This window comes from Manis javanica, chromosome 2 (genome assembly GCF_040802235.1).
Source record: "Manis javanica isolate MJ-LG chromosome 2, MJ_LKY, whole genome shotgun sequence".
NCBI classification, from domain to species: Eukaryota; Metazoa; Chordata; class Mammalia; order Pholidota; family Manidae; genus Manis; species Manis javanica.
The window spans coordinates 125604490-125676578 of record NC_133157.1 but is presented as its reverse complement, the minus strand read 5'-3'; positions in this window follow the sequence as shown (position 1 = coordinate 125676578).

Here is a 72089-nt window from a genome sequence, read left to right as displayed (position 1 = left end):
TATAAACAATCCTATAATGAGCACCCATTGTAGCTTTGCCTTTGTGAATATAATTATGTCCTTGGGCTACATTTCTAAAACTGTAATTGCTAGGTTAAAAGTTGTTCTATTTTTTAGATAGAGAGTTACATAATCACTGGAGTGTTCTTACCAGACCACTTTGAAAAGACTGCATGATCTTCTGATGCTTTTTATCTGGGGAATGAAGTAAGCCTATGTGATTTTTTTTCATTGATGGTCCATATTTTTTTTCATTGATTGGCTTGACTAGGTTAAGTTGAACCACACTAGAAAAACTTATTTCAAATACAATAAGTTGTTAACATTTAATTACTACTTACTATGTGACAGGGAATCTTTTATGTTGATAAAGAGGTATATAATAGATAGGCAGGTAGGCAGATATACATTTAATTCTGATAAGATTCCCTTTTTTCCTTTTTGTCGTTTCTCTTATATATTAAACAGATATAATAGAATTAGACTATTTTTGCATAGTAGGTTGAATGAATTCTCATGTTCAGTACCAAGAAAAAATTCTAGGTGACATATACCCAGTAATGGTGATACCCATTAAGAATGAAACATGGGATTAAGCAATGGAAGGGCCCGTATGCTTTACCAGACTTCTAAAGTCTTAAAATAAATGTCCAAAGATCACCAGTTCACAGTAATATCTAAGTATTGGAGGAGCTCTTGTATAGAACTTTGTATTCTATGATGTGTCCCCAATGTCATATTCTTTACAAACTTCAAAATAAACTGTAGGAAAACATGATGTGTTCTGCTAAAAATAAGGAAAGAGTCAGAGAAAGAGGAGGAGAGAGAGGAGGGTAAAGGAAGGGGATTCTCTTTACTCAAAGCATATTTATTAAAAGTAAAAAAAAATGAAATGGGGTAAATAATTAAGCAGCATTTTTCTAACAAGGGAAGTTGGTTTACAGTGTGGAAGTTTCTTCTGAGAGAATGTATCTGTTTTCCTGGGTGGAGACCAAAGGTGAAAAACAAGTAGATAGAATTCACTCTGCATCCACACCTTTTCCACTTTCAAGTTAACAATATTAGAAACAGAGCCATTAGGAGAATAAAGTAATAAATAAGATCTTTTGGATAGTATGGAAATAGGTACTAGCAGCTTCTTCTAAACAATTTAAAAAATAGAAGATATTTCTCATACAGGCTATCTGAAATGAAAATTGAGAAAATGTATTTTCGATACCACCATAACAAGTTAGGTTTCAAGACATTTATGATCATAATAGCAAAAACATTCTGAAATAAGCTGCTTTGAGATACACTTAAAATGGTAAAATGCAGTGTTTCTGGATGTGCATCTCTTTTGGTATTATTAGAATTTTTTTCAGCGACGCATCCATATCCTTCTTCTTTCCTTGTGGGGTTTCAAAGTCAAAAATGAAGTTAATCTTTGGGAAACTATTCTGTTTAATTTTTATTACAGCCCTGGAACACACTGTTGCATTTGTGCCATGTTTCTGGGTGGGTTACTTGTTTTGATTCAGAGTGCTGCACATAGTTGCTTTCCTCTGATGGAATTTACACGTGGCACTTAGGAGCCTAGTAAGTATAGGGAGTCACTAGCTGGGATCTTTTTACTTATCTGTGAAATGAAGGATTTTTATTAGGTGTTTCTCTAAGATCTCTTCCAGCTTGAAATATTATTTTATTTCCATCTCTTTGCACTCTTTATTTTTTAAATACTGCTTTTATACACTTAGGATAAAAGAATGTGGTACACAGTGCCCACTGTAGAATTTCAGCTTCTTCATGTCTCATTTAGAGCAATTAATGCTTGACTGATTTGCAGTATAATGGTATTCCAGGTATAAGCCAAATATTAACTGAAACTGGAATGTGGTTTCTTAAACTTATATGTAAATATGTATATATTTCATATACTGATACTAACATCATTGTGAAATGTGTTGATTGCTACACTTGTCTCATAGCTCAAAATTGGTTTGATTACTACTTATATTATTTTCATATTGATAAAGATGTAAAGATATTTGACCTTTATTTTCCATTAAATCACTGTGATTTAAATTGACATTCTCATGAAATAAAAATAAATTGCTTATCTTTCATGTGTACGTTCATCTTGTGAACGTCAGTTGGCAGAGAGAGACTTACATAGCGAATGGCTTTGGTTTGCTTCCAAATAATATTCTGTGAAACTGAATTTGGTTTCATAATTTCAAGCAGAGCATAAATAAGATAAATCTTATCTTCCCTATTCTGAGAAAACTAAATTTGTTACTCCTCTGTGCAGCAGAGTTAAATCAAAAGATTCAGACTTGGAGAAATTAGAATTCTAGTATGTGGGAACATGTTCTCTTTGATTTCCTTCTCCACTGTGTTACTGACATTTTAAGTGACCTGAAGTAAGTAATATAAATGCATCATTTCCCTTTAGTAAATGAATATTCCTATGGAGCCTCACAGGGGTTTGTATAAGTTGTTAATTTGTTGAGAGCCTTATGCATGATGGGTGCCTTAAAATTGCATTTATTTTATAATCAATTTTGAAAAAAACAAGAATTAGAAACATTGGGGATTTCACAGTACTGTTTTACATATCCATGTCTTTTTCCTTATTCTCTTCTTGCCCATCAGCTCATTTGATACCCATGATCTTAAAGGAAAATATCAGTTTGAAAATGCTGTGAACAATACATAGTACCCCACTAGTGAAAAACTTTCTTAATATTACTAATTCCTGAATGTGGTATAATTACTAAAGAAAAGCTAATTGTGGCCTTTAGAAATAAAATTAGTGTTACTGGGAGAGGCTCTCCATTAAAGGAAGTGTCTTGCCATGATATCCCTTTGGAAAATACACCTTTAGGGAGGATGGGTTATCACTTTATAATAAATATGTAGCCTTAGTGGTCAACTCAGGTGGGTCACAAGAGGCTTACAACATGGCTTTACCCCTAGTTAAGCCAAAGTTCAATGGCACTGGAATTTGTAAGTCAAGTGACAAATATGAATGGAAGAGAATATTGGAGGTTATGGGGACATCACATAGCCCAGCAGAACCTCTTTGTCTGCATTATGTAATCTGTAGAATTGTGTACTTGTGCCACCCATAGAATAGTAGCAGTTAAGGCCTGTGTGTGGCCACTGTGCTCTGTGCCCTGCATCTTTAGGAAGAAGCCCTCTTCTTACAGACTCAGACAGCTTCTTTTCTCCCCATATCTTATTAACATATCAGACTTGTTTGATGCTTTCAGTTATTCCTAAGCACCATTTTCCTTGGCTTTTCTGACAGCATAGCCTCCTGATTTTGCTCCTAACTCTACAATTGCTTCTTCTCGGATTTTGTCATCTAACTCCACACTCTCCTCTGCCACTGTGTAACCCATGGCATATGCCAGTATGCCACTGAGAACTCCAAAACCTGTGTATCCAGTGCAAACCCCTTTCTCCAGATGGATCTACCCTTCCAGCTACCTGTGCACTTTGACATCCTGCAGGCATCTCAAACTCCAGGTGCCCTCTAGACTGGTCCTATCTGCCCCCCACCCTTCTCCACCCATGAGTCTCCTCCCACATTAAGTATCCAACTGAACTACCTCCCTCACAGCCTAACAACACAGGTGCTCATCTTTGTGACCTCCTTCTCCCTTTTACTTACCACTCTTCTAGTCTGTCACTGAGCACTGTCAGTTCTTTTTCCTAAATTTGTCTGGAAGGCAGACCAAAGACACAGTTCTGGAGTAAGACTTCCTGACTTCCTAAACACAGCTTTAGCCTTTTGGGAAGGCCTAAGTTTGCATTGATTTCCTCTTTAAACTTGAATTTCTTCAACTTTATATATAAATAGTGCCTATATTATAGGATTTTCTTGTGTGTGACAATTTGATGAGCAATACAGGGAAAGCCTTGATCTAGCCTATGATAAATACTCAATACATGTGAGCTATTCTTTTTTTTTTAAATAAATGCATGAAAAAGACTTTATTGAACTCATAAATTCATTGAGAAAGAACTGAGGCTCTCTACCCTTACAACTAGATTGGACACTGAAGCAAAGCCACGGGAAGACTGTTCACATTCACATGACTTGGTACTACTCTTGTCTTCATGGGCATGATCTTGTTCTCCTAGAAGTCTGCTACCCAAGCAAATTGACTATTCATTACAATACCTTCCTTAAAAACCTATCCTAAAATTCTTTGAATCTCTTGCCTGTAATCCTCACCTGTTTGCTTGTACTAATCCTGGACTATGATGTCATCCTTTGAAAGACCTGACTTCAATCAAACTTCACATTTCAGAAATTTGATTTCACTTTTCTCTGAAGCCCTGCCGAGCTTTGACAGGTGGCTCTCTCTCAGTGCAGTAAGCAGTAAACTCAGCTTTGATGTACCCGGGTGGAGGCAGTGATATTGGGGAGCCAGCTTTCTACAGATTGATTGTCCCACTGAGCTCCAGTGGGGATGGAGATCTCTGTGTGAGCTGTTCTCATCATTGGTCTCTCTCTCCCTGCTCTCCATCTTACCTGACTCCTGTGCTCCAACCCTAGATATTTTTTACAAGACCCACTTCAGTAGCTTCTCCACTGACTTCCTGCCTCCAGCCCCTTCCAGGATTCTGTCTGTTCTCCACCCTGCAGTCAGAGTGATCTTTTTAAAATACACGGATGCATGTGCACGTCCACGCTTAATACCCCTCATTTATTTCCCATTGCTTTTCAGATTCAGTCTACCTCTGTAACCCAATGCATGAGACTCCTCATCACCTAACGCCACCTTCATCTCAGGCCACTTCCATTTCGTACTGTTTGCTACAGCTGTAGTGGGATTTGAGCTCCTAGAATTCTTCATGCTCTTGGTTCCTGACCTTCACACATGCTCTTCTCAGTGTTAGGGCATTCTCTTCACTTTCTTACTCACCATGGCCAATCCTATGGGTTCTTCCTCTTAGTCTTTTCCCCCAGTTTTAATTAGGTGTCCCACTGCGTGGTCTTACCGCACCAGCATTAATCGTATTGCGCAAGCATTGATCAAGAACACATATCTTGTGGTTCTTGGATTTTTTTAAACAATCTTTCTCTTGAGATTTATGTTAGCTACTATCCTCTGTGCCTAACCACTGACTTATACAAAGCAGCATTTTCTTATAAAGAATAAATGCTTCCAGGGGTAACATGTCTGCAGACTCATTCCCCTTCACTGGGCCTTCCAAGATAGAATTTCTAAAAATGGGTCTCATTGGTATCCCCAAGAACACATATGGACTGACTCTCAGGAGCATATACTCCTTGTGCCCCTGAAATTTAAATATTTTGTCATTCTTACCTGCTATTTTTGCCTTTTTATTTGAAAATGAAAAAAACTAAGGAGTGGAGAATTTGAGTTTGAATCATTTATCTAACTGGAAGACAGTTCTCTTGCCATGGTTCACATCACTAGGAAGGAGAGAAAAAAAGGGGTTGTATTTTAATAAATATAGCGGGCTTGCAAAATTTTGAAGAACCAAGAACACCTCTGTTCTGATGAGCAGATTCATCTGAGTGACTTTTTTTGGGTTTAGGAGTCTGGCAGAAAAAAGAGGCAAAAACTCCAGCAGCATCCTGTACTGAAAATGGGAACAGGGGTGCCAAGTGCAACAGCCTGTGCAAGCATCAAGGGAGGAAAAAGAAAACAGATTAGTTTTCTCAGCAATAACAACACATGTACAGACCAACACTGACACAAATATGTCAAAAACACAAGTGTTTAAAAGGTGTTTTCCTCAAGAGAGTACTTTATGTGATTTAAATAATTCCTAAGTGTAAAATGAAAGTTATGCTTGAACTGCATATTAGGTATTTTTCCTTAAAAACCCTCAAACTTGATTTGAGGACAAACTCTGAATTTTTTATTACTTAACTGGAGGAGGATATTTTAGATATTTTTAAGCTCCTTTAAACATCAGCTCTAACTAAAAAAGTGTATGCCTAGGTGGGTGTTGATTAATGGTGCTAAGAACACTTTGTGTAGGATTTTATGCTAATTACCCTTTATACCCTAACCCATGTCAATTTTAACAATCTAAATTAGCATTTTCTCCTAGGACTCAGGAATGTGAGAATTGTGAAATTGGCTCAGTAAGCTGAGTTAGCAGTGAGAAAATTGAGATGTTCTATATTTCTGTATTAACATCTGCTGCTTGTTCAAAGCGTGATCCTTTCAAAATGATGAAGATATTGAAAAAAAGAGATGGAGAGGTAACAGCATACTTATATTTTTCAAAAAATGTAATATTTGACATTGTCATCAACAGTTTCAGGTAATCATGGCTGGAATAATGGATGGATTTTTGATATACAGTGTTTGAAAAATTGATCACATTTTTGTAGGTACATAAATTTTACCTTTCTTGCTATTTTGGCACCTGTATAAAGGAACACAGTTTTATGGAAAAACAGGTAAAATTCCAGTAAAAGTTTACTTTATTTTGTTTATTTTTGAGGTAGCTTAAATAGGAAACACAAGCATTTCCAGATGGTTCTTTTAAAAATAAAGTATCAAGTCTATTCAAGGAGAAAGATTTATAAATAAACTTCTGTCTCATAAAATGGGATGTGGACTAAGACATGTGAAAATCAGATGTGACAGTTGTAAACGGCACAGAGAAAAATCTTTATCCATCACCCGAATCATCTCTTCTAGGTTTGTGAACTTATCCAGTTTCTGGTCATTATCATAAGCTATAAGACCCAAGATATACTCAACAATATCAGGGGGACACTTTATTAGAAGCAAACCTTAAGCTTCAATGGGTACTTAGCTACTATGAAGACACGTAAAGCCAAGTATTGCTTTGTTTACCATAGACTATTTCTCAGTTCATAGTTGAATGTCCCCCAAACTGTTTGGCAACAAGCCAGATTCAAATCCAAATACTGTCACTGCAGACAGCTGAGTTGAAACCTAGTTGCTGAATGAACAGGATTATTTAGTTGTTCTAATTTCCCCAGCATTCTGGCAAATACTTGTGTGGGGATCAAGACTTCTCTGTATTCCTCCAAGTTCTAGCATTAGAAACAAACTTTTCAGAGAGTACGGCTGCCTCACAAGAGACTAATCTAAGGGCTTCCCAGGAAGGCTGCTGGCCACTGCTGCTACTTGGAATTTCCTAGAGAATCAAGTGACACCGTGAGGATATGGAAGGCAGACTCTGCATGGCAGTGGACAGCATGCTTAAGCAATGCTCAGATTGCCTGCACTCTCGTGTTCCCCTGTTTGCCTTCCCTTCCCAACAAAATCACTTGCTGTTCTACTCTGCTTGCATATCCTTTATGGTTGGAACTTCCTCTAATTTTTCAAATCACCTTCATAAATCCCAGCAATGTTGTGTTAATAGTCCCAGGGATTGTGTTACAGGACAGATACAGAAAGTTTAGTTCATGCAAAAACATTTCATTCAAGCCAGTTTTAAAGACTAACTGTGAGTTTGTAAGGAGATTAAAAGTGGCTAAAGTATTTTAGGAGCGTATTAATCTGTAACCAATCCCACTCTTAAGAGCACATTTCTGCTATGTTATGTTATACTTGCCAAGATTTTTTAAACATTTTTTTTCATTATTTTTGCCTGGTTATGTGATAATTTTTGCATATGTGGAGTTTTACTTGTTCTAGTGTTCCCTGTTTTCTCAATATTACACCTAATATTTCACAGGGTGCTTTTTACTAAATTCACAGCATATCATGGTGGTGGTTTGGCCATTTTTATAACGTTCTTATTGAATCTACATTATGTTTAATCTTACTGATTTACAGCTTTGTTTTAGCACCAAGTCCACCAGGTCACTCATGATTTTTTATAGGACATTTAAAGTATTTTAAGTTGTAATAACAAACGATATTCAAATAACAGCATGACAGTCACCCAAGTAACTCAGAATTTTTTATGCTCTTAACAATAGGCCTTTTCACAAGCTGCTAACAATGACATTACTAACACAGAATTGCTGTTTACCAACTAAAGTTGGTCCACCAAAATGTAAGCACAGTTTGTAATCATCTGTGAAATTATAGAGTTCTTGTTTTTTAAAAATTATGGAATTTACATTTCAAATCAGCTTATAAAATGATTATATCCATTTTATGGTTGGAACTTTCTCTCCTTTTCCAATCACCTTTGTAAGTCCCAGCAACGTTGTATTATTAGTCCCATGAATTGTGCTACAGGACAGTCACAATACAGAAAGTTTAGGTCATGCAAAAATGTTTCATTCAATCAAATTTTAAAGACTATTTTGATATTTCAAATTTGCATAGTTCAAAACATACAAATATGACCACACAATAACTTTTATTACAGACGATGCATCCTATCACGTCATAGCCTATTAGGGAAGATAGACCATTTTTATCATATCTCAGAGAACAAAAATGCATACTGCACCTAACTTTATCCCCAGTGACTATAGGCTTTTGGCATTGAACAGACATAGGTTCAAATTCCATGTAAGAGCTTAGGAACAGGAACAGTTACTTGGCCTATCTGAATTTCACTTTCATCATCTATAAAAGTCCCCTAGTGGTGTGAAGATTAAATAAAATACTGGAATAGTAATGAGAAACTGTGTGTAAAGCACCCAGCACAAGAAAGGTGCCCTAAATTTGTTTTCTTTTATAAACTGCTTCCACTGCCACACCAGCCTTTCCTTCTCTCCATGCTCAGCCTCTCCAGCTGCTTGTTGATATTTCTCCTTATTTCAGCCGTTTGTTGCAATGTACCCACTCTTTGGGTGACCCCATATACTCTTACGGCTTCAAAGAGCTTATGGTGACAGTTGTTTCTGAAACTATCTGTGGGCCCAGTCAGTCTTTTATAAATCAGTCTGTAAAAATCCAAGTGTTCTAACATAAATGGTATGTATTTTGTCTTGATTTCCTATTATATTTGCTGAGACATGAATCCTGTTAATCACCCCTCCTAAATATCACTAAATATCTTTCTCCCCCTCTTCACTACCATTACCACTGTGCTTATACAGACCCCTCATTCCTTCTAGTTCATTCTCACAGCCTCCTTCATAGGCTCCCTGGCTTTAATGCTCTCGCTCTCACTCACTTCACACCATCTTCAGAATCATCACTTGGCAATCAGATTCATCTTTCTCCAATGCAGATGTAGGTGTGCTACTCTTCTGGATTCATTCATTCTTTGAACACTTCATTACGTTTACCATAGAATCTAATCTCCATTGTATGACATCCAAGATCCTTCAAATTTACTCTGCATCCTGTGCTTTTGCTCAGCCTTTTTCCTTTGCCTGGAGCATGCATTCTCGCCTTCTCAGCCTTGTGAGTTCATGTCTGTATTCAAGGACTTAGGTCAGATCCTCTAAAGAGCCATTCTTAAAACCCCACAGAGGGAATAGTGCTCCTTGGAATCTTACACATTCCGTAATTCCAGCATTTAGCCATTTGAAAGAGAAGTGTTGCAAGTAAATGGTTGCAGTAAATCTGATGAAAACACTTTGAAAGCATTATCTGCCTCTTGTTTTACTTCCCAAATCTGTACATAGTAGGGATTGGTTTTTGAATGTGTGAGTGACTTAATGAATGAATGAGCTTGGTTCCTTTCTCTCCTAGCTGTGGCAAGCTAAAATGCACGTGGTATCTACCTACTTTTACTTATGTGCTTGAGGGCAGCTAGGTATTCCAATAGTAATGAATTTGGCCCCTATCCATTCTTTCATTTAAAAAAAGCAGGCTTTCTGCCAAACCTGACTTTAATCTTAAAAATCTGTGTCTTCAGAGTAAACTTTTGCCCTCTCTCCTAACCAGAAAAACTTCAATCATTTTGCTTTTATTTTGAGGAAGAATTGCCCTATCATTTTTCATATATAAAGATTTCAAAACTCCCAGAATTTTATTAAAAAATAGATGATAGATTTTAAAGGAGATAGCAAAATCATCTCCAAATAAATAGCAAAATACTACTTAATGCAGTTATTCTATTTAGGCATCAAAAATTAAATTATTGTTACATACTTAGGAGATTGATACCTGTACTATGCCTAATGGCCTGAAAAATTCAGTGAGACAACTGAATTGCTCAATATGCCACATATATCTAATAAGGAAAAGTTATACATCTCCAAACTATATTCTTCATCATTTTTATTTAATTTAAGCTGTACACAGAACATTACAAAGTGTTGCCTTCATTTCTTTCACTGAAGCATTTACACGTCTGAAGTCAAAGCTATTTCTTGTAAAACTTGATCTTTATTAAATATGTCTGATTTACGTTCTGCAGGCTTGAGAAAGGTCAAATTAAATTCATCATAGTTTCACTTTCCACTGGCATCTGTTGTGCAGCACGGTAGTGCTGTTATAAATAAGGCTTCCTCCTAAGGAACAACATGGTGTCTTAAATTATATTCAGCACTATAAAAAAGATTCCAAGCCCCATTCTAATCAGGTTCCATCTCTCTGGCATGTCACATATAGCCTCTTTCGAAATTTTTTCTAATTTGTCTTTATATTTCAAAGAATTGTACATAAGAAGTTGATTTACAAGAAAGACATTCAAAGAACAGCATAGAAAATAACACATTCAATACAGAGGTACAAGAAATTGCAAGGGTGAACTGGCTTTTATACATATGTGAATGCATGCACATATGTATAAAACTTGTGGTTTTGTTGAAGTCTTTTTCAGTTGCCTATGCCTATCGACTATACCCCATCAGCTTTGCCTAAAGTCATTAAGAGCTATTGAAACCAAGAAATGTCAAAACACTTTGTGGGTGGACTATGAATGATGGAAATGAAAGATCCTATACTTGGAGTTTAATCAACAAAATCTCAAAGTGGATATCAGACTTTGAAAAATTGCCCACAAATAAATAGTGAAAAAAAAAGAATTAGCTTTCACTGGATTCTGGAATTTTTTTAACTCCAAATTAGTCTTTCTTTTATAAATAGGTTATTTTTTGCATTACATTTTCCTACTGGTTGTTGCACTAATGCAGATAAATTATTAATTTTTCCCTATTTATGTTGTAGCAATTTCATCCTTTTGTACACTTTCTAAATGTTTTTCAAAATATTTCCTTGCATGTTCTCAGTATCAAAATACATTTCTTGAATATGCCAAATTTGTCTTTTTTCCTTTCAATTATTTTAAATAAAATTTCTAAGACAACCAGAAAAATAAATGATAGTACTAAGTACAAGTCTTTGGTTTTTATTTCAGACTGTGAATAAAATTATTTTACCAGTAAACATATTCTGTACTGATTGCTTTTGATAACTTTCTCAGGAACAATTCTAAGGCCACTTTCTTCTATTCCTATGTGCTAAGTCTTCTTAAAATTAAGAATGTGAATTTCAAGTATCATTCAACAATTACTATAACAGGATTTTACCTTGACTAAAGACAATAGTAAACTGTAGATGTGTAAACTTATAAAGTAATAATAGAGAAGAGACAGAAATACAAGAGATTCACAAAAGAGGGCTATCTTCTGCCTAAGAAAGAATGGTTATTAAGAAAACCTTCATAGTGATTAGCTGGATGCCTAATTCTTAATCAGCAAATTCCTCAATTTATAAGTGCAATAATATTTATTGTAAAATGTGCAGAAATGTTGCTGCAGCAGAGTGTAGACCTTGCAAGGTAAGCTTGCTTGGTTGAGAAAAAGGTAAGAAGTAAATGAAGTTGTGGAAAAAAACCAATAGGCCAGTAGCGTACATTTCTTGGGGCAATAAACATAAGAGAACTTTTCACAACCCTCTGATATCACCATCATCATTAACCACATGCCCTTTTGCAAACCAGCAGCATCACTTTTTAAAACAGCTCATGATGAAAATATGAACATGAATTACTTCAACCTGAATGAAGAAAAATGTTGACTTTGTAAATGGGTATTAATGGCAACATCAGCCAATATGTCTGTAAATGGTCCCTGCTACTCTCATTATTTCTCAAGGAATAGGGGGAGATCCAAATAAAGGGGAAGAATCATGAAAGCTTTGAATAATAAAATTTGTGTTGATGTATGGAAGTCAGAGACCAGAGAGCATGCCAGTGACACCAGAAAGTATCTAGAACACCGAAATATGCCAGCTATCTAACATCATAACTATGCTAAGAGCAGGAGTGGTGCTCAATGAAATGGATTTCCAGAGCTCTGTGTCTCTTTTCAGGGATAAGAACTCAATTGTTAACTGTTTTGTTTTAATCTCTTTAAAAATAAGATGTGGCTTCAAGAGTTGCCTTAGTTTCCTAGAAAGAAACTTTGCCATGTTTCCTGTTAGCCATTCCCAATTATTTTCATGCCCAGAGACACTATAAACCAGAGAAGGTAATTTTCACTGCCACTTGGCCAAAGCCTCATATAATTTGCTGCAACCGCCTAAGCCTTCATTTCCTAATAATAATGGAACCGTAATCCTGCCCTTCACAGAGGCAGTATAAGTTACTTATGACTTCTAAGGCACCATTTCAAAGATGATTCAAGAGAAATAAAAAGCAGAGAAAATGCACTTGCAGACCACTTACCTGACTCTATACAGGTCTTCACCAAACTGCTCAGGATCCTGCAGTTTTTTGCCTTATTTTTCAGTCACTTTTTTTCTGTTCAACTTTCTCAGTGAAGTATATTTCATTCTCAAACTGTCTAATATCATGTGTCTGAAAAAAATAACAAAAATATAGACACCAACTTAGGAGGCAGAAGAGGAATAATAGCATGAATGTAATTTTGGAATCCCAAAGCTAATAATACACTATAAAATGATTGGAATCTCAGTCCACAAATTTAAGTCTCTTTTTTCTTTAAATAAAAAACTCTTGCCATTTATTTTAAGTAAAATTAATTTGACTCTGGCATCCCATCCTATCAGCTTTCAAGGACATTCTAGCTTTGTTGTTATTATGGCCTCCTCTCCCTACAAATGGTTTGGCACTAGGAAGCCAACATGGGGACCAGAAATAAATGGAGCTTCCAGTTAATGCTTTCTGCTGACATTCATTTTTCATTCTTTCAACAAATAATTTCAGGACCCATTGGTATATAGCATAGAATATAAGGATGCACATTTGTCTAGACTCTGAATCTCAACCCAGAACTTAATGCCCAGGTAACTTTAGGTGAGTTACTGAATTCCTCTCTCTTTCTCAGTTTTAGTTCAGATAGTCCAAATGGCACATTGTGAGACTTAATAAGTCATTTCTATGGCAGATGTAGCATATGCCTTGTCACGTGGAGTGGAAGATAGAGACTAAATGGGGAAGTCCCTTTGACAGAGAGATCTCTTAGGCATAGAAAACAAAGCTTGAGGTGGAAACAGGATTGCAAATAGAGTGGTGGGTTTGGAGGAACAGATAGGGACTAGACCATGTAGGGAATTTAGGTAATGGTTTTTTATTTAAGTGAGAGGAGGACTTCAGAAGTTTTGGAAGAAGAATGATATACTCTTAATTTACATTAAAAGTAACATCTATTTGGTAGAATCAGTTGACAGAAAGCACAGAGGATGTTAGGAAGCTTAGCAGAATATAGAGAGTGGCTGGTCTACAGTGGAAGCAGTGAGGACAAGGTGGGCAGAAAATACATTCGACAGGTGGAAAGGACAGGATTATGGGTTGACTAGGGAGAGGAGTGGTCTGGTAAAGGAAGGGAGGGAAAAAGGATGACTACTAGATTTTCATAATTATTACGGAACAGATGGCAAGACTGAGCACATCAGGGAAACATTTTTGGTGGGAGGGAGGAGAGGATGATGAAAAATTTCATTGTCTGAGCCTAGAATGGACCTTGGAAGTGGAATGTGTCACATCAGCTTTGTGCTCTTCTGGGACACAGAATTCAGTGAGCCTGGAACCCTGGGGCTCCGTCTCTAGAGGGATCTGCTTGTGGCTTTTCATTTCAGCTTTGCTAAGGAGCAGGGCCACAGTTGCTGCTCCCCATGGCTAGGCTCACAGACTTCTCCATATTCATCAAAAGGCAGCTTTTCTTTCCTTCTTACTTTCCTCCATCAGTTTCTTTCCCTTCTCAACCCCATATGACTCAAGAGGAATTTTGGAAAGCAAAATCCACAAAGTATTATGTGCATTTCTGCCATGGGCACTGGCACATGGCTCCTTGAAGCAATGAAACAGTTTCACACTGCTCTCACCTCTTGGTTGGGAAGAAAGGAAATGGGGAAAAAAATATATGAGAAAAGTAAGCATAGAGATTAATATCTCAAAAAATATTCAGCTCTTTTATAATTTTATTACCCAAATTTCAGCAATTTTAAATATTATCTATATAACAAATATATCCTAAAATTTTTAAATCATTTTACATTTTTAGAGATTATTTGGGATAACAGGGCATTTTCTTACATACACAAATATGCACATGCACAAGCCTAAGTAGCAATAAAATGTGCTTATTTATAAACCAGCATTCATTGTCTACCAAGTATATGGACAGAGATGAGCTAATTAGTAAGGAATGCAAAAGAACTAAAAAGTGAATTGAAATTAAACCAATGCTTATGATTAAAAATTTAGATGGCAATTCAAAGTTTTTCCAATAGTTTCATATTTTTAAAACCATAAACTTTCATTGAAAACTGTAATTACAAAGCAGACACTAATTTTTTTTAAGTCATTTGAGGGAAAAAATGACTTTTTAAATAAAGTCATTTGTGGTTCCCTGTCACCATAAAATAAGGGTTGCAAAGGGATTTAATGGCTATTCTATTTAAATCACTTTTAACACATTTAAGTCACATGTGCATCATCCTCTTTCAGCCCTTGCCTGTTAGCTATAGTGATCTCATTTCTTCCAAAAAATTTCTTTATCACTGAATATAGTAATGCTCAATAAACTTATTTGCAAGAAAGAATAAGGGGACCCAGTTCTTCTCTACTGAACCTTTTGGTTAAGTATTTCTTGTATCTATAAATTTGATTAAACTAAAAATTCTCATTCTGAATTAAAAATTTTGGTGAGTCAAGAATAATCTTGCGAAACAGAATCCTCCAGTGTTCCAGTTCAGTATCTGGGAATTCAAGAAGATGGATTCACAATTCTGGTCAAGGAAACTCTGAGATTTTAAGGGGTCATTTTCTCAGTTGATCAAGAAGATAGCTGCAACTTAGTATTCATATGGCTATCACCCTAATCCTGACTTTGTGTGAGGTGTGTTGATACACTGAATTACTCAGAGAGTCTTCAGTGGCTCCTCTGTTTCTCTTCTGAACCCAACTCAGAAAAATTTACCTGTAGTTTGCTATCAGGTTTAAGCCTGTAGCCTTTTGTTTCCCACTGAGAGTCCCTTAAAATATTCATTCAGTGACTCTAATTCATAACTTAGTGCTCTCCATGGGTTTGGCAGTGTGCTGGTTAAACAAAAACAGATGATTCTCTGCCCCTCTACCTACAACCCCCAAGCTTATAATCTAAAGAAAGAAGTAGACCTTATTCAGATAGTGGTATAAAGGAAAATTACCTGGTGTGGGTAAACTTGCAATATTTCCAGAATCTCTCACCTGGCCTCAGTATATTTCCATATCAATAGATGTTTAGAAGGAGTGGAGAGAAGTAGTCCATCACCATATCAATAGGTGATTACATCAGGGAGTTAGGGCATATCTGGACCAGAGAGGTTTTGTGGGATCCCTTTTTGCAGCCGGGTCACAAGAGATACCAGTGAGCAGAAGTGGATGACTGCTTGTAGGCAATAAATGGGTTTCTACCTGTTTATTTCTACATTTAACTGATTTCAGCTTCAAAGGTAATTGGCCAAGGGCTGGGAACTTGTTTTCCCCCATAGTTACACTTGGCATCAGAGCATGAAATCAAAGTATTTGAAGAGCGTGAGATTCCAGGGAAGGTTTCTCTGACGAAGTAACATTGTATTTTGCTGGTAGAAAATGAAAAGTAGAGAAATGCTAAAATACAGCATGTAAGTAGTTAAAGGAACCTAAAGTAATGTGATCCTGGACTCAAATTTTGTAGTCACCACTAAATAATAAAAACAACTGGGCAGCGGACCCAAGATGGCAGCGTGAGTAGAGCAGCAGAAATCTCCTCCCAAAACACATATATCTATGAAAATATAACAAAGACAACCCTTCCTAAAATAGGGACCAGAGGACACAGGACAACATCCAGACCACAACCACACCTGCGAGAACCCAGCGCTTCACGAAGGGGGTAAGATACAAGCCCCAGCCCTGCGGGACCCAAACGTCCCTCCCCCCAACTCCTGGCGGGAGGAGAGGAGTCAGCAGGGAGGGAGAAGGAGCCCAGGACTGCTGAACACGCAGCCCCAGCAATCCACACCAGAGCACAGGCACAGTGCATGCGTGGGGTCCTGGATACTAGGGAAACAGGGCAGCAGGACTGGTGAGTGGGTGCCTGAGGCCGACACCGGAGAACAAAGAAACAGGAGTGGCCATTTTTTTTCCCTCTTTTTTTTTGGCGAGTGCTTTTTGTAAGTCTTAAAGGGACAGGGACCCCAATACTAGGGAAACAGGGCAGCAAGATCGGTAAGTGGGTGCCTGAGGCTGGCGCCTTAGGACAAAGAAAATCGTATGTTATTCTTTTTTCTCTTCTTTTTTTTTAAATTATTTATTTAATTTTGTTGTTGTTGTTGTTGTTTTGGTTTGATGAGTGCTTTTTAGAAGTTTTAAAGGGGGAGAGCGGGACATGTAGTCCAGAGGCAGGGAATCTGGGGATCTCTGGGCACTTTAACCACATGGGCAGCAGGGAGCATGGAAACCCCTTACAGAGATAAATAGACTCCTGGCTGCTCCTCCTCCAATGGGACTCCACCATTTTGGAGCAGCAGCCCAAGCCAGGCCATACCCACAGCAACAGTGGAGATAAACTCCATAGCAGCCAGGCAGGAAGCAGAAGCCCTGTCTGCGCGCCCCTGACAGCACGCAGCAGCCCAGCACAAGCCACTAGAGGTTGCTGTTCTCCCAGGATAGGAAGGCCAGAAACCAACAAGAAGGAAAGCTCTTCCAGCCATCACTTTACCAGCTCTGCAAACTATCTCTATCACCATAAAAAGGCAAAACTACAGGCAGACAAAGATCACAGAGTCAACACCTGAGAAGGAGACAGACCTAACCAGTCTTCCTGAAAAAGAATTCAAAATAAAAATCATGAACATGCTGATGGAGATGCAGAGAAAAATGCAGGGGCAATGGGATGAACTCCAGAGGGAGATCACAGATGCCAGGAAGGAGATTACAGAATTGAAACAAACCCTCGAAGGATTTATAAGCACAATGGATAAGATGAAAGAGGCATTGAAGGAATAGAAACCAGAGAACAGAAATGTATAGAAGCTGACATAGAGGGAGATAAAAGGATCTCCAGGAATGAAACAATACTAAGAGAACTGTGTGACCAATCCAAAAGGAACAATATCCATATTATAGGTGTACCAGAAGAAGAAGAGAGAGGAAAAGGGATAGAAAGTGTCTTTGAAGAAATAATTGCTGAAAACTTCCCCAAACTGGGGGAGGAAATAATCGAACAGACCACAGAAATACACCAAACCCCCAACAGAAAGTATCCAAGGAGGACAACACCAAGACACATAATAATCAAAATAGCAAGGATCAAAGACAAGGAAAGAGTTTTAAAAGCAGCTAGAGACAAAAAGGTCACCTATAAAGGAAAACCCATCAGACTATCATAAGACTACACGACAGAAACCCTACAGGCCAGAAGAGAAAGACATGATATATTTAATACAATGAAACAGAAGGGCCTTGAACCAAGGATACTGTATCCAGCACGACTATCATTTAAATATGATGGCAGGATTAAATAAATCCCAGACAAGCAAAAGATGAGGAAATTTGCTTCCCACAAACCACCTCTACAGGGCATCTTACAGGGACTGGTCTAGATGGGAGCACTCCTAAAAAGAGCACAGAACAAAACACCCAACACATGAAGAAAAGAGGAGGAGGAATAAGAAGGGAGAGAAGAAAAGAATCTCCAGACAGTGTATATAACAACTCAATAAGCAAGCTAAGTTAGGCAGTAAGATACTAAAGAGGCTAACCTTGAACCTTTGGTAACCACGAATTTAAGGCCTGCAATGGCAATAAGTACATATTTCTCAATAGTCACTCTAAATGTAAATGGACTTAATTCACCAATCAAAAGACACAGAGTAATAGACTGGATAAAAAAGCAAGACCCATATATATGCTGCTTACAAGAAACTCACCTCAAACCCAAAAACATGCACAGACTAAAAGTCAAGGGATGGAAAAACATATTTCAGGCAAACAACAGTGAGAAGAAAGCAGGGGTTGCAGTACTAATATCAGACAAAATAGACTTCAACACAAAGAAAGTAACAAGAGATAAAGAAGGACACTACATAATGATAAAGGGCTCCATCCAACAAGAGGATATAACCATTCTAAATATATATGCACCCAACACAGGTGCACCAGCATTTGTGAAACAAATACTAACAGAACTAAAGAGGGAAATAGACTACAATGCATTCATCTTAGGAGACTTCAACACACCAATCACCCCAAAGGACAGATCCACCGGGCAGAAAATAAGTAAGGACACACAGGCACTGAACAACACACTAGAACAGATGGACCTAACAGACATCTATAGAACTCTACATCCAAAAGCAACAGAATATACATTCTTCTCAAGTGTACATGGAACATTCTCCAGAATAGACCACATACTAGCCCACAAAAAGAGCCTTAGTAAATTCCAAAATATTGAAATACTACCTACCAACATTTCAGACCACAAAGGTATAAAAATAGAAATAAATTCTACAAAGAAAACAAGAGGCTCATAAACACATGGAGGCTTAACAACATGCTTCTAAATAATCAATGAGTCAACGAACAAATCAAAATAGAGAACAAGGTATATATAGAAACAAATGACAACAACACTAAGCCCCAACTTCTGTGGGACGCAGCAAAAGCAGTCTTAAGAGGAAAGTATATAGCGATCCAGGCACACTTGAAGAAGGAAGAACAATCCCAAATGAATAGTCTGACATCACAATTATCAAAACAGGAAAAAGAAGAACAAATGAGGCCTAAAGTCAGCAGAAGGAGGGACATAATAAAGATCAGAGAAGAAATAAACAAAATTGAGAAGAATAAAACAATAGCAAAAATCAACGAAACCAAGAGGTGGTTCTTTGAGAAAATGAACAAAATAGATAAGCCTCTAGCCAAACTTATTACCAGAAAAAAGAGAATCAACACAAATCAACAGAATCAGAAATGAGAATGGAAAAATCACGACAGACTCCACAGAAATACAAAGAAATATTAAAGACTAATATGAAAACCTATATGCCAAGAAGCTGGAAAACCTAGAAGAAATGGACAACTTCCTAGAAAAATAAAACCTTCCAAGACTGACCCAAAAAGAAACAGAAAATCTAAACAGACCAATTACCAGCAATGAAATTGAAGCGGCAATCAAAAAACTACCAAAGAACAAAACCCCCGGGCCAGATGGATTCACCTCAGAATTTTATCACACATACAGGGAAGACATAATACCCATTCTCCTTAAAGTTTTCCAAAAAATAGAAGAGGAGGGGATACTCCCAAACTCATTCTATGAAGCTAACATCACCCTAATGTCAAAACCACGCAAAGACCACACAAAAAAAGAAAACTACAGACCAGTAACCCTGATGAACGTAGACGCAAAAATACTCAACAAAATATTAGCAAACCAAATTCAAAAATACAACAAAAGGATCATACACCATGACCAAGTGGGATTCATCCCAGGGATGCAAGGATGGTACAACATTCTAAAATCCATCAACATCATCCTCCACATCAATAAAAAGAAGGACCACAAACACCTGATCATCTCCATAGTTGCTGAAAAAGCATTTGACAAAATTCAACATCCATTCATGATAAAAACTCTCAGCAAAATGGGAATAGAGGGCAAGTACCTCAGCATAACAAAGGCCATCTATGATAAACCCACAGCCAACATTATATTGAACAGCGAGAAGCTGAAAGCTTTTCCTCTGAGATCAGGAACTAGACATGGATGCGCACTCTCCCCACTGTTATTTAACATAGTACTGGAATTCCTAGCCATGGCAATCAGACAAAACAAAGAAATAGAAGGAATCCAGATTGGTAAAGAAGAAGTTAAACTGTCACTATTTGCAGATGATATGATATTGTACATAAAAAACCCTAAAGACTCCACCCCAAAACTACTAAACATGATATTGGAATACAGCAAAGTTGCAGGATAAACAATTAACACACAGTAATCTGTAGATTTCCTATATATTAACAATGAACCAATAGAAAGAGAAATCAGGAAAACAATTCCATTCACAATTGCATCAAAAAAAATAAAATACCCAGGAATAAACCTAACCAAAGAAGTGAAAGACCTATACCCTGAAAACTACAAGTCACTCTTAAGAGAAATTAAAGGGGACACAAACAAATGGACACTCATCCCATGGTCATGGCTAGGAAGAATTAATATCGTCAAAATGGCCATCCTGCCCAAAGCAATATACAGATTTGATGCAATCCCTCTCAAATTATCAAATTACCAGCAACAATCTTTCAATGAACTGGAAGAAATAATTCAAAAATTTATATGGAAACACCAAAGACCCCGAATAGCCAAAGCAATCCTGAGAAAGAAGAATAAAGTAGGGGGGATCTCACTCCCCAACTTCAAGCTCTACTATAAAGCCATAGTAATCAAGACAATTTGGTACTGGCACAAGAACAGAGCCACAGACCAATGGAACAGACTAGAGAATCCAGACATTAACCCAGACATATATGGTCAATTAATATTTGATAAAGGAGCCATGGACATACAATGGCGAAATGACAGTCTCTTCTACATACGGTGCTGGCTAAACTGGATAGCTACATGTAAGAGAAAGAAACTGGACTATTGTCTAACCCAATATGCAAAAGTAAATTCAAAATGTATCAAAGACCTGAATGTAAGTCATGAAACCATTAAACTCTTGGAAAAAAAACATAGGCAAAAGCCTCTTAGACATAAACATGAGTGACCTCTCCATGAACATATCTCCCCGGGCAAGGAAAACAACAGCAAAAATGAACAAGTGGGAGTATATTAAGCTGAAAAGCTTCTGTTCAGCAAAAGACACCATCAATAGAACAAAAAGGAACCCTACAGTATGGGAGAATATATTTGAAAATGACAGATCCGATAAAGGTTTTATGTCCAGAATATATAAAGAGCTCACATGCCTCAACAAACAAAAAACAAGTAACCCAATTAAAAAATGGGCAGAGGAACTGAACAGACAGTTCTCCAAAAAAGAAATACAGATGGCCAACAGACACATGAAAAGATCCCCCACATCGCTAATTATCAGAGAAATGCAAATTAAAACTACAATGAGGTATCACCTCACACCAGTAAGGATGGCTGCCATCCAAAAGACAAACAACAACAAATGTTGGCGAGGCGATGGAGAATGGAGAACCCTCCTACACTGCTGGTGGGACTGTAAATTAGTTGAACCATTGTGGAAAGCAGTTTGGAGTTTCATCAAAATGCTCAAAACAGACTTACCATTTGACCCAGGAATTCCACTCCTAGGAATTTACCCTAAGAATGCAGCAATCAAGTTAGAGAAAGACAGATGCACCCCTGTGTTTATCGCAGCTCTATTTACAATAGCCAAGAATTGGAAGCAACCTAAATGTCCATCGGTAGATGAAAGGATAAAGAAGAGGTGGTACATATACACAATGGAATACTACTCAGCCATAAAAGAGGGCAAATCCTACCATTTGCAGCAACATGGATGGAGCTGGAGAGTATTATGCTCAGAGAAATAAGCCAAGTGGAGAAAGAGAAATACCAAATGATTTCACTCATCTGTGGAGTATAAGAACAAAGGAAAAACTGAAGGAACAAAACAGCAGCAGAATCACAGACCCCAATAACGGACTAACAGTTACCAAAGGGAAAGGGACTGGGAAGGTTTGCTGGGTAGGGAGGCATAAGTGGGGGAAGAAGAAAGGGGGTATTAAGATTAGTATGCATGGGGGGAAGGGAGAAAGGGGAAGGCTGTACAACACAGAGAAGACAAGTAGTGATTCTACAACATTTTGCTATGCTGATGGACAGTGACTGTAAAGGGGTTTATAGGGGGGACCTGGTATAGGGGAGAGCCTAGTAAACATAATATTCTTCATGTAAGTGTGGATTAAAGATAACAAAAAAAAAAGAAAGAAAGAGAAGGGGGATTACTCCCTGATGGGATAAAACTAACTGTAAATCAATGATTAGTGCATGCTTTAAATATCCCTAATTTTGATCACTTAAAGGGTGTCAGATGATCAGGTATGGAGGTACACCTTTCTGATAATATTGCTTTCTCTTAAAAAAAAAAAAGCAGTTCCTCTGTGGTGACCTCCAATGAGTTGTACACAATGGTATAAAGGGCATATCAAAGTGTGGGCAAAGGCTCTGTTTGTATTTATACAGAGGATCAAATCCTAATATGGCTACCCAGAAAATGAACTAAGATACAATATGAAGAAGAACTTCCATCATCAGCACTCTCTGGAAGAGTCATACCAGAAGATGATCATCAAAAAACCTCAAGAAAGATCCACGCGCTACTACAGTTGTAGCTGCATTCATCCCACCAGTTCATGGACTTGCCATGGGAATGAAGAAGGAGATATCTAAGCTGGCCTGTGCATACAGTAAAACAACAAATTTGACTGGATCTATACTGTTGGAACTCAACCAAGAACTAGGAGAAGTGCAAGTTGTAGCGCTCCAAAATCTTACAACTACAGACTATCTACTGTTAAAAGAACATATGGGATGTGAAAAGTTCCAGGAATGCGTTGTTTTAATTTGTCTGATTTCTCTTAGACTGTTCAAGTACAGTTGGACAATATCCATCATATCATAGATAAATTTTCACAAATGCCTAGGGTGCCTAACTGGTTTTCTTGGCTTCACTGGAGATGGCTGGCAATTATAGGTCTGATTTGGTTATGTAACTGTATTTCTATTATGTCAATGTGTGTGTGCAATTTAATTAGTAGTTTAAAACCTATACATGCTTAAGCTACTCTACAAGAAGATATGTCAAAGAAATAATCAATCTTCCCATGTTTTCTTCCATCTGCTACTTCTATAGTTTTTCCTCTTCCTTCCTAATTACAACCCTTAAGTAGAATTCGTGCCTCATATCGAATTTGCTGAGTATCATAATTCTTCCAAGTGGTAAAGATACCTCAAGACAAATGCTGGGCATAGAAGCCACGGCATAAATCTGCAAAGAAGTAAAAAGCTAACCTTTTCAAACAATATTGCTTCTCTCTCACTTACCAACTTTACATTTCCCTGTATGGCCCCGGAAGATGACTGGTTAGCCAGAGACGGGTAAGATTGCTCAAGGTAAGAACAACCTAAGAAAGGCACAGTCGCAGGAGGGCCATCAGGTGAGAAATTAGGGATCAACAGAGGTGAGGCTTAGAACCTCACACCCCTGTTTTGAGAGAAATCTTCTGCATCTGTGAATGTTTTATTGCCCTTGTCTAGCTTGGATTAACACTTAGTCTACAGGCACACACCTGATCATCTACATTTGCTCTCTTACAACACTAAACTATGTTTTCTACCTTTATCTTGCATCTACCTACCACTTCAGCATTTTATTAAAAATAATAATAATAATAATGGAGAAATGTGGGATTCACACATAAATCAAGTATAAAAATCAAACGAATATTCATATTTGACCTGATTGTTTATGGTTCATAATGTGTGATCAAAACCGAAAGTTTCTGTGATGACTGCCCTTGCACTGTTCACCACGTAAGAACTTATTCACTATGTAAGAACTCGTTCACCATGTAAGCACTTGTTCGTTATGCTTCAGAAGATTGGAGACTGATGAGAATTAGGCTTGGGGTGGATTAATGATTGTACATTGAGCATTGAGTCCCCTATGCAGAATTTTATTGTTGTTAACAACTATTTGATCAATAAATATGAGAGATGCCCTCTGAAAAAAAAAATCTGGGAGAGCAATGAAATATGTTGCATATCTATTAGACTGGCCACTACTAATAACTGACAAAGTCAAATGTTAAAAAAAGGTGTAGGATAGCAATCATTTTCATATACTTCTGCTTTAAACACTCTTGAGGATATTAGGGAAAACCTAATCAAATGGAATATATATATATATATATATATATATATATATAAACTATAACCCAGTTCTCTCTTTCTATAATTTGACATTCTCATTGACATAAATTGAGTAAGCTTTCAATAAATACTTATTTAATGAAAAAAAAAACAATTATTATAGCATGGCAGTCTAATTAAGCAGGGTATTTGGCAACTAGGAATTATGGCTTTGTTTTTGAGCTAAGTGCCTTTGAACAGTTGACTTAAGTTTTCTAAGTGTCCTTCATTCATCTCTAAAAATAGACAATGGTGGGGTTGAGGATTAAATGAGATGAAAGGCTGAGCAGAGAGCACAGGGGCCAGGGTGCATGGTAAATGGTAAATGGTAGTTCTCAATCACACTTCTTTGCACACCTGATTCTCCTTCCCTAATTTATTCAACAAAAAGTTACAAACTCTTGATGAAGGCAGGGATCTGTGTTTCCATTTTAGACTCCTCAGCAAGATAGTGGTCGTTGGATTCACCATGAATCTCTGTAATAAATATGTTTACCTGTTTATTTGACTTAATAGGACAGAGCCTGGCACCCATACTAAGTGTGTAAGAGGAAAAAGTAAAACAGATTGCCTATTTCTAAGACAAAAGGCATAGCAGCAAAAGGGATATTCATACTTCAACCAAGCCTGGAGTATGACAAAAGCTGTAGAGGTATTGCTGCAGACACCTAAATTGCCCTCCTTTCTTTATCTCAGGTACCCTTTATTTTTTGCTTAATTTAAACAGCTCTTAATACAGTTACTGGTTTCTAGTCAACTGGCAGGACATATCTAGGACTGCTATCGCTGTATATTTTCCATACTTAATGATTTTTAAATTTTCTCAGAAAATTATATCCTTTTCATAATATTCTTATAAATGCTGCCAATGGTGTTACACTGTGTCCACTTAATTGTCTGCATTATTTTCTAGTCTTTTAAATCAAGTTATGTAAAAACATGTTGGAGGAGGACAGGACATTCTAACCAATGTTTGCCACAGAGATAATTCTCTGTGAACAGCTCACAGTAAGCAAATACAAGACAAAGAGGATGCAGAACTAATTCTTAAAATGATGGGAAACAAATCCTTCAGGAGTTAAAAATGGCAACTGAGAGGAAGACTTTCACCTTAAATTTGTAGTTTTGCAATACAGGTTTTACATACAGTATATTTGCTAATTTACCTAGATACATGATTATAACTAACATATTTCCTAAAATCTGACTGACTTTTCACTGCAGTGGTTTGAGGCTCTTTTATATTACTTCTTATGGAAATGGAGAAGTTTTTAGCACTCTCCATATAATGCTCTCCCAAATTGATGTAAAATCTCCATTCTTTTTGGTCAAAAACACACTGAAGCTTCCTCATGTTTTCTTTTCTTCAAAATGTGGAGGCCAAACAAGGTGGAGTATTTGAATCACATCTGCCTAATATGAAGTCATGTAAAAAAAAAGACGTCCAGTCCTTGAGATCTAAGTTCCAAAGTGTGCACAAGTGCCATGTCATGTAACTGTTCCGCTCCAGTGGTATCCACACTGAGCGTGGGCTTCCCAGGAAGTACACTAAATGATTCATTTGGGTGTAGGCAAGTTTTTAAAGTTCTTTTTAAAGGACATATTAAAATTAAAGTATAATTTGCATCCATAGAAATGCACTCATATTAAGTATACCGTTTGATTAGTTTTGACACATCCATATACTTGTGAAACCCACACAACTACCAAAGTGTTGAATGTTTCCATCACCCTGCAGAGCACCTTCATTCCCATTTCCAGTCAAATTTACTCCCTCCCAGGCAACTACTTTTCTAGTTTATATCACCATAGAGTAGTTTAGTCTGGTTTCAAACCTCAAACAAATGCCATCCTAACTCTGTGTCCCTTGTGTTTTGCATTTTTTTCACAAGCATAATTCTTTAGAGATTCATCACTGTTGTACATTTCAAAAGTTGTTCCTTATGTTGCCGAATTGTATCCACAGCATGCCTCTGTGTATAGTTTACACGTTTCTGTGTGAGTTTGTATACTGTGGTGAATTCTGAGTTTGTATACTGCATTGCTGTTTGACTTTCGTTTGTCATGTCTGCTATTGCTGTTTTTACTGTCTTCCCATGGATGAATTGAGGTTTGATTGTTAATTTAACATTCTACTCTATGTTCTCTCTTACTTTCTTAAAATTTTGAAATAATTATTGTTACAGGATGTTGAAAAAATAGCAAACCGTGTATAACCATAATCCAACAAGGACATCTTACACAACAATAATACAATATCAAAATCAGAAAATTGATGGTTCAGTCAATATGGTCAATCCATAACCTTATTCAAATCTCACCAATTACCAATTTTCATGCACTTGTTTTTGTGACTGTGTGTTTGTATGTGTAGACCTATGCAGCTTTATCACATATACAGATTAGTTTAATTAATAGTCGAGATGCAAAATTTTCCATCACCACAAAGTCCCTTATGCCACTCCTTTATAGTCACATCCATTCTCTAATTCCTGTATCCTTAACCCCTGGCAATGCTATATTCTTAATCTCTATAATTTTTCCATTTCGAAAGTGTTATAAATTAATTCATGCATTAAGCCTTTTAGGATTTTGCATTTTCCATTCAGCATAATTCCTTTAAAATCCACTCAAATTCTTGTGCTATCAATTGTCTATTATTTATATTTCTGAATAGCATTTCATTGTATGGATGTGCCACAGTTTAGCCATTCAACCTTTGAAGGACATATGGATAGTTTTAGGTTTTGGCTGTGAATGAATAAAGATGTTCTGACCATTAATGCACAGATTTTTCTGTAGATATGTTTTCATTTCTTGGGATAAATGCCCAGCAACATAAATTCCGGGGGTTTATGGAAAGTATAAAACTTCCTATATTCTACAGACCAATTACCAGCAACAAAATTGAAGCGGTAATCAAAAAACTACAAAAGAACAAAACCCCTGGGCCAGATGGATTCACCTCAGAATTTTATCAGACATACAGGGAAGACATAATACCCATTCTCCTTAAAGTTTTCCAAAAAATAGAAGAGGAGGGAGGCTCCCAAACTCATTCTATGAAGCTAACATCACCCTAATACCAAAACCAGGTAAAGACCCCACCAAAAAAGAAAACTACAGACCAATATCCCTGATGAACGTATCCTTTGATGAACGCAAAAATACTCAACAAAATATTAGCAAACCAAATTCAAAAATACATCAAAAGGATCATACACCATGACCAAGTGGGATTCATCCCAGAGATGCAAGGATGGTACAACATTCGAAAGTCCATCAACATCATCCACCACATTAATAAAAAGAAAGACAAAAATCACATGATCATCTTCATAGATGCTGAAAAAGCATTTGACAAAATTCAACATCCATTCATGATAAAAACTCTCAGCAAAATGGGAATAGAGGGCAAGTACCTCAGCATAACAAAGGCCATCTATGATAAACCCACAGCCAACATTATATTGAACAGCGAGAAGCTGAAAGCTTTTCCTCTGAGATCAGGAACTAGACATGGATGCGCACTCTCCCCACTGTTATTTAATATAGTACTGGAGGTCCTAGCCATGGCAATCAGACAAAACAAAGAAATGGAAGGAATCCAGATTGGTAAAGAAGAAGGTAAACTGTCACTATTTGCAGATGACATGATACTATACTTAAAAAACCCTAAAGACTCCATCCCAAAACTACTAGAAAGGATATTGGAATACAGCAAAGTTGCAGGATACAAAATCAACACACAGAAATCTGTGGCTATCCTATACACTAACAATGAACCGACAGAAAGAGAAATCAGGAAAACAACTCCATTCACCATTGCATCAAAAAAATAAAATACCTTGGAATAAACCTAACCAAAGAAGTGAAAGACTTATACTCTGAAAACTGCAAGTCACTCTTAAGAGAAATTAAAGGGGACACCAGCAGATGGAAACTCATCCCATGCTCGTGGCTAGGAAGAATTAATATCGTCGAAATGGCCATCCTGCCCAAAGCAATATACAGATTTGATGCAATCCCTATGAAACTACCAGCAACATTCTTCAATGAACTGGAACAAATAATTCAAAAATTCATATGGAAACACCAAAGACCCCGAATAGCCAAAGCAATTCTGAGAAAGAAGAATAAAGTAGGGGGGATCTCACTCCCCAACTTCAAGCTCTACTATAAAGCCATAGTAATCAAGACAATTTGGTACTGGCACAAGAACAGAGCCACAGACCAATGGAACAGACTAGAGAATCCAGACATTAACCAAGACATATATGGTCAATTAATATTTGATAAAAGAACCATGGACATACAATGGCGAAATGACAGTCTCTTCAACAGATGGTGCTGGCAAAACCGGACAGCTTCATGTAGGAGAATGAAACTGGACCATTGTCTAACCCCATACACAAAAGTAAACTCAAAATGGATCAAAGACCTGAATGTAAGTCATGAAACCATTAAACTCTTGGAAAAAAAACATAGGCAAAAACCTCTTAGACATAAACATGAGTGAACTCTTCTTGAACATATCTGCCTGGGCAAGGAAAACAACAGCAAAAATGAACAAGTGGGACTTCATTAAGCTGAAAAGCTTCTGTACAGCAAAAGACATCATTAATAGAACAAAAAGGAACCCTACAGTATGGGAGAATATATTTGAAAATGACACATCCGATAAAGGCTTGACGTCCAGAATATATATAAAGAGCTCACATGCCTCAACAAACAAAAAACAAGTAACCCAATTAAAAAATGGGCAGAGGAACTGAACAGACAGTTCTCCAAAAAAGAAATACAGATGGCCAACAGACACATGAAAAGATCCCCCACATCGCTAATTATCAGAGAAATGCAAATTAAAACTACAATGAGGTATCACCTCACACCAGTAAGGATGGCTGCCATCCAAAAGACAAACAACAACAAATGTTGGTGAGGCTGTGGAGAAAGGAGAACCCTCCTACACTGCTGGTGGGAATGTAAATTAGTTCAGCCATTTTGGAAAGCAGTATGGAGGTACATCAAAATTCTCAAAACAGACTTACCATTTGACCCAGGAATTCCACTCCTAGGAATTTACCCTAAGAATGCAGCAATCAAGTTAGAGAAAGACAGATGCACCCCTGTGTTTATCGCTGCACTATTTACAATAGCCAAGAATTGGAAGCAACCTAAATATCCATCGATAGATGAATGGATAAAGAAGATGTGGTATATATACACAATGGAATACTACTCAGCCATAAGAAAAGGGCAAATCCTACCATTTGCAGCAACATGGATGGAGCTGGAGGGTATTATGCTCAGTGAAATAAGCCAAGCGGAGAAGGAGAAATACCAAATGATTTCACTCATCTGTGGAGTATAAGAACAAAGGAAAAACTGAAGGAACAAAACAGCAGCAGAATCACAGAACTCAAGAATGGACTAACACGTACCAAAGGGAAAGGGACTGGTGAGGATGGGTGGGTAGGGTGGGATAAGGGGGGAGGAAGAAAAAGGGGGGCATTAAGATTGGCATGCATGGGTGTTGGGAGAAAGGGGAGGGCTATACAACACAGAAAAGACAAGTAGTGACTCTACAACACTTTGCTATGCTGATGGACAGTGACGGTAAAGGGGTTTAGAGGAGGGACCTGGTATAGGGGAGAGCCTAGTAAACATAATATTCAACATGTAAGTGTAGATTAATGATAACAACAACAACAAAAAAGCAGTTCCTGTGTGGTGACCTCCAATGAGATCTACACAATGGTGTAAAGGGCATATATAAGTGTAGGCAAAAGGTTTGTTTGTGCTTATACAGAGGATCAAAGCCTAATTTGGCTACCTCAAAATTGAACTAAGATACGATATGAAAAAGATCTTCCAACATCAGCACTGTCTGGAAGACTCATGCCAGAAGATGATCATCAAAATCTCCAACAAAGATCCACACGCTGCTACAGGTGTAGATGCTCTCATCCCACTGGTTCCTGGACTTGCCATGGAATGAAGAAGGAGATATATAAGCTGGCCTGTTCATACAGTAAAACAACAAATTTGACTGGATCTACACTGTTGGAACTCAACCAAGAATTAGTAGAAGTGCAAATTGTAGTGCTCCAAAATCTTACAACTACAGACTATTTACTGTTAAAAGAACATATGGGATGTGAACAGTCCCCAGGAATGGGTTGTTTTAATTTGTCTGATTTCTCTTAGACTGTTCAAGTTCAGTTGGACAACATCCACCATATCATAGATAAGTTTTCACAAATGCCTAAGGTGCTTAACTGTTTTTCTTGGTTTCACTGGAGATGGCTGGTAATTATAGGTATGCTTTGGTTATGTAACTGTATTCCTATTATGTTAATGTGTGTGTGCTATTTAATTAGTAGTTTAAAACCTACACATGCTGAAGTTACTATACAAGAAGTTATGCCAAAGAAATAATCAATCTTCCCATGTTTTCTTCTGCCTGCTACTTCTATAGTTTTTTCTTCCTTCCTAATTACAACCCATAAATAAAATTCGTGCCTCATATCAAATTTACCGTGTATCACAATTCTTCCAAGTGGTAAAGGTACCTCAAGACAAATACTGGGCATAGAAGCCACAGGGCATAAATATTCAAAGAGGTAAAAAACTAACCTTTTCAAACAATAAGGCTTCTCTCTCACTTACCAACTTTACATTTCCCTGTATGGCCCCGGAAGATGACTGGTTAGCCAGAGATGGGTAAGATTCCTCAAGGGAGGAACAACCTAAGACAGGCACAGTCACAGGGGCCATCAGGTGAGGAATTGGGAATCAACAAAGGTGAGGCTTAGAACCTCACACCCCTGTTCTGAGAGAAATCTTGTGCATCTGTGGATGTTTTATTGCCCTTGTCTGGCTTGGATTAACACATAGTCTACAGGCACAGACCTGATCATCTACATTTGCTCTGTTACAACACTGAACTATGTTTTCTACCTTTATCTTGCATCTACCTACCACTTCAGCATTTTATTAAAAATAATAATAATAAAAAGAGAAATGTGGTATCCACATATAAATCAAGTATAAAAAGCAAATGAATATTCATATTTGAACTGACTGTTTATAGTTCATAATGCATGATCAAAACTGAAAGTTTCTGTAATGAGTGCCCTTGTTCTATTCACCATGTAACTTATTCACTATGTAAGAATTTGTTCTCTATGTAAGAAGTTGTTCATTATGCTTCAGAAGATTGGAGACTGACGAAAATTAGATTTGGGGTGGATTAATGATTATACATTGAGCATTGAATCCCCTATACAGAATTTTATTGTTGTATTTGATCAAAAATAATAGGAGAGATGCCCTCACAAAAATAAATAAATAAATAAATAAATAAAGTACACACTTCCAATTGTAAAATAAGTAAGTAACCAGGATGTAATGTATAGCATAAGGAATATAGTCAAAATATTGTGACATCTTGGTATGGTGATAGCTAGTACCTAGAATTATCATGTATATAAATGTTCAATCTCTGTGTTGTACACCTGAAACTAATATAATACTGTATGTGAACTACCCTTCAATAAAAAATAATTATATAAAAAAATAATAATAATAAAAACATAAATGGGCAGGGGAGCTGAACATTCAGTTCTCCAAAGAAGAAATTCAGATGGCCAATAGACATATGAAAAGATGCTCCACATTGCTAGTTATCAGAGAAATGCAATTAAAACCACAATGAGATATCACCTCACATCTGTAAGGATGTCCCCCATCCAAAAGACAAACAACAACACATGTTGGCAAGGTTGCAGAGAAAGGGGAACCTTCCTACACTGCTCGTGTTAATGTAAATTAGTTCAACCATTGTAGAAAGCAATATGGAGGTTCCTCATAATGCTCAAAATAGACTTACCATTTGACCCAGGAATTCCACTTCTAGGAATTCCCCTAAGGATGCAGCACTCCAGTTTGAAAAAGACAGATGTACCCCTATGTTTATCACAGCACTATTTACAATAGCCAAGAAATGGAAGCAACCTAAGTGTCCATCAGTAGATGAATGGATAAAGAAGATGTCATACATATACACAATGGAATATTATTCAGCCATAAGAAGAAAACAAATCCTACCATTTGCAACAGCATGGATGGAGCTAGAGGGTATTATGCTTAGTGAAATAAGCCAAGTGGAGAAAAACAAATACCAAATGATTTCACTCATCTGTGGAGTATAAGAACAAAAGAAAAACTGGAGGAACAAAACAGCAGCAGAATTACAGAACCCAAGAATGGACTAACAGTTACCAAAGGGAAAGAGACTAGGGAGAATGGGAGGGTAGGGAGGGATAGGGGTGGGGAAGAAGAAGGGGGTATTATGATTAGCATGTATAATGTGGGGGGTGGGGGAAAGGGGAGGTCTTTGCAACACAGAGAAGACAAGTGGTGATTCTACAACATCTTACTATGCTGATGGGCAGTGACTGTGATGGGATTTGTTGGGGGGGGTCTTGGGGTAGGGGAGAGCCTAGTAAACATAAACAAAAATAAATTTTAAAAAATGGGCAGAGGCGCTGAATAGACAGTTCTCTAAAGAAGAGATTCAGTTGGTGAACAGACACATAAAAGATGCTCCACATCGCTTATCATCAGAGAAATGCAAATTAAAACCACAATGAGATATCATCTCATGCCAGTAAGGATGGCTACCATCCAAAAAACAAACAACAACAAATGTTGGCAAGGTTGTGGAGAAAGGGGAACCCTCCTACACTGCTGGTGGGAATGTAAATTGGTTCAACCATTGTGGAAAGCAGCATGGAGGTTCCTCAAAATGCTCAAAATAGAAATACCTTTTGACCCAGGAATTCCACTTCTAGGAATTTACCCTAAGAATGCAGCACTCCAGTTTGAAAAAGACAGATGCACCCCTATTTTTATTGCTGCACTATTTACAATAGCCAAGATATGGAAGCAACCTAAATGTCCATCAGTAGATGAATGGATAAAGAATATGCGGTACATATACACAACGTAATATTACTCAGCTATGAGAAAAAAACGGATCCTACCATTTGCAACAACATGGATGGAGCTAGAGGGTATTATGCTCAGTTAAATAAGCCAGGCAGAGAAAGACAAGTACCAAATGATTTCACTCATATGTGGAGTATAAGAACAAAAGAAAACTGAAGGAAAAAAACAGCAGCAGAAGCACAGAACCCAAGAATGGACTAACAGTTATCAAAGGGAACTGGGGAGGATGGGTGGGAAGGGAGCGATAAGGGCAGGAAAAAAGAAAGGGGGCATTACGATTAGCATGTATAGTGAGGGGGGGTGGACAAGGGGAGTGCTGTGCAACACAGAGAAGACAAGTAGTGATTTTACAGCATCTTACTATATTGAAGGACTGTGACTGTGAATGGGTATGTGGGGGGGACTTGGTGAAGGTGGGAGCCTAGTAAACATGATGTTCTTCATGTATCTGTAGATTAATGATACCAAAAAAAAAAAGATGACCTTAATTTGTATATACCTAATTGGTAACCATGTTGAACATATTTTTATGTGCTTATTTGTCATCTGAATACCCTCTTTGGTAAGATGTCTGTTCATGTATTTTGCCTATTTTATAACTGGATTTCTTGTTCTTTTTACTGTTGAGTTTTGGGAGTTCTATATATATTCTAGAAATGAGTCCTTTGTCATATAAATTCGGTTAGTGAATAGTTTTTCCAAGTTTCCAGTTGTCTTTTCATTCTTGTAACATGGTATGTCTTAGATTTATGCTTTTTTCTAAATGTTTGATAATTTTATGCTTTACATTTAGATCTAAGACCTTTTTTGAGTTAATTTATGTATGAGATGTGAAACTTAGGTCAATGCCTATTTATTTATTTTTGCCTGCAGATATCTAATTGCTTGGATCAGCAGTTTATTAAGAAGACTATCCTTTCTCCATTTGCACTTTTGGTAAGTCAATTGACCATATTCATGCTTATCTATTTATGGATTATCTATCTATTCCAGCTATGTATCTATTGTTCCACCTGTACTAGACTGTTTTGATTAATGTACCTATACATCTTGAAACCAGGCTGACTGATTACTCCCACTTTCGTTTGTTTGCAATACTGTTTCAGTTATTCTAGTTTTACTCCCTTTCCATGAGAAATTTCAAATAAGTTTGCCTATATCTATAAAACAGTTTTGCTGAGATTGTGATAGGAATTGCATTAAAACAGTACATCTGTTTGGAAGAGAATTGATATACTTACGATTTTGAGTTTTCTGATCTGTGGACATGTTATGTCTCTCCATTTATTTATGTTTTATAACTTTTTTCCTCAGCATCTTAAAGTTTTCAGCACACTGTCTTCTTACATGTTTTGCTAGATTTACATCTTCATATATCTTTATCTTTTCAAAGAATAGGTTTTTGTTTTATTTTCTCTCATTTTTTTGTTTTGTGTTTCACTGATATTACAGTCATCATCATTTCTTTCTGTATCCTATGGGTTTATTTTGCTTTTTTTTCTAGTCTCTTAAGATAAAAGCTTAGGTCATTATTTTGAGATTTTTCTTCTAACATAAGCACTTACTGTGATAAATTTCCCCCTCAGTACTTTATTAACTACATCCTACAAATTTTATTTGGTTCTGTGTATGTTCTATTTCCCTGGAGACTTCTGCTTTGACATATCAATGAATTAGCTTAAAGTTTAGGCTATTATGAATAAAGATGTATGAACATTAATGGACATCCACATGCCAAAAAATGAGTCTAGACATAGGCCTTATATCTTTCATAAAAATTAACTTAAATTTGATCATAGGCTTAAGTATAAAACAAAAAATACTACAAAACTTATAGAAAATAGCATTGGAAAATACAGATAACTGTGTGTTTTGCAATGAATTTTCAGATACAACATCTAAACCATGATCCATGAAGACAATTAAGTTGGATTTCATTAAAATTTAAAATTTAATGCTCAGCTTGAATGACTCAGAATGAAAAAACAAGCCATATATTGGTGGAAAATATTATTGAAGCACATACATGATAAAGTCTGGTATCTAAAACACACAAAGAAATCTTAAAACTCAACAAAAAAAGCTCAGTTTTTAAATTGGGCAAAAAGTCTGAACAGATACCTCACCACAGAAAATGTGCAGTTGGCAAATAAGCATATGAAAAGATGTTCCTTATCATATAGGGAATTTCAAATTAAAATAACAAAGAGAACCACTACAAGCCTATTAGAATGGCCAAAATCCAAAAGCTAGCAACACTAAATGCTGTAGAGGATGTGGAACAATAGAAACTGTCAGTGATTGCTGGTGGGAATGCAAAATTGCACAGCTACTTTGAAGATAGTTTGACAGTTTCTTATAAAACTAAATAAAATCTTACCAGACAATCAGCAACCATGCTCCTAGTCATTTATCCAGATTATGGGCATACCTCATTTTATTGAACTTCACTTTATTTGCATTCCTTTAGCCCCAGGGAGCAAGCTTTACTTGGGGCTTTAATATTTTTGTTCTAGCCACCTCTGTGGTTCCAAACTACAGGTTTTCCAGTACCAATCTGGGATATATTGAGTCAGTCCTGAGGTCCCTGGCAAGGCTGCTTTATTCTTTCCACACATCAGAGTCTTTCTGTGTTTGCTTCCTGATTATGGCCAGGGTGTTTTAATTGTATCATGGAACACAGCTATTCCAACCCAGCCAGAACTGGATATCCCTCTATTAACTTATTTGTTATGCCTTTCTTATTATTTTTCATGGTTGCACTGGAGATTATAGTATGTAACTTCAATTTATCATAGTCTCTCTTCAAAGAATATTCTGCTTACTTAAAAATAAAAAAATTTTTACATTATGCTTCCAGTTATCAATCTCTCAATATTTGTACTCCTGTTATCATACACTTTTCTTCTAAATATGTTGTAAGTTGCACATATTATTTTTCTTTTTAACAGTCAGTAGCCTTTTAAAGAGATTTAAAGATATCTATGTAAAAATAGGAAAATTTTTAAAGTTCTTTATATTTTCCAACCTACTTACTCTTTCTCATGCTTACATTCTTTCCTAGAAAATCATGACTCTCTTATTAGTTCTCTGCATCTTAAAGAACTTCCTTTGACTTTGATATAGCTGATATCTATAGGAGATAAATTCTTTCAGTTTTTGTCTGTTTGAAAATGTCTATATTTTGCCTTCATTTTTTGAAGGATATTTTTCCTGGTTATACAATTTCAGGTTGACAGTGTTTTTGTCATCTAAATATGTGATTTCATTATCTTCTGACTACTATATATTGATTATATTGAGAAGAAAGCCATCATTTTTATTGTTCCTCAGAATGAATGTCCCCATCACCCTTTAGGACTGGGTGACAATTCCTCCCATTATTTTCCTCTTTATATCAATAAACTCTAAGTTACTAGAGCATAGGAAATTGCCTGGCCTGCCCTAAATATTTAAGAAATATCTAATGAATGAGTGCTGATCTGATGGATCATTCATAGGTGAGCATAATAGTGAACAAAGAAAGGAGAATAAAAGTGGTATCTTAGGTCACATTCCCTAAAGCAGGCCCTAAGAAGGGAATCCACCTGCAAGTGGTTTGTTAAGGAAGTGCTCTAAGGGAACAAATAAGGAGTAGGGGCATTGCAGGGCAAGGTGGGAAAGTCAGGCAAGGGCATTCTGTCAGGCAAAATCCCAGTCTCAGTCAGATTCTGGCAGGGGAGCCCTGGAACAAAAATCATCCTTCATATTCTCTACTGACTGGAGGGAAAGATGCTGGGCTTTCATATTGCTGTAACTGTATCTTTCAGGGGGTCTGGAATGCAAACTCCGGTGCTGGACAGCTCATTCTCTAAAAGCTGGTTGCTTCAAGGGAAGTACTCCTATTATAATAGAGTTTCTGGTGTGGCTATTAGAAGCCAAAGCACAGAAGCACCAGAAAGAAGTTTACAGATTAAGCAGTTTTCCAAAAATATCTAAGTAGAGCATAGATCAGTAATTGCTACAAGTGACAATAGCTACTTGATAACCAAAAAAGAAACAGATCAGATGCTGAAGGTGCCCACTCAAGATATTAAGGAAGACAGGGAAGAGTTTTAAAAGAGTGAAGGTGGGAAAAGCGATTTCTTTGCAATTAAGTAAATGTGTACTAACACACCAGTTGTAATTAAGACCACTGAGAACAACTCATAGTCCATAGTAAATATGTACTTTGTTTCCAAGAATATTTTTATATTTGCACTCTTATAAATAGTAAAAGCAACCAAAGCATATAAATTTATGTTACTGTCTAAAAGAAAAAATAAAATTGCCTTTGACCTAAATAGTAATCAGATTTTTCTGTTTAAACATTCAAGGCTTTTCAAGAGGGGGGAAGAAAACATCCTAGATTAGACTCAATTCTAGCCAATCACCAGTCAGATTAGTTTTAGATTTTTGGTGTCTTACTGGGGATGAGGTAATGCAATTAGGTGCCTGAAGCTTGTCATTTCCTTCTTAATAGACTTCTGGGTTTGCCAACAGCTTCCTTAGCTGGAGAAGACTGTAATTCACTTGACATCAGTGGGTTATTTATAGAAAATTGGCTCAGGAACTACAACCTATATAAAACTGGGTCTTTTATTTCCTGTATGAAGACATGTTTGCTGAAACTCTGTGTGTTTGAATTGGAAAGTGCAAGATGATGTTCTGCCTCTTCCCTTTATATTAGTTACCATTCTTACCAAAAATTGTAAGACACATTTTAACCCTCAAGTTAGTTCTCCCACAAGAGGTTATAATTACTGTTTTGGGGGTGGGCATTGGCACCTTTATTCTTGCTCTATATCCTGGTTCATGTAGTTTTTATCTCTGTAAGGCTGGTTTTTATTGCAACATTTTTGAAAGTGCAAAACTGGGTTTGATTTTGGTGAAAGGAATGTCCACATTTACCAGGCACATGTCTGGCAAAGTTGCTCATGAGTTGCATTGGCTGAACTGGTGATTAATAAAGTGAAGAATAAGTACCATTGCTCACTATCTTCTTTTCATCTTCGAATTATCTAAAGATAATTTAGAATTGTTTATCTCAGGACTGAACAATTTACTGAACATTGAAAAACAAAGAGTTTCTTTGAAATCATAGATTGAAATTGCTATCTATGTCAGTTTTATTTTAATGTTGGTAATAATCTTACAAGTAAAGCATTTTAGGAGGGGAAAAAAGATGGCAGCATGAGAAGTGAGGCAGAATTCTCCTCCCAAAACCACATATAATACAAAAATACAGCAAATACAAATATTTCTAAAATAGTGACCAGAAATATGATTGCACCAGCCATACTACATCTGCAAAAAAAGAACATCTCACGGAAAAGGATAAAGTAATAAAACCATAACCCCAGTGGGACCTGAGCACTCCCCCCACCCCAAGTTCACTGACGGGAGGAAGAGAATCAGAGCAGGGAGATAGTAGAAGACTAGGACTGCTAAATACCTAGCCCTAGAAATCTACTTAGGGAGCACAGACCCACTTGCATATTGCTCTGGAGATTAGAGGGACTGAAAACTGAAGTCAGAGACTAAGACTGCAAATAGGTTCCCACAACCAGCTGCCCTGGGACAAAAGAAGGGTGGGTGCTTTGAAAGACTTCCCAACAGTGAGAGGGCTGCTAAAGGGGCAAGGATTCAAAAGAAGAAACAGATGGACAAAGTCTTCCCAGCACACTCATCCCAGCAGGTTGGGAACTTTCAGGAGCTTCAGGTGCTCCATCCACCTGGGTGGTAATGCAGCTCCGAGGCCCCCCACCATGATAAGCAGGCTGTTGCTTCTTCCTCCACTCTAGAAACTGTGCACCAACCCACTGCCTTCACCATCGCTCCAGAACAACTGGAGAATAGCCCCTCTTATGGCAACTATATGGCTTAAAGCAGAGGCTACCCCCTGCACACGGCTCACTGGCCTTGACAGCAGAGGCAGACAATGCAGCCATGAAGCAGGAAAGGGCTTTGTCCTCCTTGCAGGCCACATGCCACTTGCCTGCAACCCCTGACATCACTCCAGGCCAGCCAGAGGGAAAACCCACCCATGCAGATTAGGGCCTTAATGCAGAGGCTGCTTCCTGCTCATGGCTCACTGGCTCTGACAGTGGAGACAGGCACTGTGGCTGGGAAAAATGAAAAGGCTTGCTCTTTAGGGTAGGCACTGGCACCACTCACATGCAAACACTACTATGGCTCCAGGTACCGAGAAGCTAGGAAGAGCAGAGGTTCTGAGCAGTAGAGGGTGCTGCCTAAACAAAACTAATATTTCTCAATATCTAATATGATAATGAAAAGATAGAAGAACCTTCTTCAATCCAAAATCCCTTAAATACCAGAAAGAGGACATGATGAGACTGCAATCACCAATCTTCCTGAAAAATAATTCAAAATAAAAGTCATAAGCATGCTAGTGGAGCTACAGAAAAATACTCAAGACCTAAGGGATGAATTCAGGAGGGAGATAGACACCTTAAAAAATACACTAGCTGAAATTAATACAATGGAGGGATTAAAAATCAGATTACATGATGTAGAGGAGATGGTAAATGGAAAAGAAATTAGAAAACAGGAATACAAAGAAACTCAGGCAGAGAGAGAAAAAAGGATTTCTAGGAATGAAAGACTATTAAGAGACCTGTGTGACCAATCCAAATGGAACAATATTTGTATAGGGGTACCAAAAGACAAAGGGAGGAAAAGGGATAGAAAGTGTCATTGAAGAAATAATTGTTGAAAACTTCCCCAATCAGGGAAGGAAATAGTCTCAGAGCCATGGAAGTACACAGATCTCTGAACACAAGGGAACCAAGGAACACAACACTGACACATATAATAATTAAAATGACAAAGATCAAAGACAAGGGCAGAGTATTAAAAGCAGCCAGAGAGTGAAAAAGATGACCTACAAAGGAAAACCCATCAGACTATCATCAGACTTCTCAGCAGAAACCTTACAGGCCAGAAGGGAGTGCCATGATATATTCAATTCAATGAAACAGAAGGTTGTTGAATCAAGAATACTCTACCCAACAAGATTATCATTAAAATATGAAGAGGGAATTGCAAAAATTGAGGGAATTTACATACCACAAACCATCTCTACAGTGTATTTTAAAGAGACTGCTCTAGATGGAAGTGCTCCTAAGGCTAAATAGCTGTTGCCACATGATATAAAACCACAGTAAAGGAAGTAGACCAATAAATACTAACCAAATGCCAATTAAATCAACTACCCACAAAGTCAGTCAAGGGATATACAAAAAGTACAGAATATGACACCTAACATATAAAGTGTGAAGGTGGAAGAAAAAGAAGGGAAAGAAAAATGAATCATCAGTTGTATTAATAATAGCACAATAAGTGACTAAAGTTAGGCAATTAGATAGTAAAGAAGCTGCTCTTGAACCTTTGGTAACCATGAATCCAAAGCTTGGAATTGCACTAAGTGCATATCTATCGATAATGACACTACATATAAATGGACAAAAAGCACCAATCAAAAGACAGTTATATGCTGCCTACAAGAGAATCACTTCAAACCCAAAGACATACACAGACTAAAAATGAAGGGATAGAAAAATATATTTTATGCAAACAATAGGGAGCAAAAGCAGGAGTTGCAATACTTGTGTCAGATAAAATAGACTTCAAAACAAAGAAAGTAACAAGAGACAAAGAAGGACATTACATAATGATAAAGGGGTCAGTCCAACAAGAAGATATAACCATTATGAATATCTATGCACCCAACACAGGAGCACTCAAATATGTGCAACAAATACTAACAGAATTGAAGGGGAAATAGAATGCAATGCATTCATTTTAGGAGACGTCAGCATACCACTCAATGCAAAGGACAGATCAAACAGACAATAAATAAGTAAGGAGACAGAGGCACTGAACAACACATTAGAACAGATGGACCTAACAAACATATACAAAACTCTACACCCAAAAGCAGCAGGATACACATTCTTCTCAAGTGCATATGGAACATTTTCCAGAGTAGATTACATTCTATGCCACATAAAGAGCCTCAGCAAATTCTAAAAGATGTAAATTGTACCAAACAACTTCTCAGATCACAAATGTATGAAACTAGAAATAAATTGTACAAAGAAAACAAAAAGGCTCACAAATATATGGAGGCTTACCAACATGCTTCTAAATAATCAATGGATCAATAACCAAACTAAAACAGAGATCAAACAATATATGGAGACAAATGAAAACAACAGCACAAAGCCCCAACTTCTGTGGGACGTAGCAAAGGCAGTTCTATGAAGAAAGTATATAGCAATCCAGGCCTATTTAAAGAAGGAAGAACAATCCCAAAGGAACAGTCTAAATTCACAATTATTGAAAGTGGAAAAAGAAGAACAAATGAGGCACAAAGTCAGCAGAATGAAGGATATAATAAAAATCAGAGAAGAAATAAATAAAATTGAGAAGAATAAAACAATAGAAAAAATCAATGAAACCAAGAGCTGGTTTAAGAGAAAATAAACAAAATAGATAAGCCCCTAGCCAGACTTATCAAGAAAAGAAGAGTATACACACATAAACAGAATCAGAAATGCGAAAAGAAAAATCAATACAGATACCACAGAAATACAAAGAATTATTAGAGAATACTATGAAAAATTATATGCTAAGACATTGGATGACCTAGCAGAAATGGAAAACTTTCTAGGAACATAGAACCTTCGAAGGCTGACCCAGGAAGAAACAGAAAATCTGAATGCACCAATTACCAGCAATGAAATTGAATTGGAAATCAAAAATCTACCGAAGAACAAACTTCCTGGACCAGAGGACTTCACTGCTGAATTTTACCAGACATTTAGAGAAGACATAATACCTATCTTCCTTAAAGTTTTCCAAGAAGTAGAAGAGGAAGGAATACTTCCAAATTCATTCTATAAAGCCAGCATTACTCCAATACCAAAACAAGGCAAAGATACCACACAAAAAAGAGACTACAGACAAATATCCTTCATAAATACAGATGCAGAAATACTGAACAAAATATTAGCAAAATTCAAAAATACATCAAAAAGATAATACATCATGACCAGGTCAGATTCATTCCAGGGATGCAAGGATGGTACAACATTCAGGGATGCAAGAATCCAACAGCATCATCCACTACATCCATAAAAAGAAGGGAAATTGCATGATCATCTCAACAGATGCTGAAAAAGCATTTGACAAAATTCAACACCCATTCATGATAAAAACTGTCAACAAAATGGGTACAGAGGAGAAGCGCCTCAACATAATAAAGGCCATGTACAACAAAAACACAGCCAACATCATACTTAACAGTAAAACACTGAAAGCTTTTCCTCTAAGATCTGAAACAAGACAAGGATGCTCACTCTCCTTGCTTTTTCAACATAGTACTGGAGGTCCTAGCTATGGCAGTCAGACAAAACAAATAAATGAAAGGCATCCAGATTGGTAAAGAAGAAGTTAAACTGTCACTGTTTGCAGATGACATAATATTGTACATAAAAAACCCAAAAGAACAAGTAGAACTAATAACTGAATTCAACAAAGTTACAGGATACAAAATTAATGCACAGAAATATGTTGCATTCCTATACACTAATGATGAAATCAGCAGAAAGAGAAATCAGGGAAAGAATTCCATTCACAACTGCATCAAAAGGAATAAAATGCCTAAGAATAAACCTAACCAAGGAAGTGAAATACCTATACCCTGAAAACTATAGGACATTCTTGAGAAAAATTGAAGAAGACACTAATAAATGGAAATACATCCCATGCTTTTGGTTAGGAAGAATTAATATGATCAAAATGGCCACCCTACCTAAAGCAATCTACAGATTCAAAGCAATCCATATCAAAATACCAACAGCATTCTTCAACAAACTGGACCAAATAGTTCTAAAATTCATACGGACCCACAAAAGATCCTGAATAACCAAAGTAATCCTGAGAAGGAAGAATTAAGCAGGGGAGATTTCAATCCCCAACTTCAAGCTCTACTACAAAGCCACAGTAATGAATACAACTTAGTACTGACACAGGAAGAGATCCATAGATTAATGGAATAGAGTAGAGAGCCCAGATGTAAACCCACACACATATGGATGGCCATTTAATATATGATAATGGAGCCATAGATATACAATGGGTAAATGACAGCTTCTTCAACAACTGGTGTTGGCAAAACTGGACAGCTACATGCAAGAGAATGAAACTAGTTTACTGTCTAACTCCACACACAAAAGTAAACTAGAAATGGATCAAAGACCTGAATGTAAGCCATGAAACCATGAAACTCTTGGAAGAAAACATAGGCAAAACTCTCTTAAATATAAACATAAGCAACATTTTCATAAACATGTCTCCTTGGGCAAAGGAAACAAAAGCAAAAATTAACAAATAGGACTATATCAAACTAAAAAGCTTCTGTACAGCAACCGTCAGTAGAACAAAAAGGCATACTATAGTATGGAAGAATATATTAATTAATGATATCCGATAAGGGGTTGACATCCAAAATATATAGAGAGCCCACATGCCTCAACAACCAAAAAGCAAATAACAAAATTAAAAAATGGGCAGAGTATCTGAACAGACACTTCTCCAAAGAAGAAATTTAGATGGCCAACAGGCACATGAAAAGATGCTCCATATCGTGAATCATCAGAGAAATGCAAATTAAAACAACCATGAGATATCACCTCACACCAGTTAGGTTGTCCAACATCCAAAATACAAACAGCAGATGCTGGTGAGGATGCAGAGAAAGGGGAACTCTCCTATACCTCTGGTGGGAATGTAAATTTCTTCAACCATTGTGGAAAGCAATATGGAAGTTCCTAACAAAACTAAAAATAGAAATACCATTTGACCTAGGAATTTCACTCCTAGGAATTTATCCTAAGAAAAAAGGATCACAGATTCAAAAAGACATATGCACCCCTATGTTTATTGGAGCACTGTTTACAGTAGCCAAGAAATGGAAGCCAGCTATGTGTCCATCAGTAAATGAATAGATTAAGAAGCTGTGGTACATATACACTATGGAATATTATTCAGCCACAAGAGGAAAACAAATCCTACCATTTGCAACAACATGAATGGAACTAGAGGGTATTATGCTCAGTTAAGTAAGTCAGGCAGAGAAAGACAAGAACCAAATGATTTCACTCATCTGTGGAGTATAAAAAGCAAAAACTGAAGGAACAAAGCAGCAGCAGATTCACAGAACACAAGAATGGACTAGCAGTAACCAAAGGGAATGGGGTTTGAAAAGGTGGGTGGGAAGGGAGGGAGAAGGGATTTAAGGTGTATTATGATTAGGGCACATAATATAGGGGGGGCATAGGGAAGGAAGTATAGAACAGAGAAGACAAGTAGTAACTCTATAGCATCTTACTATGCTGATGGACAGTGACAGTAATGTGGTGTGAGGTGGGAACTTATAATAGGGTGGAATGTAGTAACCACAATATTGCTTATGTTAAACCTTGATCATAGAATTGTATATCAATGATACCTTAATAAAAAAGAAGAATAAAAATATGTGTGTAATAAAAAAAGAAAAAGAAAAAGTAAAGCATTTTAGCTGTTACTTTCAAAACTCTGTTAAATAAAGTCAGATAATTTTCTCTCACCTTTCTTGTCTTGGCATAAAATTTCTCTGAACTCCATGGAACATGTCCCCCATTTTCTTTGAGATTATTTTTGGTGTACTTTTGGCATTTAAGCCCCAAATCTATACTCAGATATTTATCAGGTTAGGAGGCATTCTACTGTCAATTATGCATCTTAAAGGTATACAAACACCTCCCAGCCTAAATGTCATGATAATAAAAATGATTGCACTATCAATAGTAAGGATTCATAAATGATAGCTACTATTATTTCAACCAAATTAATCTTTAAATGAATCAAAATTTAAATTCTCTTGCTATTATTATCTAGAAAAATAATTGATATTTATTACCAAATATTCATGGTATATATATGTTACTATATTTTCCCAATTTCCAGTAACCTATTGACTTCCTGTATTCAAAGAACAACCCTCAACTTTGAGCCTTTAGTTGCTATGGCTATGTTTATATTTTAGGTTAGGCCTCACTGTGCAATCAGTTTCTCTTCCCTGAGGAGCTGAAATGACAGTCATTTCACAGTTTGGGTATTCTCTTGAATGGTGTATATATAGTCTCTTAATTTTTGTCTAGACATGGATGTGAATCATTGAGCAATCTGAGTTGCAAAGAGAGATGAATAAAACAGAAGTACATGGGGGAAGCAGTGTTAAGATATGGAGAAAATACAGGCTGTGTTACTAATGGCTTTGCTGATGTCTATTTCTGGATCTGTGTCTCCAGGTCCCAGAAATGAAGAACGGTACTCCCTACAAATGCCCTCCTCTCCACCCTGAGTCTTTAGTTTCCCTCTGCCTCTTTTTCCACTTCCTCTTTCTCCTCCTCTTTTCCTCTTCCTCCTTCTTCAGGCTAATTTATATCTGTGTTACTTTCGGTCTTAACCACCACAAGAATTTAAGATAGCCATTTCTTGGTCAACTAGGAGACAGTTTGAAAATCTGCCTGAATTTTGGAGGTTAGAAATTATGAATCACTTACATTCTTCTACAATGTTTTGACCAGGATGGTAGTGCCTTTATAATATTTCTATCTAAACCACACATCTTTAACATCACTAAATGTAAAAATTAAATCATTTCTAATATCCAGCATGCTATAAAAATACCATCAGCATATGTATATCCAATTTGGACTACATATGTTAATTAAACTTTACTAGTATTTTATTTAAAGACAAATTGCATACCATTGATGTGGAAGAATTTTAAAGCTGCAGACAATACAGAAGATATATAATTTGATAATTGTCTTTTCTTTAGCAAAATAGACATGCATGACTGGTGGATAGACCACCCTCTGTAGCCTTGCTTTTTTAGTTCACCGATACTAGCAAATGATAACAAAATGTTTAAAAATGTTCTTCTGTGACTCTTTCTTAAAGCTGAAGTCAATATTTTAGGAAATAAATTAGCTTTTTTCCTTTGTACAAAAGAGTTATTTTTACATAAATACATAAATATGAAAAATAAATGTAAGTACCTAAGCTATATAATATGTAAAAAGAAATATATGTATTTAGTACAATTAAATATTAAATAAATAGACTAATAATATAGATGGCTTAATGAGATTCTAAGAATTGAGGTCACAAGACTAGAATACTAGATTTCTAAGATTATTGTTATCATTCTTGTACCTCTTAAGTCATCTCATTTTGTTAACATCAACCACAGGGCTCTTGAACAAGGAGCATGCACAGTAAACCATAGCATGTATAGTTTACTCGGAGAAGGAGCTAAAGTCTTCAGCGGCTTCCAACTTCTGTCTGTGTGGTAACACAGGTGGCAAATGGCCTCCCAGAGCACCTCTCTGGCCCTCCAGAAGATGTAAAGAACATACTCTTCTTCCTTGCATTTAAAAACAGGAACTTAAGACCCTACAAATCATGAACATGAAATGTTTCCCAAATAACCTCACATCATATGTATTAGAATGTTCTTAGAATACATAATCACTTTTGACAATTTTATGTTAGATATTTTTTATTCCTGGAGTTATTAAAACCTATTAAAAACCTGATAACTCAGTCTGGAGAATCCTTGACTCAGATTTAAAGAGGGCATAACTTTACAGAATTCAAGAAATTCACTTGTAAGTCATTGCCTTTAGACCTTTACTTCTGAGAAAGAAGCAAATGCCCTCATTCAGAGGAAGACAGACATGTCCTTGCCTTTCCCTGCTCAATAAGATTCTTTATAAAAGTATCCCTTGTTTTAATTGCCAAGAATCCAAGGCCTATTCAAACATTACCAGTCCTCAAAGAGCCTCAAACTAGGCTCTTCTCATTATTTCCAACCCTGTCTTCTAACAGCATTCCAATATTTCTACCCATTTTTTCTCAAAATGTGTGATATATGTTAAAACCTAAATTCCTGGACCCCTTCTCACACCAAATGAGTCAGAATTGCTGTATGTTAGACTTCATAACAGACTCCCCACTAAGGTCTAAAACTGCTGTACAATCCATTCTCACTTCATCCATTGTTATGTATTCTCCCTCCAAAATACACCCTCATGGCATTCTCCCCTCTGCTCATTCTGATCTGGATGAGTTCAATAGCCATTTTCATCTAATTTCATTTCCTACATTCATTTTTTTTGAGAGGGCATCTCTCATATTTATTGATCAAATGGTTATTAACAACAATAAAATTCTGTATAGGGGACTCAATGCACAATCATTAATCAACCCCAAGCCTAATTCTCAACAGTCTCCAATCTTCTGAAGCATAATGAACAAGTTCTTACATGGTGAACAAGTTTTGACCTTGCTCATTCTGATCCATTTATTATACTGTGGTTCTGAACTGGGAGTGATTTTGTCCACCTAGGTGGCATTTGATCATGTCTGGAGATATTTATGGTTGTCACAGTAGGAGAACAGGGATACTACTGACATTAAGTGGGTGGAGACCAGAGATGCTGCTAAACTTCCTACAGTACACAGGATGGCCCAGCAAAGGAGCCAGCCTGAAGTATCATGGTGGTATAGTACTATGATTGAGAAACCTTTGCTCCACACTGAAATACTTTCACTCTTTTCCCATGTCCAAATCTACTCCATGTGTTTCTTTAAATAGGTCTGCCATAGTGTCCTGATTGCCTGTGGTAGAAAGCTTTTTGTGAAGTATTATTTTTAAAAAGTATTTTATATTCTGCCTTCTTCCCAAGAGTATAAGCATTTGATTCCTGGACCTAGCATTATACTTTGTATATTGTAGTTGCTTAGTAAATTTTAAAAATAAGTAAGCCAAGTTTGTTTGTATATTGTGTGTGCTTGTTTATGTGGGTAATTCAAAAAAGGCAGTATATGTAAAACTGACTAACATTATATCAGTAGCTATGCAAACATAATTCTATTACTGCCTAGAGGGCCTCAAAAAATGCTGGAAAAATCCTCAAAAATGCTTTTGTATTACACCGCATTATTATGGGTTGTTTTCATAATTGCTAAGAATGAACCACAGGTCATAAAAATGTGCTACATCTATTGCTTTGCATGTATAAGCACAGTTCACCTTCATTGTACATTGAAAACAATGAATTATTATAGATCATTTCCAGTTATCTGAGTAAGACATACCACAGGTCCAGCCTGGGAATTGGAATTACAGCATCGTAGGTAATAGTGTTAGAAAGAGACATCTGCCATACACTTTTGAGCAAGGAAGTCAGGTGTTGTTATCACCAATTTTTAAATGATGTGCCTGAGTCCATAAATATGTGCATGTGGTTCTAGGTTCACAATGGGGATAAAATTCCTAGACAGGATTTAATCCCAAACTTTCATTTTATTTCAGTAATCATCAAGGCAAATAGTTGAAAACAAATAGTGAGTAAATCATTGTTTATTACCTGCCTTAATAATTTTTTCCCTCAGCTGTGTATCTTGATTCAGTGAAAGAATGATGACTTTAGTACTGAAGACCATGGATTTGAAAGACAGTTCTCACTTGGTGACCTAGAGCAGAGATTAACAAGCTTATTTTTCTATAATGGACCACATAATAAGTAGTTATGTATTGCTGGGCATTTGGTTTCTGTTGCTAAAACTTAGTTCTAACATTGTAAGGAGAAAACAGCTGTAGACAAAAATATAAGTGAAGAGCAGAACATTTGAATATTCTTTTTTTAAAGATATCATTGATATACTATCACATGAGCAACATTGTGGTTACTACATTTCCCCCTATTGCCAAGTCCCCACCATATAACCCATTACAGTCACTGTTCATCGGCATAGTAAGATGCTATAAAGTCACTACTTGTCTTCTCTGTGCTATATGGCCTTCCCCATGCTCCCCCCTACAATATGTGTGCTAATCGTAATCCCCTTATTCCCTTTATTTCTCCCTTCCCACCCACTTTACCCATTCCCTTTCCCTTTGGTAACTGTTAGTCCATTCTTGGGTTCTGTGAGTTTGCTGCTATTTTGTTCCTTCAGTTTCTGCTTTATTGTTATATTCCACATAAAAGGGAAATGATTTGGTACTTGTCTTTCTCTGCCTGGATTATTTCATTGAGCATAATACCCTCTAGCTCCATCCATGTTGTTGCAAATGGTAGGATTTGTTTTCTTCTTATGGCTGAACAATATTTTATTGTGTATATGTATGACATCTTCTTTATCCATTCATCTACTGATGGACACTTAGGTTGTTTCCATATCTTGGCTATTTTAAATAGTGCTGCAATAAACATAAGGGTGCATATGTCTCTTTCAATCTGTGATCCTGTTTTCTTAGGGTAAATTCCTAGGAGTGGAATTCCTGGGTCAAATGGTATTTCTATTTTTACTTTTTTGAGGAACCTCCATACTGCATTCGACAATGGTTGAACAAATTTCCATTCCCACAGCAGTGTAGAAGGGTTCCCCTTTCTCCACATCCTTGCCAGCATTTATTGTTACCTGTCTTTTGGATATTGGCCATCCTAACTGGTGTGAGGTAATATTTCATTGTGGTTTTAGTTTGCATTTCTCTGATGATTAGCAATGTGGAGCATTTTTTTCACATGCCTGTTGGCCATCTGAATTTCTTCTCTGGAGCAGTGTCTGTTCAGATACTCTGCCGATTTTTTAATTGGGTTATTTGCTTTTTGGTTGTTGAAGCACGTGGCTCTTTATATATTTTGGATGTCAACCCCTTATCAGATATGTCATTTATGAATATATGCACCCGTACTTTTGGATGCCTTTTTGTTCTATTGATGGTGTCCTTTGCTGTACAGAAGCTTTTGAGTTTGATATAGCCCCACGTGTTCAGTTTTGCTTTTGTTTCCCTTTCCTGGGGAGATATGTTCATGAAAAACTTGCTCATGTTTATATTCAAGAGAGTTTTGCCTATGTTTTCTTCTAAGAGTTTCATGGTTTCATGACTTACATTCAGGTCTTTGATCCACTTCTAGATTACTTTTGTGTGTGGAGTTAGACAGTAATCCAGTTTCATTCTCTCACATGTAGCTGTCCAGGTTTGCCAACACCAGTTGTTGAAGAAGCTGTCATTTCCCCATTGTATGTCCATGGCTCCCTTATCATGTATTAATTGACTATATATGTGTGGGTTAATATCTGAACACTCTAGTCTGTTCCATTGGACTCTGGGTCCAGTACCAAATTATCTTGATTACTGTGACTTTGTAGTAGAGCTTGAAGTTGGGGTTCATAATCTTCCCTACTTTATTCTTCCTTCTCTGGATTGCTTTGGCTATTCAGGGTCTTTTGTGGTTCCATATGAATTTTAGAATATTTTGCTCTAGTTTGCTGAAGAATGCTGTTGGTATTTTGATAGGGATTGCTTTGAATCTGTAGATTCCTTTAGGTAGGATGGCCATTTTGACAATATTAATTCTTACTAACCAAGAGCATGGGATGAATTTCCATTTATTAGTGTCTTCTTTAATTTATCTTAAGAGTGTCTTGTAGTTTTCAGGGTATAGGTCTTTCATTTCCTTGAATACGTTTATTCCTAGGTATGTTATTCCTTCTGATGCAGTTGTGATTGGAATTATTTTCCTGATTTCTCTTTCTGCTCATTCATCATTAGTGTATAGGAATGCAACAGATTTCTGTGCATTAATTTTGTGTCCTGCAACTTTGTTGAATTCAATTATTATTTCTACTCATTTTGAAGTGGATTCTTTAGGTTTTTTTATTTACAATTTATGTCATCTGCAAACAGTGACAGTTAACCTCTTCCCTACCAATGTGGATGCCTTTTATTTATTTGTGTTGTCTGTTGTGGGTAGGACCTTCAGTACTATGTTGAAAAAAAGTGGGGAGAGTGGGCATCCATGTCTTCTTCCTGATCTTAGAGGAAAAGTTTTCAGCTTTTCACTGTTAAGAATGATGTTGGAGAGGCGGAGTCAACATGGCGGCGTGAGTAGGACAGTGGGAATCTCCTCCCAAAAACATATATATTTTTGAAAATACAATACAACTAATCCTAAAAGAGAGACCAGAAGACACAAGACAAAAGCCAGACTACATCCACACCTGTGAGAGCCCAGCATCTAGTGAAAGGGGTAAGATACAACCCCTGGCCAGATGGGACACGAGCATGCCTCCCCCCAGCTCCAGGCGGGAGGGAGAGGGAGCCCAGTACTACTAAACACTCAGCCCACGCCACCCACAACAGAGCGCAGACACAGTGCATGCTTGTAGGGATGGAAACTAGGGAAACAGAGCAGCAAGACCTCTGAGCAGGTTCCGAAGCTGATGCCCCTGTGACAAAGAAAAGAGAGTGCTTTTTGAAAGTCTAAAAGGGACAGGGACATAACAGCTGGATGGAAATAACACAGGTCACAGCCCAGTGGCTGGAAATTACAGGGAAAACCGGGGGCACTAACCCCCTGGGCAACAGCTGTGAGACCCCTCATGGAGGTAAACGGCCAAACAGCCATCACATCCATTATCCCTCCGGGCGCTGCGAAAGCAGAGAAGCAGCCCAAGGCACACCACACCCTCAGAAAGGGAGATTCCTCTATATCGGCCGGGCAAAACACAAAGACCCAGTATACACGCAATTACCCAACACAAGCCACTAGGTATCGCAGTTGTCCCAGTAAAGAAAGGCCAGTAGCAAGTGAAAAGTTTGGCCCTCCCAGCTGACAATCAATAGCACCTGTCAACATGAAAAGACAAAAAAAATATGATCCAGAGAAGACTAACCCAGACAGCTTTGGCATCTGCTACATTTTCCCCTGAGAAGGAACCTGGGAGATAGAGATAACCAGTCTTTCTGAAAAAAGAATTCAAAACAAAAGTTATAACCATGCTGATGGACTTGCAGAGAAATATGCAAGAACTAAGGAAGGAGAATACAGAAATAAAACAAGCTCTGGAAGGACTTCAAAACAGAATGGACGAGATGCAAGACACGGTTAATGGACTAGAAAACAGAGGACAGGAACACAGAGAAGCTGAAGCAGAGAGAGATAAAAGGATCTCCAGGAATGAAAGAATTCTAAGAGAGCTGAGTGACCAATTGAAATGGAACAATACCCACATTATAGGGGTACCAGAAGAAGAAGAGAGAGAAAAAGGGATAGAACGTGTCTTTGAAGAAATAATTGCCAAAAACTTCCCCAAACTAGGGGAAGAAATGGCCTCTCAGACCAGAGAGGTACAGAGAACTCCCATGACAAGGAATCCAAGGAGGGCAACACCAAGACACATAATAATTAAAACAGCAAAGATCAAAGACAAGGACAGAGTATTAAAGGCAACCAGAGAGAAAAAAAGGTTACCTACAAAGGAAAACCCATCAGGCTATCAACAGACTTCTCAACAGAAACCCTACAGGCCAGAAGAGAATAGCATGATATACTTAATGCAATAAAATAGAAGGGCCTCGAACCAAGACTACTGTATCCAGCACGAACATCATTTAAATATGAAGGAGGGATTAAACATTTCCTAGACAAACAAAAGTTGAGGGAATTTGCCTCCCACAAACCACCTCTACAGGCATCCTACAGGGACTGCTCTAGATGGTAGCACTCCTAAAAAGAGCACAGAACAAAACACCCAGCATATGAAGAAGGGAAGAGGAGGAATAAGAAGGGAGAGAAATAAGGAATCATCAGACCATGTTTATAAGAGCTCAGCAAGGGAGTTAAGTTAGACAGTAAGATAGGAAAGAAGCGAAACCTGAACCTTTGGTAACCACAAACTTAAAGCCTGCAATGACAATAAGTACATACCTTTCAATAATCACCCTAAATGTAAATGAACTGAATGCACCAATCAAAAGACACAGAGTAATAGAATGGATAAAAAAGCAAGATCCATCCATATGCTGCTTACAAAAGACTCGCCTCAAATCCAAAGACGTGCACGACTTAAAGTCAAGGAATGGAAAAAGATATTTCATTCAAACAAGAGAGAGAAGAAAGCAGGTGTTGCAATTCTCATATCAGGCAAAACAGACTTCAAAATAAAGAAAGTAACAAAAGATAAAGAAGGACATTACATAATGATAAAGGGCTCAGTCCAACAAGAGGATATGACCTTTCTAAATATATATGCACCTAACACAGGAGCACCAGCATATGTGAAACAAATACTAACAGAACTAAAGAGAGAAATAGACTGCAATGCATTCATTGTAGGAGACTTAAACACACCACTCACTCCAAAGGGTAGATCCACCAGGCGGAAAATAAGTAAGGACACAGAGACACTGAAAAACACACTAGAACAGATGGACCTAATAGACATCTACAGAACTCTACATCCAAAAGCAGCAGGATACACATTCTTCTCAAGTGCACATGGAACATTCTCCAGAATAGAACACATACGAGGCCACAAAAAGAGCCTCAGTAAATTTCAAAACATTGAAATCCTACCAACCAACTTTTCAGACCACAAAGGCATAAAACTAGAAATAAACTGTACAAAGGAAGCAAAAAGGCTCACAAATACATGGAGGCTAAACAACACGCTCCTAAATAATCAATGGATCAATGACCAAATCAAAATGGAGATCCAGCAATATATGGAAACAAACGACAACAACAACACTAAGCCCCAACTACTGTGGGACACAGCAAAAGCAGTCTTAAGAGGAAAGTGTATAGCAATCCAGGCATATTTAAAAAAGGAAGGACAAACCCATATGAATGGTCTAATGTTACAATTACTGAAATTGGAGAAAGAAGAACAAATGAGGCCTAAAGTCAGCAGAAGAGGGACATAATAAAGATCAGAGGAGAAATAAATAAAATTGAGAAGAGTAAAACAATAGCAAAAGTCAAAGAAACCAAGAGCAGGTTCTTCGAGAAAATAAACAAAATAGATAAGTCTCTAGCCAGACTTATCAAGAGGAAAAGAGAGTCAACACAAATCAACAGTATCAGAAAGGAGAAAGGAAAAATCACGACGGACCACACGGAAATACAAAGAATTATTAGAGAGTACTATGAAAATCTATATGCTAACAAGCTGGGAAACCTAGGAGAAATGGACAACTTCCTAGAAAAATACAACCTTCCAAGACTGACTAAGAAAGAAACAGAAAATATAAACAGACCAATTAGCAGCAACGAAATTGAAGCAGTAATCAAAAAACTACCAAAGAACAAAACCCCCGGGCCAGATGGATTCACCTCAGAATTTTATCACACATGCAGGGAAGACATAATACCCATTCTCCTTGAAGTTTTCCAAAAAATAGAAGAGGAGGGGATACTCCCAAACTCATTCTATGAAGCTAACATCACCCTAATGCCAAAACCAGGCAAAGACCCCACCAAAATAGAAAACTACAGACCAGTAACCCTGATGACAGTAGATGCAAAAATACTCAACAAAATATTAGCAAGCCAAATTCAAAAATACATCAAAAGGATCGTACACCGTGACCAAGTGGGATTCATCCCAGGGATGCAAGGATGGTACAACATTCGAAAGTCCATCAACATCATCCACCACATCAACAAAAAGAAAGACAAAAATCACCTGATCATCTCCATTGATGCTGAAAAAGCATTTGATAAAGTTCAACATCCATTCATGATAAAAACTTTCAGCAAAATGGGAATAGAGGGCAAGTACCTCAACATAATAAAGGCCATTTATGATAAACCCACAGCCAACGTTATATTGAACAGCGAGAAGCTGAAAGCTTTTCCTCTGAGATCGGGAACTAGATAGGGATGCCCACTCTCCCCACTGTTATTTAATATAGTATTGGAGATCCTAGCCACGGCAATCAGACAAAACCAAAAAATACAAGGAATCCAGATTGGTAAAAAAAGTTAAACTGTCACTATTTGCCCATGACATGATACTGTACATAAAAAACCCTAAAGACTCCACCCCAAAACTACTAGAACTGATATCGGAATATAGCAAAGTTGCAGGATACAAAATCAACACACAGAAATATGTGGCTTTCCTATACACTAACAATGAACCAACAGAAAGAGAAATCAGGAAAACAACTCCATTCACCATTGCATCAAAAAAAAATAAAATACCTCGGAATAAACCTAACCAAAGCAGTGAAAGACTTATACTCTGAAAACTACAAGTCACTCTTAAGAGAAATTAAAGGGGACACTAACAGATGGAAACTCAGCCCATGCTCGTGGCTAGGAAGAATTAATATCATCATAATGGCCATCCTGCCCAAAACAATATACAGATTTGATGCAATCCCTATGAAACTATCAGCAACATTCTTCAATGAACTGGAAGAAATAATTCAAGAATTCATGTGGAAACACCATAGACCCCGAATAGCCAAAGCAATCCTGAGAAAGAAGAACAAAGTAAGGGGAATCTCACTCCCCAACTTCACGCTCTACTATATAGCCATACTAATCAAGACAATTTGGTACTGGCACAAGAACAGAGCCACAGACCAATGGAACAGACTAGAGAATCCAGACATTAACCCAGACATATATGGTCAATGAATATTTGATAAAGGAGCCATGGACATACAATGGCGAAATGACAGTCTCTTCAACAGATGGTGCTGGCAAAACTGGACAGCTACATGTAGGAGAATGAAACTGGACCATTGTCTAACCCCATATACAAAAGTAAACTCAAAATGGATCAAAGACCTGAATGTAAGTCATGAAACCATTAAACTCTTAGAAAAAAACATAGGCAAAAATCTCTTAGACATAAACATGAGTGACCTCTTCTTGAACATATTTCCCTGGGCAAGGAAAACAACAGCAAAAATGAACAAGTGGGACTATATTAAGCTGAAAAGCTTCTGTACAGCAAAAGACATCATCAATAGAACAAAAAGGAACCCTACAGTATGGGAGAATATATTTGAAAATGACAGATCCGATAAAGGCTTGACGTCCAGAATATATAAAGAGCTCACATGCCTCAACAAACAAAAAACAAGTAACCCAATTAAAAAATGGGCAGAGGAACTGAACAGACAGTTCTCCAAAAAAGAAATACAGATGGCCAACAGACACATGAAAAGATGCTCCACATCGCTAATTATCAGAGAAATGCAAATTAAAACTACAATGAGGTATCACCTCACACCAGTAAGGATGGCTGCCATCCAAAAGACAAACAACAAATGTTGGTGAGGCTGTGGAGAAAGGAGAACCCTCCTACACTGCTGGTGGGAATGTAAATTAGTTCAGCCATTGTGGAAAGCAGTATGGAGGTTCATCAAAATGCTCAAAACAGACTTACCATTTGAACGAGGAATTCCACTCCTAGGAATTTACCCTAGGCATGCTGCAATCAAGTTTGAGGAAGACAGATGCACCTCTATGTTTATCACAGCACTATTTACAATAGCCAAGAATTGGAAGCAATCTAAATGTCCATCCATAGATGAATGGATAAAGAAGAGGTGGTACATATACACAATGGAATACTACTCAGCCATAAGAAGAGGGCAAATCCTACCATTTGCAGCAACATTGATGGAGCTGGAGAGTATTATGCTCAGTGAAATTAGCCAAGCAGAGAAAGAGAAATACCAAATGATTTCACTCATCTGTGGAGTATAAGAACAAAAGAAAAACTGAAGGAACAAAACAGCAGCGGAATTACAGAACCCAAGAATGGACTAACAGTTACCAAAGGGAAATGGACTGGGGAGGATGGGTGGTTAGGGAGGGATAAGGGGGGGGAGAAGAAGGGGGGTATTAAGATTAGCATGCAATGGGGGTTGGGAGAAAGGGGAAGGCTGTACAACACAGAGAAGACAAGTAGTGATTCTACAACATTTTGCCATGCTGTTGGACAGTGACTGTAAAGGGGTTTAGAGGAGGGACCTGGTATAGGGGACAGCCTAGTAAACATAATATTCATCATGTAAGTGTAGATTATTGATAAAAAAAAGAAATAAAAAGGGATTACTCCCTGATAGGATAAAACTAACTGTAAATCAATGATTAATGCATGCTTTAAATATCCTTAATTTTGACCACTTAAAGGGTGTCAGAAGATCGGCTGTGGAGGTACATTTTACTGATAATATTTCTTTCTCTTAAAAAAAAAAAGCAGTTCCTGTGTGGTGACCTCCAATGAGTTCTACACAATGTTATAAAGGGCATATAAAAGTGTAGGCAAAGGGTCTGTTTGTGTTTATACAGAGGATCAAAGCCTACATCTGGCTACCCAGAAAATTAACTAAGATACAATATGAAGAGCTTCCAACATCAGCACTCTCTTCAAGATTCATACCAGAAGATGATCATCAAAAAACCCTAACAAAGATCCACGCACTGCTGCAGCTGTAGATGCAATCATCCCAATGGTTCGTGGACTTGCCATGGGAATGAAGAAGGAGATATCTAAGCTGGCCTGTGCACACAGTAAAACAGCAAATTTGACTGGATCTATACTGTTGGAACTCAACCAAGAATTAGGAGAAGTGCAAATTGTAGCACTCCAAAAATCTTACAACTACAGGCTATCTACTGTTAAATGAATATATGGGATGTGAACAGTCCCCAGGAATGGGTTGTTTTAATTTGTCTGATTTCTCTCAGAATGTTCAAGTTCAGTTGGACAATATCCACCCTATCATAGATAAGTTTTCACAAATGCCTAGGATGCCTAACTGGTTTTCTTGGTTTCACTGGAGATGGCTGGTAATTATAGGTCTACATTGGTTATTTAACTGTATTCCTATTATGTTAATGTGTGTATGCAATTTAATTAGTAGTTGAAAACCTATACATGCTGAAATTACTCTACAAGAAGATATGTCAAAGAAATAATCAATCTTCCCACGTTTTCTTCTGCCTGCTACTTCTATAGCTTTTCTTCCTCCTTTCTAATTACAACCCTTAAATAGAATTAGGGCCTCATATCGAATTTACCGAGTATCATAATTCTTCCAAGTTGTAAAGATACCTCAAGACAAATGCTGGGCATAGAAGCCACAGGGCATAAATATGCAAGGAAGTAAAAAGCTAACCTTTTCAAACAATAAGGCTTCTCTCTCACTTACCAACTTTACATGTCCCTGTATGGCCTTGGAAGATGACTGGTTAGCCAAAGATGGGTAAGATTCCTCAAGGGAGGAACAACCTAAGACAGGCACAGTCGCAGGGGGGCCATCAGGTGAGAAATTGGGGATCAACAGAGGTGAGGCTTAGAACCTCACACCCCTGTTTTGAGAGAAATCTTCTGCATCCGTGGATGTTTTGTTGCCCTTGTCTAGCTTGGATTAACACTTAGTCTACAGGCACACACCTGATCATCTACCTTTGCTCTCTTACAACACTAAACTGTTTTCTACCTTTATTTTGCATCTACCTACCACTTCAGCATTTTATTAAAAATAGTAATAATAAAGAGAGCAATGTGGTATCCACGTATAAATCAAGTATAGAAATCAAACGAACATTTATATTTGAACTGATTATTTATAGTTCATAATGCATGATCAAAACTGAAAGTTTCTGTGATGACTGCCCTTGTACTGTTCACCATGTAACTTATTCACTATGTAAGAATTTGTTCTCCATGTAAGAACTTGTTCATTATGCTTAGGAAGATTGGAGACTGACGAATATTAGGCTTGGGGTGGATTAATGATTGTGCATTGAGCATTGACTCCCCTATACAGAATTTTATTGTTGTTAACAACCATTTTATCAATAAATATGAGATATGCCCTCTCAAAAAAAAAAAAAAAGTACAGAGGTTCAGACTTCCAATTGTAAAATAAATAAGTAACCAGGATGTAATGTGTAGTATAAGGAATATAGTCAAAATATTGTAACAACTTTGTATGGTGATAGCTGGTAGCTAGAATTATCATGTATATAAATGCTGAATCACTGTGTTTTACACCTGAAACTAATGTAATACTGTGTGTCAACTACCCTTCAATAAAAAGAAAAAAATGAATGATGTTGGCTGTGGGTTTGTTTTACATGGCCTTTATTATGTTGAGGTGCTTGCCTTCTGTTCCATTTTGTTGAGATTTTTATCATGAATGGGTGTTGAATTTTGTCAAATGCTTTTTCAGCATCTATTGAGATGATCATGTGATTTTGTCCTTTTCATAGATGTAGTGGATGATGTTGATGGATTTTCAAATGTTGATTAGTCCTTGCTTCCTTTGTATGAATCCCGCTTGATTATGATGTATGATCCTCTTGATGTATTTTTGAATTCGGTTTGATAATATTTTGTTGAGTATTTTTTCATCTATGTTCATCAGGGATATTGGTCTGTAGTTTTCTTTTTTTGTAGTCTCTTTGCCTGTTTTTGGTATTAGAGTGATGCTGGCTTCATAGAATAGTTTGGAATTATTTCCTCCCCTTCTGTTTTTTGGAATATTTTAAGGAGGATGGGTATTATGTCTCCTCTAAATGTCTGGTAAAATTCAGCAGTAATGCCCTTTGGTCCAGGAAGTTTGTTCTTCAGTAGTTTTTTGACTTCCAATTCAATTTCATTGCTGATAATTGGTGCATTCAGATTTTCTGTTTCTTTCTGGGTCAGCCTTGGAAGGTTGTATGTTCCTAGAAAGTTGTCCATTTCTGCTAGGTCATCCAATTTCCTAGCATGTCATTTTTCATAGTATTCTCTTATAATTCTTTGTATTTCTGTTGTGTCTGTATTGATTTTTCTTTTCTCATTTCTGATTCTGTTTATGTGTGTGTACTCTTCTTTTCTTGATAAGTCTGGCTAAGAGTTTATCTATTTTGTTTATTTTCTCTAAAACCAGCTCTTGGTTTCATTGATTTTTTCTATTGTTTTATTCTTCTCAATTTTATTTATTTCTTCTCTGATCTTTATTATGTCCTTTGTTCTGCTGACTTTGTGCCTCATTTGTTCTTCTTTTTCCACTTTCAATAATTGTGAATTTAGACTGTTCTTTTGGGATTGTTCTTCCTTCTTTAAATATGCCTGAATTGCTGTATACTTTCTTCTTAGAACTGCCTTTGCTAAGTCCCACAGAATGTGCTGTTATTTTTGTTTGTCTCCATATATTGCTTGATCTCTGTTTTAGTTTGGTCATTGATCCATTGATTATTTAGAAGCATGTTGGTAAGCCTCCATGTGTTTGTGAGCCTTTCTTTTTTCTTTGTACAATTTGTTTCTAGTTTCATACCTTTTTGATCTGAGAAGTTGTTTGGTACAATTTACATCTTTTTAAATTTGCTGAAGCTCTTTATGTGGCCTGGTATGTGAACTATTCTGGGAAATGTTCCTTGTTGATTTGAGAAGAATGTATATTCTGCTACTTTTGGGTGTAGAGTTTTGTATATGTCTGTTAGGTCCATCTGTTCTAATGTGTTGTTCAGTGCGTCTGTCTCCTTACTTATTTACTGTCTGGTTGATCTGTCCTTTGCAGTGAGTGGTATGTTGAAGTCTCCTAAAATGAAAGAATTGCATTCTATTTTGCCCTTTAATTCTGTTAGTATTTGTTGCACATATTTAAGTGCTCCTGTGTTGGGTGCATAGATATTCATAATGGTTATATCCTTTTGTTGGACTGACCCCTTTATCATTATGTATTGTCTGTCTTTGTCTCTTGTTACTTTATTTGTTTTGAAGTCTATCATATCTCACACAAGTATTGCAACTCCTGCTTTTTTCTCCCTATTGTTTGCATGAAACATATTTTTCTATCCCTTCATTTTTAGTCTGTGTGTTTCTTTGGGTTTGAAGTGATTCTCTTGTAGGCCGCATATTTAGCTTTTTTATCCATTCTATAACTGTCTTTTGATTGGTGCTTTCTGTCCATTTACATTAAGGGTGATTATCAATAGATATTTACTTAGCACCATTCCAAGCTTTGGATTCGTGGTTCCCAAAGGTTCAAGGACACTTTCCTTACTACCTAGCAGTCTACCATAACTCACTTATTATGCTATTATAAACACAGTTGGATGACTCATTTTTCTTCCTCTCCCACTCTTTGTATGTTATGTGTCATGTTCTGTACTCTGTGTATCCCTTGACTGACATGTGGGTAGCTGATTTAATTTTTCATTTGGTTAGTGTTTAATTTGTCTCCTTCCTGTACTGTGGTTTTATTTTCTCTGGTGACAGCTGTTTAGTCTTAGGCACATTTTCTTCTAGAACAGTCCCTTTAAAATACACTTTGGAGATGTTTTGTGGCAGTAAAATTCCCTCAATTTTTGCTTATCTGGGAATTGTTTAATCTCTCCTTCAAATTTCATGATAATTTTGCTCTGTAGAGCATTCTTGGTTCGAGGCCCTTCTGTTTCATTGCATTGAATATATCTTGCCCCTCCCTCTGAGCTGTAAGGTTTCTTCTGAGAAGTCTGATGATAGCCTGATGGGTTTTCCTTTATAGATCATCTTTTTTCTCTCTGTGACCACTTTTAATCCTCTGTCCTTTTTCTTGATCTTTACCATTTGAATTATTATACATCTTGGTGTTTTCCTCCTTGGGTCCTTTGTGTTGTGAGGTCTGTGGACCTCCATGGCCTGATAGACTATTTACTTCCCCAGTTTGGGGATGTTTCCAGCCATTATTTCTTCAAATACACTTTCTATCCCTTTTGATCTCTCTTATTCTTCTGCACCTGTATAATGTGAATATTGTTCTGTTTGGATTGGTCACACAGTTTTCTTAATATTTCTTAATTCCTAGAGATCTGTTTTTCCCCCTCTGTCTCAGGTTCCCTGTATTCCTGCTTTCTGATTTCTATTCCATTTAACTTTCTCCTCTACCTCACTTAATCTGCTTTTAATTCCCTCCATTGTTTGTTTCATTTCAGTTATCTTGCTCCTGGATTCATTCCTTAGCTCTTGAATATTTTTCTGTAGTTCCATTAGCATGTTTATCACTTTTATTTTGAATTCTTTTTCAGGAAGATGGTGATTTCAGTCTCACAGAGCCCTCTTTTTGGTGCTTGAGGAATTTTGGATTGGACAAGGTTCTTTTTCCCTTTTCATAGTCCTGGAGCAATGTGAGTGGTTGCAGGTGGGTGGTGTGAGTGTCAGCAAGGATTACTAAATCCCTTCCTGCCTTTTAGTCACCCTGACAGTCTCTGCTGTTTTTCTGCTTAATGTGCACAGGGAGCAGCTATGGGTTAATCCCCTAAAATGGTGTGGGTGGGGTGGTCCTTAGGATGGCCTAGCACAATAGTGGGGTTCGCAGGCAAGCGGTGCAGTTTCTACCCCACTAACAAAGCCATTTTGTGTTTCCCAGTCTCAGCTCCTGTCTCTGTTTTCTGTGATGGTTAACCACATGCTGGGAGCAAACACTGGCTCTGGGCCTCTTAGCTGTGTGCAAGGAGAAGCCTCTGGGTTAAGCTGTCTAGTTGCTGTAGGCAGGGCTACCCTCCAGCTGGTATGCAGCAATAGTGGGGACAGCCGATTTGCACACAGGTGCTGGAAGTGAGGAAGGAGTGGCAGGCTGCTTATAGTAGTGAGGGGTCTTGGGGCTGCATTGCCAACCAGGGTGATAGGGTGCCTGAAGCTCCTGGAAGTTCCCATCCTGCTGGGCTGAGTGTGCCAAGACATTTTTGTCCACCTATTCGTTCTCCTAAACACTTGCCCCTTTAGCAGCCCTCTCACTGTTGAGAAGTCTTTTAATATATCTTCTTTTCTTTTGTTCTAGGACTGCCATTTATGGGAAGCTGTTCACAGTCTAAGTCTCAGACTTTGCTTTTCAGCCTCTTTAATCTCCAGAGCACCATGCAGTGTGGGTCTGTGCTCGTTCCCTGGGTAGATTTCTACACCTGAGTACTTAGCAGTCCTGTGCTTCTACTCCCTCCCTTCTCTGATAATTTTCCTCCCGCTGGTGACCTGGGGTGGGGGGAGTGCTCAGGTCCTGCCAGGTTGTGGCTTTTTACTTTACCCTTTTCCATGAGATGTTGACTTCTCCCAGGTGCAGTCTTAATTCTGTTCATGCTTTTAGGAATAGAAGTATTTGCTGTATTTTCAAAATATATGTGGTTTGGGGAGGTTTCTGCCACCTACTACTCACACTGTCATCTTTTCTCCACCTCCTTGAAATAATTCTTAAGAAAATATTATAAAAAAGCATTTGGATTTTTCTCAAAGTAAGTTTCATCATAATAAAACAAAAAAGTACAAGTTTACTGTATCAATTGTTCTCATCTCTTGTAATTACTGAATGCTTTTTAATGGCTCATAATGAATACCATGCATTTTCTAAGAATTTTTTTGCTTCCAGAGTTATGTGGATTAATTTGTGTATATTTAATTTGAAAATTTGCATCACTTTGGGGATTTGTCTGTGTCCCCTCAACATTTCATGAATAAATCAGCCAGCTTGTTGAAGCTTTTCAAAAAAATGCATAAATATATAAAATACTCTTTAGCAAGTTTGCTTTTGAAAATAAGTAACATTTGCAAATAACTAAACTTTTGTTGACCTTAGTTAACCAAAATTTTAAAAGAAAACTAAATGAATTTGTGAGCAGACTACATGTTTAATACTTTGTTCGGTACTTTGTTTATATATTGATTATATACACCTACTACATATAATACATGTGTACATACAAACATATATTCTGAATATACCTCTCTCTCAATCTAAATTATTCCCTATTACTTTCTTTTACACTAAACCAATGGATACATTTCAAGGCAGACCTCGTCTTAAACTGAGAAAAAGAATGCACCCCTTTTAAAGCATCCTGCTCTAAAACATCTGAATGCTACAGAGCTTTGTAATTGTATACATATGTCCATTTTCAAAATGCTTTACAGTCATCCACTAGCTCCATCAAATTATATTTATTAGTTAAGATGTGCCTGCATTTCTGTTCTTATTTCAAGAAAGAGGAATTGCTTCAAAAATGTAACCTTTTATTAGATTTTCTGTTCATTCACATGATAAAATATAGATAACTTTATAATAAAATAATATTATACCATGACTTTGATTCTGTTGTGGTTCTTTCCAAAATCCTATATATATATATATACAGTTAGTTAAAATTCTATGCTAATGATTCTGAGCTTAAGGGCTTGTTCCCATGAAGATCAGTTTAACTCATTAAATGCTATGGAACGAGACTGTGCCACCAAAATCTTGCATAACTTAACATTACAGAACCAGGAAAACAAGGATATTTGTTTCATAAAATAATATAAACCCTGATTACTATTATTATACAAAATGAATTCTAAAATCTAAATAAAATCCCCAAAACCCTCAAGATGTGAGTGGTGGAGCATTGACTCTGTGTCTGTATATTGATCTATGTGCTATCATGTCCTCACATTCCTGTATTTCTCACATCTTGTACATTTGAAACATCCTGTAAGTAGAGCAACTCCATTCTATCCTTTATATAATGTGTAGAGTTGAGTCAAGTAGAATAGAAGAAAGCCCAGGTATCCTTTACCTGTCTAACATCATCCTTTTTATAATTCCTGAGAATTTGGTTCATGCCTGGGGAGTATCTGGTTTATGCTTGAGCCACAAAGAGAAATTGCTGTCTTTAGGGAATACAACAACATAAGAAAAGGAAATTTTAGAGAGAGAGACTTAACCAGCATGGCGTAGAGCTCATAGACTCCAACAGTGCCAAAGTAAACAAACAAGCACAAATAAACAAGCATATGCTGTAGGATATTATTATAAAATGCTTATTAAAAAATGCCTAAGGAATATTATGTATGTTTCTTAATGGTCAGTAATTATATACCCAACAGAATCTATTTTACCTTCCTCATGTATGTGTATAAGTGATCAATAGTCTTAAAACTTACTGTATACTCAGTAATCTACATTTATGGAAGTAACTTAAGTAGAGTCTTCTTTGACTTCCATTCACATAAAAACAAAACTCTGACTTATTAATGCATGCACAATAAAACCATTATAAAAATAATTTACACATTGTACTCAGCAGTTCTACAATTTCAGCCCTTGAGAAGTGAAGAGGATTTTATTATGTCTCAATAATTACAGGCAGCTCCCTTGCCAAGAAGTTTTAGGGGGCTTTATCAGCACTGGTTATCTCTACTTCAAAAGAAAGCTCAGTATAGTGATTCATCCAAAAAAAATTCATTAAAACATACATTAAATTATCTAATTATTTTCTCAACTACCTTTTTAATTCAAAACTAACTTTAAATAACCTCGTCCGATTGTCCCACAGAATTTTTTCTTTGAAGAACTTAAAGAAACTTTGACTGAAGAGTTCATTCAAAGTCCATTCAATGTTTTTTCTTTGTCCTTTTTTTGGTAAGCCCACTTCTCTGTTAAGTTGCTACACAGCCATGACTTGTCGACTTCTGTTCCACTTATATATTGCTGCATAACAAAGCACCTAAAATTGACTAGTTTAAAATAACATTCATGTTGCTCACACACTTTCAGTTGGACAGGTTTGGTGATAAAGTCTCAGCTCTGCTCAAGGTAGCTTCATCTGAGAGCTAGAGACTCAGCTTCCAATGTGATTCACCCACATAGCTGCAGGTTGGTTGGTGGAAGCTCAGATAGGGCTGGGGGCCTCTTTACTTTTTGGTATAAGACTCCATGTGACCTTGGCTTCATCTGGCATCTTGGTCTAATGGTGAGCATCCAAGCCAGGTGGATATCTGTGTTTTCTCTTATGACTTAGTCCCCAAAGTCACTTAGTTATAACTTCCCCTGTATCTGTTAGTGGGAGCGGTCAGAAATATCCATTTAGTTTCAAGAAGAGACTTGGGCTGATCTCCTGAGGGAGGCGTGGCAAGATTCTTGAAGAGCATATGGGATTGTAGATATTATTGTGGCCTTATTGGACAAAACAAAACCAAACAAAATATTATGATATATATTCTCTGTTATCATTAAGGCAGTTTTATCCATTAGGGTAATTCAGATGTTTTTTAAAAGTTGTCACCAACTTCTACACCTCTGAACAGCCCTGGCCTTTCCTATCACCCAATTCTGGCCACCCAAAATGCCTTCTAAGTATCTTTTACCCACTTAATCAGAAATATGGTATTTAAAATGTCTATATGATCCTATTCAGTACTCTAAAGAAAATTTGGGTAAATGCCTGTGAAGCTTCTACTGCTAATTGTGGTGGGGAAGTTATTTGTAGACAAACCTGCCAAAAGATGAAAAGAATGCATTGTTCCTAAATCTCTCTTCTTTATACTGCCAAACTATGCCAACAGCTTCAATATCATACTCAATTCAGTAGATTAAATATCTTTTTAACAATTTCCAAACTGCTACAAGAGCTTATGAATCTTGAGTTTAGGCTTTTGTATGGTATTTCACCCCTTGGCTTCCAACACTAGGGGAGGGAACCTGGAGGGAGAATCAGTGCTTATCAGGATAGACACATTCTTATGTAAGGATACAAATTTACCATTGCATCGGACAAAAGCAGCTTTCAAATTTCTAATCCATTCAAGCAAACTGGCTAATGCCAAGAAAATAGCAAAGCATATTTACAAAACAAGCCCACTACACCAAGCTGTGCAAGCAATGAACTATCCATTTAAAATGAAAGCTTGATTTTGTCTCTTCATTCAACGCACATTTGATTTCTCCTCTGACCTGGTTCATCTCTTTGGGGCAGAACAAATTCATAATTCAGTGTAGGGATTTCTACAGTGATGGCTATGTACCTTTGGGGAACCACTAAGTTTGAGGAAGGTGTCTTTATAAAATAAAGATGTTATCAGGAGAATTAAACAATACATGAATAAGGATTTTACAAGGAAATCCTAAAGGTTGACAGATTCTTGACATAGAACCAGGGCCAAAACACCCTACAGGCACAAAAATTTAAGGTCCCCTCTCATAAAATCCACTTACCTCCCTTTAAGACACTATTTCCAGTTATTCGAGACATCTTTCTCTTGGGAGTTTTAGTATTCTCCAAAATTAATTCAGTCCAATCAAAAAATGTTACATACATTATTTACATTTGAGAATATATATTAGTATATTCTTTGTAAAGAAAAGGCATACTTCATTTGAAATATCATTGTTTTATTCTGGCCTGTAGATATGACTAATTAACAAATATGTGTGATACATGCATTGTGTCTAACTAACTAAATAAAACATTGTCAATATTGCCAAAAATCCCCTGCAGGCATCTTTTGGATGTTATCCCAGTCTTTCCTCTCTGAAAGTCATTACCATCTTGATTTAGTGTTAATAACTTTCTGTAAAAATTAATTTGATGACTTTTTTCTTCAGTTTTGCTTCTTTGTGACCAAGAAGTGGAATTTCTCTTTCTCTATATATACATATAATATGCAAATATATATGCTCTTCTGTGACTTTTTTGCATCTTAACATATAAACTTTGTAACTGTAGTCAATTTTTACTGTTTTATAATATTCCTTTGCATGATTATCAGTTATCTACTGCTGTCATTTGAAATTGTTTTTAGCTTTTGATCTTATAAATAGTGACTATGAATAATGATCAATTTGTCTCATGATGGAAATGGGCAAACTTTTTTTTTTTAGTTTCACCTAACACTTAAGTTATTGATCATAGGGTATATATGTTCAGCTTTAATTAGCAATAGTCAACTGCTTTCAGAAAGAAATATAATTTACCCTTATACGAGCAGATATATGTGTTGGATATCTTATCCAGCATTTAGTATTATCAAATTTTTATTCTTGGCAGTCCAGTGTACATGCAATTACAGCATATCATTTTGTAATTTGAATTTCTTTGATTACTAATCAAAGGGACACATTTTTCACATTGTTTATTCCCATTTCCTCTTCTGAGAAATGCTTATTCAAGTTACTTGCTAATTTTTCTACTTTATTGTTCTCTTACTGATTCATTTGGGGTTAATGATCTCTTCCAAAGATATAGGGATTTTCACCCTCTTTATGGTGGTGATATATTTAATAATACAAATACATAATTTTAAATTTTCAAAGAAAATTTCAAGTTTTGATTTTCATATTTAAATCCTTAATCCACTAGTGGTAGTATGAGAGTATAGTTCAAGGTAGAAATTCAACTTCATTTTTCCATAGAGATAATCAGTGTTTTAGCAGTACAATAATTCAGTGAATTATTGGAAATTATTTTTTTTCCTCTTTGACTTAAAATGGAGATTTTGTCAAATGTCAAATAATATGAACCTATGGATCTGTTTCAGAGCTCTCTGTTTAGGTTCATAAGTCTTGTTGAACCCTCTTCATTTCAGAAACTATCTTAATAACTTGTAGTTTATTTTATTATTAGTCTTCTTAATATTTGAGAGGGTTAAGATTCCTTGGCTCACTCTTTTAGAGGGTCTTAACTATTATTAAAATGTTATATTACCATATAAATTTTAGAATCAAGTAAGCAAGTTTCATAGAAAGTGGTGACTGTGTTTAAATTGAAATTATATGACTCTAATCCCTTTTGGGGAAAACTGACAGGGAGAAATATTTAATCTTCCTATTCATAAAGGTACTATTATTCTGCATAGTTTGAGATCTTAATCTATTTTTATTATTTTTGTACTAAATTATTTACACTGACACTGAGGTCACTTGTGTGTTCATTATATATTACATATTTGGTGCTGTTTTAATTTATATTTTATCAAAATTCAATTTTTCATTGCTATAAATACAGATTACTTTCACATACTGAAAATATGGAACATTTCCAAACTCTCTTTGTACTTCTCTTTGTCTTATAGACTTTTTGAATTCCATAGGATATAGAATTCATAAATAGAATTCTTATAAAATTAATAATAGAATTCATTTATCATCTACACAGACACTCCCATCATTACACATTTCATTTCTTTTAGCCCTAACTTAGGGAGCTGACTAGGAACTCTAGTATAATACTGAAAAGAGGTAGTGATAGCAATCATCGTTACTTTATTTCTGATTTCAAACAACTGTCCAAAAGATTTTATTCATCTGTGTAATATTTCATGTAGTTCTTTTGTAGGTATGTCTTATTGAGTTAAGGACATTATTAACCATTCTTAGCTAAGTTGCTTTATCCCTTTAATTGAAGGATTTTTGACTTTGCTTTTTTGATTTTGCTTCTTGTTTTGTTTTCTGAAATGATCATATACTATGTTTAACTTTAATCTGTTAATGTGGTGAATTACGCTGCTAATGTTTGAATATGAATTCCCTTTTACAAATAAAATAAATGCAACTTGGTCAAAATGGAGTATCTTTTTAATGCATTTTTAGATTTTTTTATATTAGTATTGATGAGTAGTAGTGCCATGTAATTATATTTTTGTACCAAATCAATTTTAATGTGTTATCAAATTCATTAGCATCATAAATAGAGTTGAGGACATCTTTTTTTTTTTTAAGAGGGCATCTCTCATATTTATTGGTCAAATGGTTGTTAACAACAATAAAATTCAGTATAGGCGGGTCAATGCTCAATGTACAATCATTAATCCATCTCAAGCCTAATTCTCGTCAGTCTCCAATCTTCTGAAGCATAACGAACAAGTTCTTACATGGTGAACGAATTCTTACATAGTGAATAAATTCTTACATGGTGAACAGTACAAGGGCAGTCATCACAGAAACTTTCGGTTTTGATCATGCATTATGACCTATAAACAATCAGGTCAAATATGAATATTCATTTCATTTTTGTACTTGATTTATATGTTGATCCCACATTTCTCCCTCTATTATTATTATTAATTTTATTTTTAATAAAATGCTGAAGTGGTAGGTAGTTGCAAGATAAAGGTAGAAAACATAGTTTAGTGCTGTAAGAGGGCAAATGTAGATGATCAGATGATCAGGTGTGTGCCTATGGACTAAGTATTAATCCAGGCTAGACAAGGGCAGCAAGACATCCACGGATGCAGAAGATTTCTCTCAAAGCAGGGGGGGTGAGGTTCTGAGCCTCACCTCTGTTGATCCCCATATTCTCACCTGATGGCCCCCCTGCGACTGTGCCTGTCTTAGGTTGTTCCTCCCTTGAGGAATCTTACCCGTCTCTGGCTAACCAGTCATCTTCCGGGGCCATACAGGGAAATGTAAAGTTGGTAAGTGAGAGAGAAGCCATATTGTTTGAAAAGGTTAGCTTTTTACTTCTTTGCAGATTTATGCCCTGTGGCTTCTATGCCCAGCACTTGTCTTGAGGTATCTTTACCACTTGGAAGAATTATGATACTCGGCAAATTCGATATGAGGCACGAATTCTACTTAAGGGTTGTAATTAGGAAGGAAGAGGAAAAGCTATAGAAGTAGCAGATGGAAGAAAACATGGGAAGATTGATTATTTCTTTGACATATCTTCTTGTAGAGTAGCTTAAGCATGTATAGGTTTTAAACTACTAATTAAATTGCGCACACACATTAACATAATAGAAATACAGTTACATAACCAAATCAGACCTATAATTGCCAGCCATCTCCAGTGAAGCCAAGAAAACCAGTTAGGCACCCTAGGCATTTGTGAAAATTTATCTATGATATGATGGATATTGTCCAACTGTACTTGAACAGTCTGAGAGAAATCAGACAAATTAAAGCAGCCCATTTCTGGGATCTGTTCACATCCCATATGTTCTTTTAACCATAGATAGTCTATAGTCATAAGATTTTGGAGTGCTACACCTTGCACCCCTCCCAACTCCTAGTTGAGTTCCAACAGTACAGATCCGGTCAAATTCGTTGTCTCACTGTATGCACATGCCAGCCTAGACATCTCCCTCCTCATTCCTATGGCAAGTCCAGGAGACGGTGGGCTGGATGCAGCCACAACCGCAGCATCGTTTGGATCCCTGTGGAGGCTTTTTGATGATCATCCCCCAGCACAAGTCCTCCAGAGAGTGCTGATGCCGGAAGCTCCTCCTTATATCGTATCTTAGTTCATTTTCTGGGTATCCAAGCTAGGCCTTGATCTTCTGCATAGAAACAAACAGACCCTTTGCCCACAGTTTGACATGCCCTCTATACCACTGTGCAGAACTCATTGGAGGTCAGCACACAGTAACTGCTGTTAGTCCATTTTTGGGTTCTGTAATTCCGCTGCTGTTTTGCTCCTTCAGTTTTTCCTTTGTTCCTATACTCCTCAGATGAGTGAAATCATTTGGTATTTCTCTTTCTCCACTTGGCTTATTTCACTGAGCATAATACTCTCCAGCTCCATCCATGTTGCTGCAAATGGTTGGATTTTTCCACTTCTTATGGCTGAGTAGTATTCCATTGTGTATATGTACCACATTTTCTTTATCCATTCATCTACCGATGGACATTTAGGTTGCTTCCGATTCTTGGCTATTGTAAATAGTGATGCGATAAACATAGGGGTGCATCTGTCTTTCTCAAACTTGATTGCTGCGTTCTTAGGGTAATTCCTAGGAGTGGAATTCCTGGGTCAAATGATAGGTCTGTTTTGAGCATTTTGGTGAACCTCCATACTGCTTTCCACAATGGTTGAACTAATTTACATTCCCACCAGCAGTGTAGGAGGGTTCCCCTTTCTCCACAGCCTCGCCGACATTTGTTGTTTGTCTTTTGGATGGCAGCTATCCTTACTGGTGTGAGGTGATACCTCATTGTAGTTTTAATTTGCATTTCTCTGATAATTAGCGATGTGGAGCATCTTTTCATGTGTCTCTTGGCCATCTATATTTCTTTTTTAGAGAACTGTCAGTTCAGTTCCTCTGCCCAATTTTTAATTGGGTGATTTGTTTTTTGTTTGTTGAAGCGTGTGAGCTCTTTATATATTCTGGACGTCAAGCCTTTATCGGATGTGTC